General features: G+C 41.1%; 1 non-coding gene across 1 annotated transcript; it reads right to left on the bottom strand.

The window, feature by feature from the left end:
- Positions 1 to 49,877: 49,877 nt before the first annotated feature.
- On the bottom strand, positions 49,878 to 50,013 carry LOC142185795 (small nucleolar RNA SNORA9). Its single transcript, XR_012711969.1, has one exon. It is a non-coding gene; the product is annotated as a small nucleolar RNA SNORA9 (small nucleolar RNA).
- Positions 50,014 to 72,089: the final 22,076 nt, after the last annotated feature.

Below are 72,089 nucleotides of genomic sequence, written 5' to 3'. Positions count from 1 at the left end.
ACCTGCACCCACTCACTTCTTGGCAGTCTGTGCCCCACACCCACGGATTTAAGCCACAATTTATTTGTGTGAGATCCTCACAGCAGATATCTGAAGATTGGCACAGGAGGTTCAATGGACTCCCCAATTAGAAGATATATAGAAGAGCTGTAAGCTGTGGAAGTTTGCATGGAAGTTGTGCGGAAGATTGTATCATAGATCACTACAGCTGAAAGGAAATTACAATGTTGTAGGAGCACTGGGGCTATTGGTGGCACTGTGGCTGGTAACACTAGGCTCACACTAGCCTTCTGCTTTCAGCGTTTTGGGTCTGCAAGGGGACCCAAAATATGGAGACCCTGTGCACTTAAAAAGCAGTTACATAATAGACTATAGTGGGGTCCCCCTGGTTTCAGCCGCCCTCTGTGCAGGAATTTTCTCTCTGACAATTTTAGGTGGATTCTACGCCAGTGTGAATCCAGCCTAACTGAGACATTTTGGCTCTTAGTAGTAAAACTTTAGCTGGTATTGGGACTTTGTTGATCATATTTGGAACACTTTGGTATGTACTGTGGACATATTGGCTGATATTGAAGGCTCTGTGTGAGGTTACTGTGGCTGATATGGAGGGCGTTATGGCTGACTCCGGGGACATAGTAGCTTTCCAGATATGTGCCCATGTGTTTTTTCATTTAGATCAATCTATATTGAAGCAGCGGGCATGATTTGGCAGGTAAAGATCCTATCCATTTTAGTCTTGAACAATGCATGTGACCTCCAGGTATGGTCGGTCTCATCTGACTTTAATCCACCATAAACTATTTAATATCATCAATCAGTACAAAGTGGTTGGTTACTTGTATTTACTTGACTTATTCAGAATTTTTCTTGTTTGGAAGGGGGTGGGGGACAATTTTTGACTAGGCTACCTGAGCTGCATGGATGGGTGATTTAAGAGACTTACCCTTCGTTCACATCTGCGTTTGGTAATCCGTTCGGGTAGTCCGCATGGGGACCCCCTGAACAGAATAACAAACAAAATTGCAAGTGCTGTGCAGTAAAAGCACACGGACCCCATAGACTATAATGGGGTCCGTGTGCTTGTCGCGCGTTGCCCACATGAATCATGCGGACAGGAAAGTAGATTGTGAACTACTTTTCTGTCTACATGTTCTATGTGGAGATCTGGCAGCAAGCACACGGACCCCATTATAGTCTATGGGGATCCGTGTGCTTTTACTGCACAGCACTTGCAATTGTGTTTGGTATTCCATTCAGGGGGTTCCAATACCAACGCAGATGTGAATAAGGTCTTAGTTATACAGCTGATACTTACAGGCAGACCATGACCAGCAGCTGTGTTTAACCCTTTCTTGCTAAGTGCCATTTTTTTAATTTTCCTTTTTGTCTCCTTGTCTTCCAAACCACATAACTTTTCTTTTCACAGACCCATATCAGAGCTTACTGTTTGCTTGACAAATTGTTCTTCATAATGGTACCATTTATTCTTCTGTACAGTGTACTGGGAAAGGAAAAAAATGTAAATAAAGTAATTAAAATAATAAATAAAATAATCTGTCAATAACATGCCCTTAGTAAAGGTTTTAGCCTCACGCCCGATGAAACCATACAAGATAAAAATGACGGTAATGGAGAGGAAAAAACTATTTTAGGGTGCATTCACACTGAGTAAACGCTAGCTTATTCTGAACGTAAAACACGTTCAGAATAAGCGGCGTCTAAAGCAGCTCCATTCATTTCTATGGGAGCGGGGATACGAGCGCTCCCCATAGAAATGAATGGGCTGCTTCTTTCACTCCGTGCAGTCCCATTGAAGTGAATGGGGAGTGCCGGCGTATACGGCAAGCTCTGCTCATGCCGGAGCGTACACGCCGGCACTCCCCATTCACTTCAATGGGACTGCACGGAGTGAAAGAAGTAGCCCATTCATTTCTATGGGGAGCGCTCGTATCCCCGCTCCCATAGAAATGAATGGAGCTGCTTTAGACGCCGCTTATTCTGAACGTGTTTTACGTTCAGAATAAGCTAGCGTTTACTCAGTGTGAATTCACCCTTATAAAGTTTTTTTGTTGCATTTTGTGCTATTAAATTTTTATTTAAAAAAGTGAAAACCAGATATGTTTTCCCACCTCTTTTGTTTATATTTTCCTGGATATAAAAGAAATGAAAACACATGCAAAAATAAAAACAACATAAAAATAAAGCCCTATGTGTCACCGAGAAGAGAAGCAGAAATTAGTTAAGTAACCCAAATGATAAAAATGTTATAGCCCTCATAATGGAACATACAAAAAAAAAATAAAAAAATGTGCCTGGTCCTGGACCACAATTTGGCCCAGTACAGAAGTGGTTAAAGGGAGTCATTCAGCGGGAAAATAAATATCAAACTAATGACAATACCTTGTAGGATGGCTTCTACACTTTCCAAAGATGCTATTCTTATTCTATACTAGCTTTTACCCGCGACTTCGTCTGCGGTGAGTTGAGTATTGGGCGGACACAGACATGTGAAACTGTAAAAGTGCTTTAAAAAGTTTGGTGGGCTAGCAAATGTGATTTGATGTGTTATATTGTGTATGTTGTGATACAGACAATGTGATGTGTTATACAGCCTGTGTACAGGAGTATATATGTATCAGGCACTGTATATAGCAGTGATAGGTAATACATGTAATTATATAGTATATACAGTCTGTGTACAGGAGTATATATGTATCAGGTACTGTATATAGCAGTGATAGGAGATACATGTAATTATATAGTATATACAGCCTGTGTACAGGAGTATATATGTATCAGGTACTGTATATAGCAGTGATAGGAGATACATGTAATATATAGTATATACAGCCTGTGTACAGGAGTATATATGTATCAGGCACTGTATATAGCAGTGATAGGAGATACATGTAATTATATAGTATATACAGCCTGTGTACAGGAGTATATATGTATCAGGTACTGTATATAGCAGTGATAGGAGATACATGTAATATATAGTATATACAGTTTGTGTACAGGAGTATATATGTATCAGGTACTGTATATAGCAGTGATAGGTAATACATGTAATATATAGTATATACAGCCTGTGTACAGGAGTATATATGTATCAGGTACTGTATATAGCAGTGATAGGTGATACATGTAATATATAGTATATACAGCCTGTGTACAGGAGTATATATGTATCAGGTACTGTATATAGCAGTGATAGGAGATACATGTAATTATATAGTATATACAGCCTGTGTACAGGAGTATATATGTATCAGGCACTGTATATAGCAGTGATAGGAGATACATGTAATTATATAGTATATACAGCCTGTGTACAGGAGTATATATGTATCAGGCACTGTATATAGCAGTGATAGGAGATACATGTAATTATAAAGTATATACAGCCTGTGTACAGGGGTATATATGTATCAGGTACTGTATATAGCAGTGATAGGAGATACATGTAATTATATAGTATATACAGCCTGTGTACAGGAGTATATATGTATCAGGCACTGTATATAGCAGTGATAGGAGATACATGTAATTATAAAGTATATACAGCCTGTGTACAGGGGTATATATGTATCAGGTACTGTATATAGCAGTGATAGGAGATACATGTAATTATATAGTATATACAGCCTGTGTACAGGAGTATATATGTATCAGGCACTGTATATAGCAGTGATAGGAGATACATGTAATTATATAGTATATACAGCATGTGTACAGGAGTATATATGTATCAGGTACTGTATATAGCAGTGATAGGAGATACATGTAATTATATAGTAAATACAGCCTGTGTACAGGAGTATATATGTATCAGGCACTGTATATAGCAGTGATAGGTAATACATGTAATTATATAGTATATACAGTCTGTGTACAGGAGTATATATGTATCAGGTACTGTATATAGCAGTGATAGGAGATACATGTAATTATATAGTATATACAGCCTGTGTACAGGAGTATATATGTATCAGGTACTGTATATAGCAGTGATAGGAGATACATGTAATTATATAGTATATACAGCCTGTGTACAGGGGTATATATGTATCAGGTACTGTATATAGCAGTGATAGGAGATACATGTAATTACATTGTGATGTGTTGTATTGTGTATGTATAGTGGAAAGCTATATGTAAATGTGAGTGAGTAGAGTGAGGGCTACTCCTGAGGTGACAGTAAGGAGTGTGCAGGCAGGTTGAGGCAGGAAATGCCAGGCAGTGTGTGTGAGTCTATAGCTGGGGCTAGGAGTCCTGCTTTTGTGAGTCTCCTGCTAGGAAGCCATGTTGTTTAGTGGCACCAAAAGTAGCCTGTGACTCAATCCTGAGGGAAAACTATGTTTGTGGAAAATTGCACGCAAATCCGTCCAGGTGTTTTAGCGTGATTGAGGAACAAACATCCAAACTCACAAACATCCAAACATCCAAACACACAAACTTTCACATTTATAATATTAGTAGGATTGCAGCTCCATTTTCATGAAAATCAGAATTTTATTCTTATACAAATTAGCTAAAAAGGACTTTAGGCCATCAGCTCCTCCCCCAATTGCTTGAGTGAGATCTTCCACTTTGTTCCACTTTATCTACAGTTAAGGGCGGGTTATCTGCGGCCATTTTTTTATATCAGTATCCGCTCGCGAGCGCCGGAGGAGTACGGGACCCGAGGAAATCGGAAGAAGAGGAGGCGTGGATGAAGAAGAAGACACACCCTGAATGCCCGCCCAGCATGCACGATGCGTAAGTAGATAACATTCTTTTTTAGGGTTTTATTTTAAAACGGGGGGTAGTTTAATATAACATTTACGGTGCCTGAATAGCCTTTTTAAAGGCTATTCACGCATATGTGGGGCTCCATCAGCATGATTTTGCTGATAGAGCCCCTTTAAATGTAAAAGCCCCTGCACATTGCCAAGAAGAATCCCCATTGTTTTCTAAATGAAGAATTCTCAACCATGTATATACTGTGTTTCTATACAGTTAGGCATTCATATTGTGTACATATGAAATAGAGAAAGAGAAGATCTTTGTAAATGTCAAAAAAACTCATTTATAAGTCTATATTGTAAATGTGATTATTATTATGCATGAATGTGTAGAACTATGAAAAAACAGTGTGTGGAACCAGCTCTGCAGTACCATTCATGACCACTAAGCAGTGCATGGAGCTGTGCTATCCTGTTGCCTTCTCTGGAATATGAGATGAATATTATTTTTTGCTTATTTATCTATTTTGCTTACTTGTATGGCGTCATCATATTCTGCAGTGCTTTACAGACACTGTTATTGTCATAGAGGGCTCACAGTCTACATTCCCTATCAGTATGTCTTTGGAGTGTGGATGGGAACTAAAGTACCCGGAGGAAACCTACTCAAACACAGTAGAGAACTTACAAACTCCTTGCAGAAGTCGTCCTTGATCAGATTTGAACCTAGTACTCCAGTGCTGCAAGGCTATAGTGCTAGCCATAGGGGGCAGTGAGTTGGCCTCCCTCACCAATCTATTATTGATGATCTATCATACGTATAGGTCATCAGTATTAACACCCAAGAAAACTCTTTTTTTGAAGTAGGTAAAAACATTTGTTTCTCTGTAAAAGGCTTCACAGCCATAAATTTTCATAGTTAGTTTGGCAATTACAGTGTCTCCTTAAAAACCTTCAACCCTTGTTTCTTGTCTTATAACATGGACACTTGATGCTTTCTCACTGCTTGCTATGTCTAAATCATTCATGGCATCTTTATTGCCTGCACAGAGTGGTGTCTCAATCTTCCCCTACTCCCAACATTGTATCTTTTAGGTAGTTATTTAATCTTTTATCATCTGGTTTACATTGGGCCTAAAGGGTCAAGCAAAATGTGTATGTATTTCCATTGTCATGTTCAAGAACCATTACTATTCCACCATTGCCTACCTATATTTTAATCAATATAGCAGTATGAGTGCTTGTTTTTAATTTAAAGGGGTTGTCCAAGATATTTTTTTCAGTTATGCCAGGGGAGGTGAAAACATGATAATCTTTCCTGATGCTCCAGTGTGTTTCAGTGTGGTCTGGTCCTGCTGCTCCTGTAATTTCTTGCAGAGAAAGCCACCGCCACACATGACCACTGAGGCCAATCAGCAGCCTCAGCGAAGAACACAGGACATCACAGGTAGTCCTTTCCTTAGGTTGTTGAGGCAGCTGATTGGCTTCAGAGGTGACGTGACTGCTGAGGCCAATCAGTGGCCTAAGAAAAGGGACACGAGATGTCACAGTGTGGAAGGGACTTTTGGTAAAACGCGTTCAAACTCACCTGTAGCAAGTAACAGGTGTGGGCAATATAAAAATCACACCTGAAACCAGATAAGAAGGAGAAATGTTGACTCAGTCTTTGCATTGTATATCTGTGTGCCACACTAAACATAGAGAACAGAAAAAGGAATGGTCAGGCCTTGAGAACCAAAATTGTGGGAAAACATCAACAATCTCAAGGTTACAAGCCTATTTAAAAAGATCTTGATGTTCTCCATGGTGCGCAACATAATCAAGAAGTTTACAACCTATGGTACTATAGCTAATTTTTATGGATATGGATGGAAAAGAAAAAATGATGAAAGGTTACAATGCAGGATAGTCTGGATGGTGGATAAGTTCCAAAGAAATCCAAGCTTTCCTGCAGGCTCAGGGTGCATCAGTGTCAGTGTGAACTATCTGTTGACAGCTGAATGAAATGAAATTCTATGGTAGGAGACCCAGGAGGACCCCACTGCTGACACAGAGACATAAAAAAAGCTAGACTGCAGTTTGCCAAAATGTACGTGAATAAGCCAAAATCCTTCTGGGAAAACGTCTTGTGGACAGATGAAACCAAAGTAGACCTTTTTTGTAAAGCTCTCCTTTTTGGAGACATCTTAAAATTGCTGTTGGGAGAAGAAAGCCTTCAATTATGAGAGACCTGGAGCAGTTTGTAAAAGAAGAGGGGTTCAAAATGACATTTTAGAGGTATTGGTTTGACAAGCTTGTTAATGGTTACAGGACGCCAAGGGGTGTACAACCAAATATTAAGTGGAAGGTGCCAATAATTTTGTTCAGCGCATTTTTGGAGTTTTGCATAAACTTATATCGTTTTTTGCATTTTTTCTCTGTTTTTTTTTTTGTGTTGTTCCTATACACACACAAAGGAAGTAAGCATGTGTATAACAAAACATATGTAATTGCAATCATTTTCTGGAACAATTTTAGGGGTACCATCACTTATGGTTATGACTATATCTTTTAATTCTTTTTGGGGTTGATACTGAAATTCTACTTATTTGTGTTTTTTTTTTTTACTGTTAAAGATGTAAAGATGTGCTAAGAAACTTGTTAATATTATTCTGTGGGTTGGCGCAAACTGCAATGATTTCAAATATGTACAATTTTATATGTTTAGTGCTTTTATAAAATATTTTTTCATTTAAAAAATCAATTTTTGCATTAAGAGGACAGCGGTGTTAAAAAAAACCAGCAAATCTTTCTTGTTTTTTTTTCTTTTATGATGCCATGTGCCATATCGTATACTACAAATATGATATTTTTTTCTACGGGTTGATATAACTATGTGTTGCTAAAAACCCTTTTTAAGGCAACTTATTTAAAAAAAAAAAGTAGGGATTTATTTTTTGGGGAGTTATTAAACTTCATTGCTATTCATTTTAATATTTTGTGGGACTTAGCATTGTGATCATTTGATGGCTATAATTATTATTATTATTATTAGAGATGAGCGAGTAGTATTTGATCGAGTAGGTATTTGATCGAATACTACTCGCTATTCGAATGGAAAAATTCGATGCAGAACCAGCGTTGATTGGCCGAATGCTATACAGTCGGCCAATCAACACTGGTTCTTCTCCTACATTTAGAAGTCTTCTACGCGCACCGTCCCCGCGGCGTCTTCCGGCTGTGAATTCACTCTGCCAGGCATCGGGCCTGGGCAGAGCCGACTGCGCATGCCCGCACTACAAGAAAATGTCCGCTTTGACTGTAAGCAGCCATTTTCTTGTAGTGTGGGCATGCACAGTCTGCTCTGCCCAGGCCCAATGCCTGTCAAAGTGAATTCAGAGCTGGAAGACGCCGCGGGGACGCTGCACGGGGAAGACTTCTCAGAGAATCCAGCCCGACCCTCACTCGTGGACTTGGTAAGTTCAATTTGATCGAATGTTGCCTACCCCTGAAACGAGCATTTTTCCTACATAGAGTATAATAGGATTCGATATTCGATTCGAGTAGTCGAATATTGAGGGGCTACTCGAAACGAATCTCGAATCTCGAATATTTCACTACTCGCTCATCTCTAATTCTTCTTCTTCTTCTTCTTCTTCTTCTTATTATTATTATTATTACTACGGTATTATTATTACTCTTTGTATATTGCACTAAAGGTGTCATGATCAAGCATTGGGAGGCCAAAAACAATTTAGGATCAGCATTATAGTAAACAAGCACATCTGGATTTTCATTTCCGTTCACAGGGTTTTACATTGAGTCTTCCTATGACTATGTTTATAATCTACATTTTTGGGAGTAACATTGGCATAAACTTGTACAATTGGTCAAGTTTCCTACATGGTGATGTAATGCTCTACCCACTGTTTCACCTCTCTCTGTCCTGTCCTTACAAGGTGTACTTTATGGTGGTGTTGTGATTGATTTTTCATTGTGATATAGTCACATACAGTATTGCTCTTCCTGATAAAAGGTATTAGTTATCATCAGAAAAAAAAAATCTACGTAATTTGTCTGACATTGGAGCTAAATCAAGTTTTATAGGTTTGTGTAAGTTACTGGACTGCAAGGTAATAAACACTTATCTGTTTCAGGAGGCTTCTCATTTATTTTCCCATTATAAAATGTCCTCGTTGACTCTCCAAGTTCTCTCGCCCGACAGGATAGTCTTTAATCTCACTGTCATTAAAAATGGCTCACTCTCTACTCAGGGGGTGGGTAGAATTAGAGATGAGAAGGTTCATGGGTTCATGCCTCAGCCATGTTCCCTTCATCTAATACAGTGGCTCTCAACCTTACTAATGCTGGAGCTACATATTCTCATGTTGTGGTGACCCCCAACTCTAAAAAATGTTTTTGTTGCTACTTCATAACTGTAATTTTGCTACTGTTATGAATTGTAATGTAAATATCTGATATGCAGGATCCTATAGTATTTCTTATAGTAGCCCCCCTTATATATTACGGTCCCACCTTATAATAGGGCTCCTTATCCTATTAATATTATAAATGTGAAAGTTTGTGAGTTTGGATGTTTGTGGGTTTGTGTGTTCGGATGTTTGTTAGTCAATCACGCAAAACCCGCTCGACCGATTTGGCTGAAATTTTCCACAAACATAGTTAATACACCCCATTGCGCAATAGGCTACTTTTCGTCACAATAGCGCACATACGTTTTTCCCAGGACCCCCACAAATCCCAAACTCACACCACCATCTCTGCAATCTCACACACTTTGGACCATAGCAAGCCACAAAATTCATATTGCCCTCTGCAGCCTCGCCCCTAACCCCACACAATCACATATACATATACTTTACCACTTTGCCCCTTACCTTAACGATACTCCAGGAGGCTTTCTTTAACGCTCCAGAGCAGCCGTACATGCACGTATAAAAAAGTTACGGCTGTCGGAATATGGCAACTTTTCCCAAAAATTTTTTTTTAACAGATTTGGATTTGTTTTTAAGGGGTCAAAATGTAACTAAAACCATATAAATTTGGTATCTCCGGAATCATAACGAAACACATAATACAGGGGACATGTCATTTTGGTTGCACAGTGAACGCCGTAAAACCAAAGCCCGTAAGAAAGTCGCAGAAATGCATTTTTGCTTGAAATCCACCCCATTTTGAATTTTTTCCCTGCTTCCCAGTACATTATATAGAATAATTAATGGTGGCATCATGAAGAAAAATTTGTCCCGCAAAAATTAAGACCTCATATGGCTCTGGGAGCGGAGAAATAAAAAAGTTACGGGGTTTAGAAGGAGGGGAGTCAAAAAACGAAAATCAAAATATGCCATCGGCGGGAAAGGGTTAACTTCAAATACCTCTGTCCCAAAGTCACTATGTAAAGTTTCTCACAACACCGTATATATAGCAGCTCAAATACAAAGTAACTTCAACACAAAAGTCTCACGTATTCTCTGAATTACAGCAGAAACAAGATACAAACTTACATTTCATATCCCATACCTTATACACACTACGAAAACCTTACCCACGCCTGTATATACCCACTTCTACAATCACCGCAGACGAAGTCGCGGGTACCAGCTAGTATATAATAATTCCTCTCTTATAACAGTGCTCCTTTTATAAAACAGTTCCTCCATTATAAATAATAGCCCCCTCATATCTGTCTCCCCTTATAACAGCCCCATTATATATAATTGTTCCCCCTTATAATACCCCACATATATTTCATAAGCTCCCTTATATATAATAATTCCTCTCTTATAATGGTGCCCCTTATGTATAATAGTCCCTCCATTATAAATACTATCCCCCTTATATTTAATAGTTCCCCCGCTATAAATACTAGCCCTCCTATAAATAATAGTTCGCCCCCATAGCAGGTAATCCCTTTCCCTTACAAGAAATCAATAAATCTTATACTCACTTTACCATGCTCCCACAATGAGCGGACCAGCCACAGACTCTCTCTGTAGTAGTGGCTCAGGTGGCATGATACAGTGATGTCATCATACCACCTGTGCCGCAACATCCTGTGCGCTACTGGCAGTCTTTCTATGACAGAGCAGGAACCTTTTAGCTCCTGCTCTGTCATAGAATTAAACAGTATTGGCATGCACAGCACGCCGATACAACTATGGAGCTCACGGGATCTGGAACATCGGACTAAAATCCTTTAGGGACCCTTTGGAGTGCTGTCTCAATTCCGAATACCATCAGAAATATGTGTTTTCCAATGGTCTTGGGCAACTCCTGTGAAAGGGTCATTCGACTTCAAAAGGGGTTGGAACCCACAGGTTGAGAACCGCTGATCTAGTATATTGGATGTTAAAATACAGATCAACCTTTGTCTCTGTTGTTTTAAATAAGGCAAATATGGTTCCATAGCAAGAACTTTGACAGTTGTCTAATGTACGAGCAGTGGCGTAATGAGACCCCAGAGTATAATAATAGCAACGAACCGTAGGGGGACTGTTGGGAGCATATAATACTCTGTAAGGGCCACTGTGAAGCATACAATACTTGGTGAGGTCCACTGTGAGCATATAATACTGGGTGTGGGTCACTGTGCAGCATATAACCTTGGATGAGGCCCACTGTGGGGAGCCTATAATACTGGGTGGTGGCCACTGTGGAGCATATAATACTGGGTGGGAGCCACTGTAGGGAGCATATAACACTGGGTAGGGCCACTGTGTGGAGCATATTATACTGTGTGGGTCCACTATGGGGAGAATATAATATTGTGTGTGTGGCCACTGTGGAGCATATTATACTATGTGGGGCACTGTGGAGCATATAATACTGTATGGGGGTCCTATAGAGCATATAATACTATCATGGAGCCACTGTGGAGCATATTATACTGTGTGGAGCCCCATAACCATCAATATCAAGAATTTGCTGTTGGGAAGGGGTAGGGGGCCCCAGACAAAAGTTTGCACCGGGACCCACAAGACATTAGTTACACTATTGGTCATCAGGGAAATGAACCTGATCATAGAAAATCTAAATGTATGTAGGCTGCCAGTCCTTCATCTAACATCTAATGTCTTACAACATCATATACCTGTCATTGAATAGTTCAGATCACATAATACGGATTACTCTAGGTCACTGAAAGTAGGTCAATGACCTTCTTTCAATGATTAACTTACTTTAACCAACCAATGACAGCTGTATTCTGAGAGTCTCACTTGCAGCTGTAATAGGTTGGTTTAGATCACATGTTCTTGGTTACGCTCAGTCAGGGGTATAATACCTCGGGGGCAGTGGTAGCAGTTGCTACCAGGCCCTGGACCTTTAGAGACCCCAAAGGTCCCTCTGTCATATAAAATTCTAGCTGGTACCCGCGACTTCGTCTGCGGTGATTGTAGAAGTGGGTATATACAGGCGTGGGTAAGGTTTTCGTAGTGTGTATAAGGTATGGGATATGAAATGTAAGTTTGTATCTTGTTTCTGCTGTAATTCAGAGAATACGTGAGACTTTTGTGTTGAAGTTACTTTGTATTTGAGCTGCTATACGGTGTTGTGAGAAACTTTACATAGTGACTTTGGGACAGAGGTATTTGAAGTTAACCCTTTCCCGCCGATGGCATATTTTGATTTTCGTTTTTTGACTCCCCTCCTTCTAAACCCCGTAACTTTTTTATTTCTCCGCTCCCAGAGCCATATGAGGTCTTAATTTTTGCGGGACAAATTTTTCTTCATGATGCCACCATTAATTATTCTATATAATGTACTGGGAAGCAGGGAAAAAATTCAAAATGGGGTGGATTTCAAGAAAAAATGCATTTCTGCGACTTTCTTACGGGCTTTGGTTTTACGGCGTTCACTGTGCAACCAAAATGACATGTCCCCTGTATTCTGTGTTTCGTTACGATTCCGGAGATACCAAATTTATATGGTTTTAGTTACATTTTGACCCCTTAAAAACAAATCCAAAACTGTTAAAAAAAAATTTTTGGGAAAAGTTGCCATATTCCGACAGCCGTAACTTTTTTATACGTGCATGTACGGGGATGTATATGGCGTCTTTTTTTGCGGAACTGGGTGTACTTTGTAGTTCTACCATTTTCAGGAAATGTTATTGCTTTGATCACTTTTTATTCAAATTTTTATCAGAATCAAAACAGTGAAAAAACGGCGGTTTGGCACTTTTGACCATGTTTCCCACTACGGCGTTTACCGAACAGGAAAAATATTTGTATAGCTTTGTAGAGCGGGCGATTTTGGACGCGGGGATACCTAACATGTATGTGTTTCACAGCTTTTAACTACTTTTATATGTGTTCTAGGGAAAGGGGGGTGATTTGAATTTTTAATCCTTTTTTTTTGTTTTTAATATTTTTTTAACTTTTTTTAAACTTTTTTTTTTGCATTTATTAGACCGCCTAGGGGTATTGACATGGGTGGGTGGTGTCGCGGATTGTCAGAGCGGTGGGGGTTGGCAAACATGGCTGCTCTGGAGCGTTAAAGAGAGCCTCCTGGAGTATCGTTAAGGTAAGGGGCAAAGTGGTAAAGTATATATATATGTGATTGTGTGGGGTTAGGGGCGAGGCTGCAGAGGGCAATATGAATTTTGTGGCTTGCTATGGTCCAAAGTGTGTGAGATTGCAAAGATGGTGGTGTGAGTTTGGGGTTTGTGGGGGTCCTGGGAAAAACGTATGTGCGCTATTGTGACGAAAAGTAGCCTATTGCGCAATGGGGTGTATTAACTATGTTTGTGGAAAATTTCAGCCAAATCGGTCGAGCGGGTTTTGCGTGATTGACTAACAAACATCCGAACACACAAACCCACAAACATCCAAACTCACAAACTTTCACATTTATAATATTAATAGGATACCACTATTGTAAGTAGCATGAGGTAGATTACAGATTTTGCATTGGACCCAGAGACTTCATGTTACGTCTCTGCTCTCAGTAACTGAAGGTAGGTCAATAACTTACTTTCAAAGACTGAGAGTAACATCATCTAATCCAGGCAATGAAAGGTCTGAGCTGAGTGTTTCAGTTTGCAGCTGTCAAAGAGTGGGTTAGATAATATTGTTCAGGTTACTCTAGGTTATGGAAAGTAAGTATTTACTAAGCATCATAAAGGGTACTGCGTCTCCTTAACACCTTTCCCGCTGGAGGCGTTTTTCAATTTTTGTTTTTTACTCCCGGTCTTCCAAACCCCATAACTTTTTTATTGTCTTGCCATATGAGGGCTTAATGTTTGTGAGACACATTGTTCTTCATAATGGTACCATTTATTATTCTCTACAATGTACTGGGAAGCTACAAAAAAATTCAGAATGGGGTGGAATTGGAGAAAAATTGCATTTGTGTGGATTTCTTTCCAGCTTCTTTTTTTCCACATTCACTGTGCAGCCAAAATGACATGTCACCTGTATTCTAGGTTTTGATTCTAGGGATAACAAATGTATGTAGTTTTATTTACATTTAACCCTTTAACAAAAATTCTAAACTTTGCAAACAATTTTTTTGTTTAAAGTCGCCATATTCTGACACCATTAAGAGGTATAACAATAACAAAGTAGAGGTTTGGGGACAAAATACTTTGTTGCAACCCCTCTACTTTGTTATTGTTATATCTCTTGGATACTACTGTGACGCCACGTATATTGTTACTACTGGAAAACGGCTTTAACATTATTGTTACATGAGCACCATGAACTTGCGGAGCACCAAATAAAATACTTTTTTGCACTAATAAGTTAAAAGTTTGTGCTGTAGCTCTTCACTAATAGGTGTGGAGATATAGTTTTCTGTCAATATACAAATGAGATCTACAGAATAATATAAACATACAAATAAAACAAAGAAGACCTGAAGAACTGTACCATTGATATTAAGAAGAAGAGGAAGAAGAAAGAAAAAAAGAAAGAGGGAAGAAGAGGAAGTAGAGAGAAGAAAGAAAAAAAAAGGGGGGTATCTAAAGGGTAGGAGTAGGGAGCAAGCGGAGCAGGTTGTATACTTGACTACGTCTTCCTTTCTGCTTCCTCTCCTGACCTCTGCCTGTCTTTCACTTAAAGGGGTCTTCCCATCTGGGCAAATTAACCCCTATTCACAGTATATATGATAACCTACAGATTGGTGGGAGCGTGAATGCTCATGCCCCCACTGATCAGGAGAACAAAGGGTTTTTGTCCCCAATTTCAAATAGAGAGCTAGTTGGGCAAAGTGGACACCACTCCATTCATTTAAATGGGAGTGTCAAGAATAGCTAAGCATTGTACATTGGCCATCTCTGGCAGGTCATCAAAATGAAGAGAGGTGCACACACTGCCCAACCATGATCACAGCTCTATTTAGAACAAGAGGCATCAGTCGAACCCCAACCAATCTGCAAGTTATCACTTACCTGGGGATCACAACCTAGTAATACCTTGTGAGAAAGTATCTACCTCCTTGATGGAATTAAAGGGGTTGTCTGGGACCCAATAGTAAATGCTATTAATGATCTATCTACAAGACAGGTCATCAGTATCTGATCCATGGAGGTCCAACACCTGTAACACTATGATCAGTTGATTTGTCTGCTAGGAGCTGTATACAAGGTATACAGCTGGAAGCAGCTCTGCTCCCATTCAAGTGAATGGGATCAGAGTAGCAGCTCCCAGGTACCACTGCTAAAGCGTAGGAAAACCTATACCATGCACATGACTTCCAGCAGCCAAATCAGTTCATCAATGAGGGGTCTGGGAGTCGGACACCCAATGATACTGATGCTGATGACTTACCCACAGGATAGGTTATTAATAGAGATGAGCGAGTAGGTATTCAATAGAATACTATGGTATTCAAAATACTTGTTCTTGATCGAATACTACTCGCTATTCGCAGTAAAGATTTGATTCAGAACCAGCGTTGATTGGCCGAATGCTATAGCACTCGGCCAATCAACGCTGGTTCTGCAGCAGGCTCATCTTTGCTAGTCGGGAGAGCTGGCAGCTTGTGGTTATGACGGAGCGGACTTTTTCTCATAGGAATGCATTGACCAACGTTGATTGGTCGAATGCTATACAGTGTACAGCATTCGGCCAATCAACGCTGGTTCTGCCGGAGGCTCGTCTGTGACGAGGCGGAGACTAAGATCAGACCACAGCAGTCTTCAGTGTGGTCCCATCTTAGACTCCGCCTCGTCACAGATGAGCCTCCGGCAGAACCAGCGTTGATTGGCCGAATGCTGTACACAGTACAGCATTTGACCAATCAACGCTGGTCAATACATTTCTATGAGAAAAAGTCAGCTCCCGCATAACTGCAAGCTGCCAGCTCTTCCAACTAGCAAAGACGAGCCTGCTGCAGAACCAGCGTTGATTGGCCAAATGCTATACAGTGTAGCATTCGGCCAATCAACGCTGGTTCTGAATCGAATCTTTACTGCGAATAGTGAGTGGTATTCGATCAAGTACGAGTATTTCAAATACCGTAGTATTCTATCGAATACCTACTCAATCAAATACTACTCGCTCATCTCTAGTAATAACCTATCCTGTGGGTAAGTCATCAGCACCACTGTATAGCATTCGGCCAATCAATGCTGTGTCTGCAGGACAAATAAGGGCCGGTTCACATTAGCGCTCGCCTCCCGTCCGGAAGGAGTTCACAGGAGGACTCCTCGAACAGAATATCAGCGCAACTGCAAGCGCTGGACAGTTAAGCACACAGACCCCATAGCATATAATGGGCTCCGTGTGTTTGCAGCGCACTGCCCGCATGAATGATTCATGCAGGCAGTCCGTGGCAAGCACATGGAACGCATGTTGCGCTGCTATTCCGTTCGGGGGGGACCACCTGCGGACTCCTTCCAGACGGGAGGCAAGCGCTAATGTGAACCAGCCCATAGTCTATGGGGCCGTGCACTTTAACTGCACTGCGCTCCACAACACTCCTCAACTGCACAGTGCTCCTCCTAAACACTCTCCTCCTGCTACTCGTGGACTTGGTGACTCTGCTTTAGTGGAATAGTGGTTTCCCCTGAAACAAACATTTTTTCCCATAGACTATAATGGGATTCGATATTCGATCAAGTAGTCGAATATTGAGGCTCTACTCGAAATGAATATCAAATCTCGAACATTTCACTACTCACTCATCTCTAGTTATTAATATCCATTACTCTTGGGTTTCATTGCATCATGCCTTGCTCCATGGTTTAGCTCGCTAGCCAAATCTATTAGTGACCGCCTAGATCCATGCCTCCTGTTGGCCTCATTGCGGAAAAAACAGTGAACACAACTGACATCTATACCATCTATAAATGAAATAACATACCACCAGAAAAACTCTACAACACAAAAGCGACAAGCTTGCATTTACACCAAACGAGCACTGGGTGGAGACATTGCAATCCTTTTCGCTTGTTTCCACTTTTCCAGCCGTAAATACGTTACTTCTTGAAATTTGTCTTTGGAAGGAGGAGGCATGGAAGAATTATGTTAAAATACAGTGTACAATGCAATAAATGTCCATTAGCCAGAATTAAAAGGCTTCAATGCCACCAAACTTTCCTACTTTCAGATGAATGTTTTACCATGTGAGTTTGCTTATTAATTACATAGAATAGTCATTTTTAACAACAGGATATCATTTGCATTATGTGGATTTTTTTGTTCATATTTTCCCTTTCTTCTGTCTGTGATAATGATCCTCGGATCTTTGGGGACACACAACAAATGGGTTTTAAATGCTATGTTTTTTAAGTGGGAGGGGGGCTCTTAAAGCTGCATTCCTTGGAAACTTGCATTACAGAATAATATCGATAACTGCATTTGGCAGGAATTACAAATTCTTGGTGGCTGGATGTACTCGGCAGGTGCGGACACAACACATTCCCCCAATTGCTCTCACAGGTGGCGTTAACAGAATACAGGTGCAATATAAGGCGCTTATGTCAATCAGGAGGGGCTGTCGTGACTCGTGATTGTCATCTGCACAATTTGGCTGATATGGAAATATTAGGAACTCTTTTCAATCTAATTTTTCAATATTAACGTCCAAGACAACCACCATCTATATGTCTACTAGGTCTTAAGGACTGCATGGATGAGGGGCTGTCACTTGGGGCGCTCTTAGGATGGGCTAACACATTAGATTAACCACCTCATGGCCAGACCCTTGTTCACGTCTGGACACATTTTCGTGCATTTTCGTACATGTGGGTTTGAAGGCTATAACATTCTTTGTACAAGTTATTCAAAAAATTTTTGGTGATAAATGGGAATTTTTTTTATATACTATTTTTGCATATTTTTTCCTATTTTTTTCAAATCTAGATAAATGTAGAAAAAAAGGGAACAAAACACTTTTTCACATTATCTGTTCATGTAATAGCACAAGGAATTGTCTGTGTATGTCCGAGTCACCAAGGTTGGGGCTAAAACCTGCGATATGGACATGGTAGTGGCAGTGGTATATTAATATATATATATATATATATATATATATATATATATATATATATTTATATTTATATAGGTTGTACCCTCATAAGATCATAAAGTCCTTTGGAGGTACTTTAAACATTTTTTTTTTTACTTATTTTCCATGGATCTGGGGCTGATACATTATCTGCAGTTACAGGAGGAATTCAGGTTCCTAGTACACAATTCAGAACTGTGTCCACTAGGACCTAGCAGTTCCTGTAGTTCCCAGCCCTGTTGGATCACTGCAATAAGGCACATCACAGCAACGAGCACCGGAAGTCTCAGTGAGCACTGTCTGCTGTGTGTGTGAGTGCAGGGAAGGCTAATGAGTCATCATCATCATTATCAGCCTCTCTGCTCTCGCACACAACAGAGAGTGCTCACTGACACTTCAGTGCTTGTTGCTGACTAATTGGAAGTTGAATAACAATGGGCTTATTCAAAAACGACTGAGGGGATAAACATATAAAAGGTATGTGTGGAATAGCCCTTCTAAGGATAATTTCACATGTGAGTTTTTTGGACCGGAATTTGACGCAGGCATGGCCGCCTCAGATTCCGATCCAAAAAATGGCTAGCCATGACTAGATGCCGGTGCAGTGCATCGGCATCCAGTCACGGCATTCCGCTCCGGATTAGGCCCGAATGAATGATCCTGGGAGGGAGGGAGGGAGGGAGGTTGGTGTCACGAGGCGTGGAATTCGCCTGAAGAAAGGGCAGTGCAGGTCACTTCTTTTTTCCACGAACGGGAACAAACCGCTCATGGAAAAAGGAAATGACCGACTCCCATTGATTTCGATGGGAGGCGGATTTTTGAGTCAGATTCTGACGTGGATTCTGCATCAAAATCTGGCCCAAAACACCCCGTGTGAATTCGGACTAAAGGCTATGCAAGTATATGTTTAGTTAAAAATGAGTTTTCCCAATGATAGAGCCCCTTTAAGTGACAAACTCCCTTTAAATGCAATGAATCTGTACCACCCTTAGAAATATAAGCCAATACTTTCCTATATCTCCAAATCCTATGGTCGCCTCATGATTAGTCAATGTCAATTATATACTTGCGTTGATAGCGCTAATAGAGCCTACGTTGTACATGTGTTACCCTCATTAATACTCATGAATATGTATATAAGGATACGAAGTAACGCTGAAAATGTAGATGCAGTAAATGGAGACATGGAATTGTTAATGTGTAGTCCACTTTAAGACTGTACGTGCACTAAGGACCCAAGAAGTCTAATAAATTCTGCAGGATTTTATTACAACCATCTGCGCAGACGCAACATGACTACAAACCTTATCACATATTGGTTCTGTATGGGATTCTGACAGGGTCAACCTTCAGCCTACGCCAAGGCAGACACAGTAGGCAAACTCATCTAAATCCCTTTAATATTTTAAAGGCCTCAGATAGTAATAGTCATGAAAGTAGATTTCTAGAAGTGTCACAAATCATCCAAGACTACATAAGGAAAGCTAGCGTACAAGCTGGTAACAAGATAGTACACAGAAATCCAGATGTCATAACAATATTTTCCCCCGGGGTGTTAAACATTTGTCGGAGATGTCAGAGAATAGATTGTACCACCTTACATGCACCTTGTAGGGTTAACGTGAACAACATCAAGACGTTTCAAACAGATTTACAGTATTATATGGAAATATGTGTTTGTAGAGATGGGTCCATTAAACCTTTTGCACAGGAAGAAACATTTTATGTTCTTTTAGATTGCAATGAGAACCTCATCCTTCTGGGAGAGATCAATGTCTCCTGGTGCCTTGCTATATTACTGGCTACCTGTAAATATAATGGCAATATACTGCTAAAGGAATTGTCCACTTCAGACCATCCTATTTTGTTTGGCTCCCCCAATCTGCTTCTGGGATCACCAGCAATCAGTTGTAGTCTGTAGTGCAAGTGTTCAAAATTCCCTGCAGTGCCCCCGCAGGAGAAATAAAGTATTACACGTTCTTGAAATTAAGACTAGGTTTACACTAGAGCTCGGTCTCCGTTTGGGGTTTCTGTCCCTGATTCTGATTGAAAATTAAGAGAGAAAAGTCCTGCAAGCAGATTGGGTTTCCATTTTTCAGGTCCCCAAGTGGACCTGAAGAACAGAAACCCGAATGCTAGTGTGAACCTAGCGGAATAGACTGCCCACTGGGATTTCTTTGTATCTGCTAATAGATCAGGGTCGTGCAGAAGTCCCCCATTTATTCAGAATTCCCCAATAAGGTATTTGAAAATGGATTTTTTTAAACCTGGAAACCTCTTTAAGCAGGCCAGGATCAAGCTTGGGCATACTTTATATCTTGCATCACTGTGAGAAGGAGATATCCCCTATATCTGGGGTTGTAGCACCTTTTTTGAATGACTGAGTTCAACCATCAATATCCCCGGATGAATACCCGCTATCGGGTAACGAAACGTGTCGGTATGAGGTGTATATAGGGTTGAACAGAGCAAGTAATGGAACTGCCCTGATTAGGGCGGCAGTCACATCTTTTGAGGTGGTAGGGCGATTTTAGGGTTAATCCTCGACTTCCCGTTGCTTTTGGATTTTGACTCCTGTGTTGATTTGGTGTGATTATGATTCCACATTGATTATATTCAACTAACCAATGGAACTGGTAAGACTGTTCTATGTTTTACATGATATCTGATTGTCCCATGGGGCTGTTATATTTTAACAGATAAGTTAAGTTTTATTTACTCATTTTCTATATGTTGAGGATCCCTGCTTTTTTTTTGTAGTGGTTGTGGCACCTTTTTACAGCTGACTGATGGGCGTCTTGGGTGTCAGACCCTCACTTATCTTTTATTGATGACTTAGCCTGAGGATAGGTCAATAGAAAATATGTCGGAAAACCACTTCAAATATACTTGTCAGGATACGGAGTCGCCGCGGTCTCCTTGCTGCGCGGCGTCTCCCTGGGAGACGTGTTAGGAGTTCTATTGGGTGTGCTTAGGTCATTAAGGGTTAATCTTTTCCTTGCCTTCAGTCTCCATGTCATTAGCCATCAGGTGTGTTCTCTGCTGCTATTTAATCCCCACCCAGGCATGGATCCTTGCCAGCCATTCACTTTGGGTTTCCTGGTCCCCCTGCTCAGTCTGATTCCCTGTCTGTTTGTATTCTATATGTTTCTTGGTTTTTTGACCCGGCTTGTATTTTTGACTATCCCTTGTCTTTTGATTTAGTTTTATTATATCTCCTGGCTTGACCTCTTGCTCGTCTGACCTCGCCTTCTCTTCTGTGTCTTTCTGGGACTTGTGGTCCTCCCTGGTTCCATGCTGTTTAGTCTTTTGTTTTGCATTGCATTTACACTGTGCTTTCTGTTTAGGTGTGACCCCGTGACTCCAGTCCCTAGGACTTTTAGGGCCTCCTCTCCCCTTATCCTAGCCGCCAGATAGAAGGTTAGGAGCCGTGGTAGGCGCACTTCAATTAGGAAGTGCATTGGTCTGCCTCATCTCAGATATTACAGCATAGTTATAGCTGCAGGGCCTGCGACCCCTTTTGTCATTAGTTGCACAGTGTTGCTTTCCCAGCTGTGTCACTTTGCACTGCCTGACCCTGACTCCAATCCTTACAATACTACAATATACTGATTTGAAGAATATCAGTCATCATCACCATTGTATACTAAGTTATTTATAAGTGTGCTCTATTAAAATGTGTGTCCCCATCTTATAAGGTGATGGCATATCCATAAGATCTTTTTATGATCAATAGGGGTCCAACTTTTGGAGACCAAGCAAATCTTGAGAATGGAGGGCCCGTAATACTGGTGTAGTGCTCTTCCAAGATTTCACCATCTCCCTGCCGCCTCACATGAATGGAGGTGTGATGTAGTGGGCATACCAATGAGTCTGTAAGGGAAGGCCATCAATTTTTAAAAATCACAAATCCACAAGTAGTTATCTTTTACAAATCATATAAACATGAAGATGATATTCAGGGTTTTGTATGGTCTGATCTTAGCAGAGAATGAGCCAAATGATGGAAATCTCCAGCCACTCTTAAAAGAAATGGCACCAAGGCTGTAAGTAGATATGCGAAATCCATTGACGTGACACACAACCTTTGGCGCACATATTTGGCACACATTAGATTCAATTTCCATTTAGGCCACCACTTGAGAAATATAAATTATACCAATATTTTGTGCCTAAAAAGTGATGCACACCAGTGAAAATTGTACAACTCAACAAGTCATGTCCTCCTTACCAGATCTAAATATGTAGTCTTATAGAGGTGCAAACATCTTCTCGAATCAGTAATAAATCAATTTACACCAAAATTACCATTAACTGAAACCAGGATTCTGACACAATGACCAAAGAAGATGTATCCCTATGTATTTCACATGGATATTACTATTAGCATGTAATAACCAATTATGCTTTGTACCAATTAAGACAAGGAGGTGATTCTGCCAACCTAACAAGATCTATCCAAGATGGACTGGCCCAGGTGGTCACAATTCTGTTGTTTTGAAAGCTTTTTGAATTCTCTATCCATTATAAGACATTATTGTATAAAACAGAGTTACATTTCCCATGTGGCTTAGTGTAAAAATGTCATTAACATTGTGCTATCCAATTTGACTCTAAGGCTTTAGGGCTTGTATACATGGATGTATTAAAGTCCATTAGAACCCAGAGGCAGTTTATGGGTCCACGCTAAATCACTTCATACATTAGATGCTAAGTGGAAATATCTCCATATAAGGTAGTAGCCATCAAGGGAGCATCTGAACACAGGCTCTGGTGTCTGAGGGATGCAAAAGCCTCTATACCACATGTGAGCATATGATTATAAATTTAACATGGCAGTTGAAAGATTACAAATTTTGCATACAGTGTTTCCCCGAAAGCAGGACACCCTCCGAAAGTAAGGCATGCGGGGGTTTCTGTTGAATTGCCTAATATAAGGCACCCCCAGAAAATAAGACATGCCCAAAAATCTTTGCATCCGGCTGAACACTGTGCAATGTGCTCGTTGTGCACAGGAAAGCTGGCTGCTGCCTCTGCTGTTGTATCCACTGTCCCTGCTGCTGTAGGATGTGCTCTCCCAGCTCATCCCAGAGGCAGAGGCAGCAGCCGGCATACAGCAGAGGTAGCAGCCGACTTTCCTGTGCACACGGAGCACAGTGCACAGCATGCAGCCAGCTGCAATGCCAGTGAAGTGAGGCTCTCCAGCGCAACCGCTGGAAGCCTTGCTAAGCCACGCCCACCACTTCCGCTGCCACTGCTGGGACGAACAGCAGCACCAGCGCTGCTATGAAGATGGGAAAGGTAAGTAGGATACCTTCCCCCCCCCTCCCGTACACTACCTACAACCAGCAGTCATACTGGGGCTTCGCTAAGTAAGTACCGGCATGACTGCCGGTTGTCATAAGACATCCCCCGAAAGTAAGACATGTCCTATATTTAGGATGACAATTTAATATAAGACACTGTCTTATTTTCGGGGAAACATGGTAGGATAGGGGGACAAGCATCTGATCGATGGAATCTCCACCAATCACAAGAATGGGATCCCAAATCCTCCATTTGAATTGAGCAGTATTTGCACTGTGTGTTACCACTCCATTAGATTCTATTAGGCTGATGGAGACATCTGTGCTCTTAGATTCTGTTTGATAGTCTATAGAGAAGAATAAAGCAGTAGAGCACATTTCTGACTACTACTACTATACTTGTGGTCATTCAGGGTCACAGTAGTGATCACACACTTATCCCCTATTCTGTAGATAGAGAATAACTTTCATTTGTGACACGACCCCTTTAAAGAGAACCTTTGATTGCCTCATCGATGTACGGTATTATATACCACTAGAAGGCTAACAGCACACTGAATCCAGCCCACTGTTCCCGATATATGCACTGGTGTTGGACATATTGGTGCCATTAATATTCACAACAATATCCCCCCACTGTCAGAAGAGCAGCTTTACAAAATAACATCATCGCTGGGCTGAAATAAATGCCCCACTGCCACCCGATAGTACAAGCAATGACACCAGGCTGTAAGGCCCACCTCTTTGACATTGGGGAAATATCGGTTCCAAAATTAACGGCACTGATATCTCAACCATGGGGTCACTTATGGGTAAAGCCAACAGTGCGCTGAATTCAGCACACAGTCAGCCTTCTAGCTGTATATAATACCGCACAACGATGAGGACGTAAAAAGTCTTTAAGATTCTGTCTCTAGATTACAAAGCCATATAAAGACAAAACAGAGTCCCACATACACCCATACTATGAATCCATAGGCGTTTCAAGTACCACCATATAGGCCACATACACACAACTTTATTCTGATTTGTTTTCTAACTTTTCACCAATTGAAGCCTTACAAATTGTGCAAAAAAAAAGTAGCAAAACCAGTAACTTTCCTTTCTATGCCTTCCTATATGTTCCTACTGTGCCCGAGAAACAGTTTACAGCTCTGCATAAAACTGTCATCATCTTATAAGGATAATAATAAATAATAAAACTGAAGGACTTGTCTGCAAACTTTTCGAATGACTTGATCTAAGATCTAGGTAGCGGGCCCCGGAGCTGTGTGTGTGACAGGAGAAGCTGCACATAATGACATGTAATCCCACACTTGGGCAGCATCTGAATCCCGATCTCCAGCAGACTCTCCGAGATTTTATTTCACGCTGGAGTATCTGCACAGCTCAGCATGTCACCTCCTATATCCGTTCCCTGTCACTCCTTGTTCACTCTATGGCTCTCAGTCACATTCTTATTCTTCTCAACCAATCTTCCAGCGCTCGATATGACGGACAATCACTTCTTACAAAGCTGTAGAACTTATGAGGAACCCCCAACTTAATCATCAACTGAACCGAGGAACATCTGTAGGACCTGGCACATTGTAGGGATCAACTCAATTATCATATAAGGATTTAGCCTAATAGAAGGATTTGGCTCCTATAAAGATATGAAGCTTTTACTAAAGGTTCATTTACATATTTTTGGAGAAAGTAGAGCCGGTATTTTTAGTGTAAATCAATGTAACTTTGTGTCAGTGAAATTATATAATTTCACAATCATAGAATTGTTGTCCAATTTCATAGTCAATTGTTTGCATTTTAGCTACATATTACATATAATGCAGTTTTTAATTTCTTCGAATTTTCTTTTAGATTGCTAATGTATGGCAGCATTATAAAAATAATGGAAGCAGATTTCATATAAGAATTTTCTTGTCATGTTGACAAGACTTACTTAGTTAATGTATCTCTACAATCCCAGATCTTACTACTATAGAATTAAGTTTCTAGAATGTTCATGTCCTATTCATATATGGTCTGATGCTTAATATTCAGATACTGTCCTAAATATTTTATTACAGGGAATATATTGTATATTTAAAGAACAATGTATATCAGTTCCACCAACATCAACTATTTGCATACTTCAATACTAGAGATGAGCGAACACTGTTCGGATCAGCCGATCCGAACAGTACGCACCCATAGAAATGAATGGAAGCACCTGTGACGCTGGCCGCCGGCAAAGTCAGCGTCACAGGTGCTTCCATTCATTTCTATGGGTGCGTGCTGTTCGGATCGGCTGATCCGAACAGTGTTCGCTCATCTCTAATAACTACCACTCTATTGATTCCAGTGCAATTGGAATTTTTTTCTCTAGCCCCCACCATGCTTGAGCAATTGTTGCTGTTAGTTTGAGAGCCCAATAAGCCAATAAACTGTCAGGTGGGCAGTCCCAAACTGTCTATTCTAGCTAAGAACTGCCCAACTGTAAAATGAGAGACTACTTAGCATATTGGATACTGAAAATAACTGCATTGATTGCTCAGAATGGTTGGAGCTAGAGAAAAAAATTAAACTGCGCCTGAATCAGTGAAGGAGTATTTATTAAAGGATGCAAAGAGTTGGACGTCTTGGAGGAAAGGTCCTCCTAAACTTTCCTTTCATTAATTAGCAGTAAATATGTAAGGCTCTGTTCTCCATCTACAGTGGAGGCTCTGTCACAGATTTTAAAGTAAGTTAAGGGAAGACATATTGGAGGCGCACATATTGTTACTGAATTGTCAAACAGTGCAGCAGCATGTGTGGGCTTTATGGCAAAGGAGATGTATACAGAACCCCATTTTAAGGTATGATGTTACTCTTCTGCCTTGTATAGGTCTTCAGGAGTACAGCTGCACTGTTATAATTTCATTTTCCACCCTCTAATGAGATGACACCATTTACCCTGTCCCAGTCTACACAAAAAAGCAGCAAAGTGAGCTATAGAACATCTAATACAATATGTAAATAATTGTTATCAATCAGTTTGGATGGCTGTGCATGGTTATTTTAATGAGGAGAAGGGGAAAGGCTGCTACCAGACCCCTCTGAGGGCAACTTCTCCCTTACCAGAACAAAGGATCAGACATGTTCAAATTTAGTATGCCCAGTCCTTTATTTCTCACATTATCTGCATATGAAGGAGTAAGGAAGACCCAATACTCAGAGGGCCAGCTTCATAGGGACTGTAGCTGTTACTATAAAAGTGTACTGTTATATTTCATATTATTATGAACACACTGTAGTTGGCATCTGTGCCATTATTTATGTACTTTTGGACAGATAATGTTGGATATTGGAAAGTCTACTTAAAATGGCAGCTAATAGACTTGGACAAAAGAATTAATTCTTCATTTACCAAGCATACTTTGGCAGATCAATGTGTAACAGTAATAAAGGCAGCAGATTCTTCCCACATTTTGGGGTTAACCATAACAGTCTGTGCAATGAAATGAGGAGTAAAAGGTGGGCATAGGTTGTCTTTTCTACCTCATGTGTTGCAATTAGCCTTTCCATACATCAGGTGCACTTTTCTATGTGCAAGGGTGTGCCAGTCTACCCTCAAGCTGTTCTTGTCACTGGCACTACCGTAGTGTGATCAATTTGGATGTGAATTGATTTGCATTGTACAAGTTCTGGCAAATGATATATGACAAAGCTTTGATGTGGCCCAGCTATCACATACTGGCAAAAGCTTTCCATAGACAACACAAAGCAAACACATGTATTTTCTGACAACTTCTGGTTTGAAGCAAATCTCCTTCCCTGGATGTAGCAGTTCAGGTGCCCTCTGCTGTGCATTACAAGGAACTGGAAAATGCTTTATGTAGGATTCTGTTTTCCTTTTTGCTCTACGTTACAATTATATGCAGGTCTTGGTCTTGATCAAAATTTTGTGAGCTGACACAAAACCTGTTAATCCCCAATTGATTTTTTTGATAACTAGACTGAACCATTAATATTGAGACCCAAAAGAGGAGAATTCATCAAGACTGTAATATTGTACGCCAGTCTTGATTGCCTCTGCTCCGGCAGATAGTGTTGAGCGAATAGTATTCGTCAAATACCTCGCCAACATAGGAATGCGTGTAATCGGCTGAACATCAAGGGGTTAAATGCATCGAATCTTCAAAGTGTTTAACTCCTTGGTGTTCGGCCGTTTACTCGCATTCCTATGCCGGCGAGGTATTTGACGAATACTATTCGCTCAACAATACTGGAGGAGGCTATACTAAACTCAAGATGAGCTGCACAACTCTAAATGAATTTGGCACATCCTCTGAGAGTTTGTATTCTTTGGCTAAAATCTATGCCAGATCATAGCCGATGTAGACTTCTGTCACCACAAAAGCGGCGCAGGCCCTGGCCCCAGCCACACCTAGCGTCCTGTCCCACCCATTGGCAAGGCTGGTACAAAAATGCTCATACCTGGCGAAGATCTTCTGTCACCTAAAGTGGTGCAAAAAAATGATGAATGTGGCATAGATAATGGCCCCACCCATGCCCAGCACATGTCCCGCCCATGACCACTTTTCTGCCAAGCTCATTGGCAAGGCCAACACAAAAATGCCACTTGAGATTATTTTAATCACGAGTGGCATCTAAAAAGTCACAAACCACAGGTCCGTGACCATTTTACACCAAAAAACTGTTGTAAAATATTAATGAATTCCCTCCAATGAATATTAAAAGTGCTACATTAAATCCCAAGCTTTGTGAAAAAAAAGCGTCCTGTATGTAAGAAGATGATTCATTTTCTTGTCTCGGGACTCAAAATGATTCCTCCCTCAATTCTACCAAATGAAATGAGCCAGATGTAGATGTGCGCACCATTATTTTGAGCCTTTTCATTAAGGGACGCGCCGTTCTGTCATCGATAGAATCTTAATTGAAAGTATGATTGCTGGAAAAGGCTCAGAAGGACGGGAATTATTAAACCTCAGACTTGACACTACATTAAACAATTAATTGAAGGAAACGCAACCCCTGGTATCTCTCACGTGAAGCCGACTTACTTCTTTGTACCCAGGCAGAAATTAAAATGCCAAGAGCAGGGTGGGGGCAAGAGGCGAGGGGGTTCTGTAATAGAAGATATTCTATAAGGCAGCTCATGATCATTAAGTGGAAAAATTATCAGCTAAAAAGACGTTTTTTTCCCCTGTTTCAGGTAATGCACAGAGAAGCACTCAAGCAAATATACATTTACATAAAGTGTATTTCACGATAGGCTGATGAACTTGTGAACTGCTAATTGTTCCTGCCGTATTGAAACAGGTAAGAGACGAGCACTCAGAAGAAAAAAGCGAAAGCTAATTTATAGATAATACCTTCGATAGCTAACATTTTCCCATTTTGCTTTTAACAATAACACATTGGTATTAGTCATTAATTGTACACATGGCAATGGCATCTTCCGTCTCCGTTGATAATATAAGTAACGTGATAATAGGCACTTACATTCCTAAGATCTTTACTTTGTTTCTCAGACTCTGCCATCTGAATTTTGCCCATGTAGTCTTCTAATGGCAACATGATCCAAAATGGACGCCTGTACAGTCACAACATCAAGCCACGTCTCAGGCATTTTTACTGACCTCAATGGGTGAACTGGGTCCATAAAAACAGACCGGATAATCTAATCATAGACAGCACGCAACCAAGGAAGTTGATTGTGTGAATAGACAAAACTAACCAAAGAAGTGCAACTTCTAGTGCCTAGTGCCCAGCTAAAGGATAGATCTAAAAACACTCCCTGCAAATTCCACCCCAACCAGGGGTCTGTTGACTAGAACTCACAGAATGACAGTTCGGATAGAAATACTTTCTATAATAAAGACAGTATACTATGGAATAATTATGGCCTTAAACCCCTCATATTTAAGTTAAGGACATTTCAAGGCTTCTGCCAACAGAGTAGTTACTAACTAGCTGAGGTAGTGCTGTGTAGATAGGGAAGTAGCAGGAGGACACAGGATATCCATTATCAAGGAGATGAACCAAAGTGAGCTAAAGTACAAGTAGAATCTGGAAATGTACAAAGGGGAAGACCAGAGATACAACAAAGTGAAGTAAAAAATGAAGAATCGAGATAACAGTCAAAACACGAATAGAAACAACAATTTACTGTAAAATGTGTGAGAAGGTGACAGGCAGAGTGCTGGTGTCACGGTATATCGCCCCCAGATTCCTGACATATGTGTGGTCCAGGGCGGATCTTGAATAAGCAGCAGCCCAGGTGTTGGTCATAGGCTTGTTACTGGGCCATAAAAGGCTGCAGAGCCTGCACTTCAGGGCAGATCCTGGAAGGAGAGGAATGGCTGGATCTGCCCTCACATTGAGAGGTTTGTGTATGATACAGTGTTGTTTTGGTTAATTTGTGTGGCTGGTATTAGGCCACATGTACAGTTAGTATTTTCTGTTTTTAAAATTTTAGCTTGGTTGAAGGATAGGTCTTCACTCTAAATATATGTGTAAACGTCCATGCAGTGAGAGGGAAGAGGGAGCAGAAGGAGAGATTTCTGAAAACTCAAAGGAGAACACAAAAAGTCTGGTTGCTCTACACCAAGCATATATTAACATCTGCTTTACCTATTGGCTAGTTTTCTTTCACGACATACAATGCTAGCCTAAAATATAGCTCAGTGTTACTATATCCAGCACAGTAATATTTGTTATTACACTAACACTAATGTGGTCATGGTAGATTTTGGAGTGCAATTGAAAAAGTACATAGCAGTTACATGAGAGATTGCTCAGATTTAACTGTGTATTAGTCTATATGTTTCACTTCGGGTGGTTAGACAGAAACACAATTAATTGGTAACTCTGTATAGAAGACATGCTGACTACCCTGTTAGTATTTAATGGAAATGAGGGATTGAATAAAATGAAGATAATTCGCACATAATGCAAAACGATGGTTATATATTCCCTATAGGGTAATACCAACCTCTCAGTGCCAGACACAATCAATTTGTGTCCTCCATGATGGTCTACTGAACAATATATAATTACTACTAGACCAGGGAGAATAGGCTGGAGAAATCATTTGCTCAGGAACCTATGGCTTATTTTCATTATAAGGTATATAAGGATATATTTAAAAATCCAGTGGAAATATCTATAGAGAGTGAGTATGCAGACACTGGAAAACACTCCATGGGGTGATAGGTCGTAGTACTCACCCTACATGGAATCAGGTGGTATCCACGTGGTCAATGGTGTAAAATAATAGAATAAATAATACTTATATTACCATTTCCCCATCACTTCTATACCTATGCTTTCTACTTCCTCCACTGATCTCTGTACCTTTAGTGATGAGCTGTTGACACAAACCTGTGACCACTGCAGTCAGTCACTGGCCACGGTTTTGACTTCAGTGGTGCTGACATGCCACAGATTGGCTGCCGAGGTTACACATCCGTGTCAACAAGTCATCCCTGAGGACCAGTATACCAAAGAATGGGGGAACTTGAGAAGACTTGCAATGGAAGAAATGGGACTGTAATGAGAGTATTGTTTTATTATGAATATTGTATTCCTTTCTAAGTCATTTTTAACATTTTTGGGTGTAGACAGGTCTTTTAATAGGTGTTGAGAACCTGCATCCAAAGCTTCTGCAATGTTAGCTAACACGGCTTGGAGTTGAACATCAGGTCCTTGGTGGTTGGGTATTGTGGTGTCAAGTACTCCATTACCACTGATCACAGCCTTATGGTATATCAAAAGATCTTTTCCATCTTAAGGAATACAGACATCTTTAGGGTAGAGTAGAGAGCCCCAAGAAAGAACAGCTCTGGTGGACTTGACCTGTCTATATATAGTTTGCCATTCAATTGTATGTCCAACATGCAGTACTACATATTTCCCTGTAGTAGCGCTGTAGGTGAAATGTAAGACCTACTGACTTACCCTGGTGACTTAGCTGACCACTGGCTATTTATGAAGCCAGACTTTGGGTGACCTTCGATCGTTGTACCAGCTTTGATCTGAAAAAGGGTTGTTTTAGTGTGGAGACCCCATTAACAACTGGAAACCCTTTTAAGTTACCCTTCACACAAGACCTCCTAAAATCTAGCCAAGGGTATACAAAAATAAACCTGTTTGTTTTCAATATTTTTCAGCAGGTTAAGAAAACTCAGCAATTATTCTCTCCTAATAAAAAAAATAGCATCTTCATATCCTGCTATCTAGGCGGAAAAAAACATCCCCCCCATAGGAATTCATCTATAAAATGTATATATAAAATCCCTTCCTCCTCAGCATCACCTACGAAAGTCTTCATTTCTTCCTTTTACCAACCAGAACACTAAAAATACATATATATATATTTTCATTTGAAATATTAGTTTAATAAGACATGAGAATAATATTAGGGATACAATTGAGGTTCATTCATTATTTATACGAGCAGCGTGATTTAAAGGATGCATTCGTAACGAAACAGCATCTCACTCCTTATATATTAAAACCAGAAAATACAACGTACGCCTAGAGAGTCTGTCCGCTGATCTGGGATGATGTGATTTAACATACACACTTTATCAAGGCCAGCCTGCTTCATGGAGGAAATTGTGTCTTTTATGTAGAGATATAAATAAGCAAAGCTCATAGCAACTTTAAATTACTTCTAATGTGTTTTACTTATGCTCCCTCAAGAACAATACATGACAATAGCGGGGATATTCGGAGTAATAACATTGGTGCTTTTAGAATTCTTTAGTAGTATTGAGGTAATGTTTTTGTCGCTGTCAGAGAAACGCGGTATTGAATTGACAGACACTGATATTCAGCACGGTAGTGTTTGGTTCACAATTGTGCTGGAATTGTAGCAACAATTTTGCTAAGAAAGGAAGTGTCCCTGAACATACCGTATCTTGCAATTACATTGTTAGAAAATTGAACGTTAAGATTCTGCTTGAGCAAACAAAAAAGATACAAGAGTGTTTGTTTGTCGTCCGGCTTTGGTTCTTAAAGAGCACCAATCACATAGAAATATCCATGTCCTGGCATGCAATAGGGTATAGAAAGAATTCCTGAATGAACATCTTGACTAGTGTTGGGCAACCCTGCGAGTTTCGCCAAGTAGTTTGGTCAGAACCAAAATTGCTATTGTTATACTCTGGGGCCCCTTCAGACCCCAGATTATAATAAGTGGAGGCCCAAAAGGGGTGCGTAAACATAAACTGTCATATTCACCTCTCCTATGTACTCCATTCTGACTTCCAATGCGGGTCTCCATCCTCTGTAGGCCTCCTGAATGATATCAGTGGCCCCAGAGGACTACTTAGGTTTTTGATTGGGCCACAGTGGTCATGTGAGAAAAGCCAACATCATGACTCTTAGACACATTATGGCAGCTAAGGGACATTAGAGTGTAATCGGAAGGTGGCGAACCTCAAAAATTTTGGATTTAGCTGAACTTAAAATTTTAGAAAATTGATAAATCCAGATCATTACATGCTGGTTTGCTCACCTCTACCTTCAACCTTTTCAAAAAACACAATGTAAAAAAATCTTGCTCTTCAAAATGTAAAGAGATTCTTCATCAAAATATCATTAAAAATTGCTGAGATAATATAAAATAATAAAAAAAACAGTAGGAAGCCCTAAGAAGCATTGAAATGGGAACAAAGCGGAATCAATAAGATGGCTGTTATTTCTTTTAATATCTTATAGTACTCTGAGCTGTCTATACAGATGTTAAGGTAACTGGACAACCACTTTAATGCTAACAATATCTAAATATCAAGAGTAAGGATACTTAAGAAAAAAGAATATCACAACATATCATATGGCTGTAGAGCCTTTGAAAAAAAGGCTAGCTCTGGTTGGTCCCGCATGCGTTACTAGGTGAGGAGAATGTTACCAGGGCACTGACACATTGCTAGCAAACAAAGAGGTTATCAATTGACCCAAGGATCATGGATGGAGCAGGTTGAGAGGGAAACCAGACAAAAAAGAGAAACCTATTTCGATCTATACAAAGAGGCTAACTCCTGTTCTATAAGATATAAAATATATTACATATATATAATAACACTAGTTTCTGCCAGCGACTTCGTCTGCGGTTGTTGTTGGCAATGAGCTGCTTATAATTAGCCAAATGTGGTTGGCAGTGATCCGCCTGCATCCGCGTGTCGGCTCTGCTACATCTGTGCATATGCACAGCAGCCCCAGCTGTATGCACATCCGTATGGAGAGCAGAGCAAGCTGTGGTACCACACTGCCTCAGCTCGCCTACATTGGGCAATTTGGATCACAGGGGTTGTCTTGTCTGGGTGTCCTAGCAGCCTCTGTGTTAGACAGTGCTAAATCGCTGCTGGTGAAATTTGACACAGTTCGCCCTTCCCCCAACACAGTCCGAAGACCACATGCCCCTGTGTTATGCACACAAACTGCTATTGCACAGCCTAAGCACTGCTACATCTGCTAATTTTGAATACAGGGCTTGTGTTGTGTGAGAGTGTCTGAGCAGCTTGTGTGTTAGACACGCTGAAGGGATGTTGCTGAAATGTGCAACAGTTCTCCCCCCTCCCCCATCAGAGGCAGAACAACAGATTCCCTGTCGTGCTCACTGAAACTCCACAGCCGATATACTGCTCTTGGCCACTCACAGCCTGTATGTTGTGTAGTCTCCTGATCTTCTATGAGACTCCATTTTCTTCAGCTTTCACACTGTCTGGCTCCCTCCTGTTCAGCTCTGCCCCCAAATTAGTGTGTAGCTCCACCCACCACATAGCGTGATCCTATGGGACGGCTGAAGGGCCTGTGATGACGTCATCAAAGCTCCTCAAACGTAGTGTGTGTCTAAATTCGTGCTTAACGGTCATGTAGTGACGTCATTTACCGGGATAAAAAGTAGCCTATATTTTAATCAGGGTTCCTATCTATGTATGTGCCAAATTTTTTGCGTGATTGAGTAACAAACATCTAAACACACAAACATACAAACTTTCACATTTATAATATTAGTAGGATAGAGGGCATATAAGTTTTCTTAAAAACGTGATCCTCAGTCTTTCAACACAGAATAGGAATTTTTATGAATACAGCAATGTCTAAATATTAAATTCCATATAGGCTGGTGCCCAAATCCCAGTGCCATGCTTTGGCCAAGAACACCTCCACATGGTTGCCTTAACTAGGCAATGTTTCAGCAAAGTTTGCATAAAAGAACAATACAGACGATACTAAGAAATTGAGGAGTATATCACATCTTAGTCCCAGACTACAGAGGGTCCTGCATTCATGGTTGTATCCAGTGCAAAGCGATCAGGATAATAGACCAGTAAGATTTTTAGAGAAAATCTTTAAAACTCTGCAAAATATTTAATTATTTATATTTGCAAAAATGTTTAACTAATAATGGACAATATAAATATAGTCATGTTCACAAGAAAACACCTTGTTACGGAAACGCAGTTTTTTTGTTGTAGATTTTGTGGGTTTTTTGAGCCAAAGCCAGCACTAGATTGAGGAGAAGGGATAAGTATAAGAGCCTCCTATATCTTTCCCATTCCCTTTGTAGCCACACTTGGCTTTGGCTCAAAAAACAGCATAAAAATCTGCAACAAAAAAATGCTGCATTTCCGCAACATGAGGCCTCAGCCTTAAAGGGAGTCTGTCAACATAAAATAGCATGTTAACATACTCACAGTCCCTTGCATGCCTTCAAATGCACTTTTTCAGAATATCTTTTATGTGGCTCATCTCGGCTCTGTTATATAGAAAAAAATTACTTTACAATATGCAAATTAGTTGAAATGGGCCTTAGGGGCCCTAGGTCCACCCAACTGTCTAGGCTCAGCATTCGTAGAATCTTCGACATGCATGCCCATCAAGCATCTAAAGCCTGAGCACTGACGTCACGGGCATGCCAAAGATTCTTCAACTGCTGAGCCCAGACAGAGGGCAGTCCTTCCTCTTTTACTGGACGGAACTAGAAGGGTTTTAGCGAAGCCCAAAGTAAAGATAACACACCCTTAAAGCCAATTTCAATTAATTTACATATTTTTAAAATTTGTTTTTTTTTCTAAAACAGAGCCGCAGACACTCGCAGCGCTTTACAGACATTGTCAGTCACTGTCCCATATAGGGCTCACAATCTACATTCCTCATCAGTATGTTTTTGAAGTATGGGAGGAAACCAGAGTACCCAGACGAAACCCATGCAAACACGGGGAGAACATACAAACTCCTTGCAGATGTCGTCCTTGGCAGGATTTGAACCCAGAACTCCAGTGTTGCAAGGCTGCAGTGCTAACCACTGGAAAGTATCAGGGTAAGTAAGTTTTACAATTAAAATGCTTATTTAATTTATGATTTGCCTTTTATCATATTTGAGGTGCACGTTCTGCTGCCAATGGGGTTATGAAGACTGGAGTTAATAATGCCAGTCTTTATAAATCTCCCCCATTGATTTCAATGTGAATATTCACAAGTTCCTGTTTGTGATGGTCCGTTTTAATGAATAACAAATGGAACATGCCCTATCTTTATCTATTCTCCTAAAAATGGGACCCAAGTAGAAGCAAAATGACTGAAAAACAATGTATCATTTTGTCCTTTTTATCAGGGCCCTATCTCTCATGTCAATACAGCCTTATGCCATCTGCTTTTATTCTTTTTTTCTTTTATGGCAGGCTGTTAGAGAAATATTTTCAGGAGCAGCTACATCTGGTTTAGTGATTACTTCTCATCAATATATCCAATATTATTTTTCCCCATTCCTCATTGCCTATGGTCAATTGTTTCACAGTTTAGATCACTCCCTATAGGAAGCTTCACAGCACTGTATGGTATTTTAATTTAGATACTATATAGCTCTCTTATTTGGACATACTGACGAATAATGGAGAGCTTTAAAAATTTCATTAATAGTTACATACACAAGAATAAGGAACTCCTATAAAATGTATCACCCAGGGGTCTTCATAGCCTCCGACTTGTGTTGCGACACTTATATTATACTACACTAAGCCACATGTACCGCACATATAGTTAATTAGATATCAATAAGGCGAACTGAGACAACTTACAAAGCCATATATATATATATATATATATATATATATATATATATATATATATATATATATATATTAAAAACTGGCAAATGTTTAATATATATCATATTATCCCATAAAATTAAGGGTCGTAATATAACGTCACAATATGGAAAAATCAGACAATAAAAGACAGTCGGATAATCCTGCCCACTCCTGTGGTGTAATTATACTGCTTATTGCTCATGGTTGGGGGTACTGGAGATTATTATTATTAACAATATCATGTTAATTAAAGGTGCATTTCATATATAATTAGTGCACACCTCAATATATACATAGGGAGTCTCAAAGGGAAGCCGTAGCTTTAAAACAATGCGCAAAACTGTTAAATTAATGTATTCTGAGCCTCATTAGGAAACAGTGTATTAAGTTTTTCTTTGGATTTAGTATTTAATGGCCATATAGTCAAGGAGTTTTTTATTATTTTTTCATTAAAAATCTTTTGCATTAAAATTATTCCACGTGCTTACAAATGAAGTAACATACTTGAATGTAAAATTCCATAGAATATATGATATTTAGATAACTATTAGAAATTGCTTAGTGGTATGATGTAGAAGGGCAGCAAAGAGTGGAAGTTTATACATTGAGTTTTCTACTATTAGTATGATATTTATGATATATTTTAATATTATTGTGCATGAAATTAAGTAACATGACTATCTGTTTATTATTTTAGTATTGTTCAGCATTATAGTTTTTAGAATTTCATATTAACATTATTTAGCATTATTTTACTCATTTTACTATGATTATATTATATTATTATGTTAGTATGATTTAGTATTATTTTTTCTTGTTGGTATTATTTTAATATTTGGGACTATTATTTCCTATGAGTATTTTAATATTAACTGCGATTATTTCTTATTAGTATGACTTGTTTATTATTCTTTAAGTCTCATTTTGTACTGTTTTCTTTAGTATCACTAGTAGCATTATTACAGTATTATATTTGGTTATTATTTCTTGTTATTATACAATTATTTGCTATTATTTACAGCCAACACTATTGTCATATTATTTACAAAAAATATTTAGAATTGTTTCCTGTTATAGCTATTATTATTATTATTGAATTTAGTATTTCTAATTTTTTGTAAAATTCTCTATTTTTACATAATTCAATATTACATTATTTGGAAATATTTATTTTCCTCTAAAATATATTTGGACTTCATAATACTATATTACATTGTATTTTTATGGTAGTATTATTTCGCATTGTTATTATTATTTATTTATGTTTTGGCCTGTGCCACTTTGGAGGGTCTACAATATGGAATCTCCCTTGAAAATCTGGGTAACGGCAAATTATTAGGCTTTTGATAAAAGTTTCCACTTATGCTAATGATAATGTTTAATAGAAGCTCAGGTATCTGCCTACCACCCAAGGGTGCTTCATTCCCTTCATACTACTTTGGATATTCATTCGTGAAGAATTCTTTTTTCTGCTAGCTATAAGGCTTGTGCTACATCGCAACTTTTTGTAGTAACTAATAGATTTTAACTATTCGAAGACAGCTGCAGCCAACTAGATCACGTACAACTCAATGCACTCAATTGGATTGCAGATGATGTCAATCAGCGCTACAAAAAGTTTCGGTGTAGCCCCGGCCTAAACCCTTAAAGGCAACACATGACCAGAAAATTACATATCTTTTTCTTAAGTTATTAAGTTATACATATATTTTTATAGCTTTTTTTTCCCCAAATTTTCCATGTCATTATCTATATTTAAAAATATATATCCACCAGTACAATATCCAGCAATATTCACTCTAGCGAATAGCCTAATAATAGCGACCCTTGCCAATTCTATAGGTCTTTTCTTTGCAACGGTCACCTCATTTACAGCTCAAATAGTATTACAATAGAAGATAACACCTCAATAACATCTCTCTATATACCTCATACCTCATTAAACATCATTGCATCTATTGCTGACAGTAGATGATGTCAGAATGCCAAGAAAACTCTCCATAGACCTCAATGAGTCAGCTCCAGCTATGGCCATGACTATGCTGTACAGTACATCACTAAATGCTGTTAACAGAGCAGAGGAGACGCTCAGGCAAGATGACCGCCCCCATAATCATGTACTAAAAAAATAGAATCATAAATCTACAATCAGAAAATAAAAACAGATTTGAAGAAAGTGATAGATCTCAATATCTGGTTTCAATATATAAATAAAAAAGTATTTTAAAAACCCAATAAAATTAGTGATACATACATGGGGCTCATACAGCAAAATCATGCTGTATGAGCCCCACGTATGCGTGAATAGCCTTTAAAAAGGCTATTCAGGCACCGCTAATGTTATTTTAACCCCGCCTTCCATTTTAAAATAAAACCATAAAAACATATATGCAAATTATACTTATCGTGCACGCTGGGTGGTGATGCACGGTCCGACGTCATTTTCTGGCACGCCTTCCTCTTCTTTCTTCTTCTTCCAGTGACGCCCTCCTGTCCTCGCTCTTCCACCCTCGCTCTTCATCTTCTTTTCTTCTGGAATGAAGAAATTTGCGAGCGTGCTGCACATGCGTAATTCTAAGGGTTACTTAGAAGTACAGCAAAAATGGCGACGGCACGTGCGCAATAGCGCTCTGGAGAGAGAGATACTGCGCACATGCGGGATTTGAACACAACCTGTCGGAAGAACAGAAGATGAAGACGGGGAAGAGCCAGGACCGAAGGACGCTGCTGGCAGAAGAAAGAAGAGGAAGGTGTGACAGTAATATGATGTCGGACAGTGCAGGACTGCCCAGTATGCATGGGTAAGTAAGTATATCATTTGAGTATTCGTTTTTAGGGTATTATTTTAAACTGGGGGGGTGTTAAAATAATATTAGCGTGCCTGAATAGCCTTTTTAAAGGCTATTCAGACATATATGGGGCTCATACAGAATAAGTTTGCTGATAGATCTCCTTTAAAATTCAATATGTCTGGGCATTTTTTTTTAATATACCTGACAATATATATGTTTTCATCACTACTATGCACTACTAATATTAAAACAATTACCATACATTCATTAGAAGTACCACATCAAGGTATAATTATATTTAAGACAACAGCATAATAATGCAATTATCCATTTCTTTACCTATGCAAATGATATCAATATTGTCTTCAGATTCTAAGATTCAGATGCAAGCATAAATAATACATGAAATTTATTTTGTGATAATTGCCCAAACCCAATTTTAAGTCATTTGCTTTGATATTAAATATTTAGTCGACAATGTTTTCCTGTTCCATCCTCCGCATTGCTAGTGTGTACAAATAAGAATACACTGAATAATTACATTTACATTACATGGAATATTAAATAAAAATCTCATAACATAGGCCATACATTGTATTCCATAGACACATAGTTTCTTTTTTTTTTTCTTTTTGGAACGATTTACTGTTACAATGTGGAAAGAAATGAGACACCACATGCATATCAATCCAAGACCAAGTGTGGCTGAAACGAAGATTAAAAATTGATGGAACTCTTAGTCTGTAAGGAATTACAAGATAGGCGGTATACACTAAATGTTAATATGATAAAATAATATCAAATAGAAATGAAAAAGGAAAGTAAGCTTACATTCCTAGGAAAATCTGCCGTGTGAAAGCTGTATAATGTTAATCACATGGCCACATTAAGTTCATCATATGTGAATGGGGGTTATTCACGTGGATGATTTTTTTGGATAGTCTGTTTTAAACTCTAAGGCCGGGTTCACACGGAGTTACGTGCCGCGAGATTTGGCACGTGTATGCCGCGTGACCCTTTGCGTGCCGTACACGCTCCCATTCATTTCAATGGGAGCGGGGATCGTATGTGCCGCGCTAGTTTGCGGCTGTGCATTTATTCACGGCCACAAACTAGCGCGGCGCATACGCTCCCCGCTCCCATTGAAATTAATGGGAGCGTGTACAGCACGCAAAGGGTCACGCGGCGTCTACGTGCCAAATCTCGCGGCACGTAACTCCGTGTGAACCCGGCCTAAATGAATCCCTATGAACAATTTGTTCAGCCAATCAGAAAAATAGAATGTTTTCTATTTTGGTCCATTTTCACGGATCCCTCAATACACTGAAATGTAAACAGTGAAAACGAGCGCCCAATGGCTGTGAAAAATCTACATTTTTCATAGCCATTTTACACAATGTTCGCATGAATCAAGGCTAAAAGGGAACCTATCAAGTAGTACATATAGTCACATCTCTGGACAACATGTTATAGAGCAGAAAGAATTGTGGGTGTTGGATGACCCTACGCCTATCCTTTGGCAGTGAATGGAGGAAACGCTGTAAATCGGCAAGTAGGACCATCCAATGGACATGACATATATACTGAACATTATGCCCCAAAACAATATATTTGTCTGCACACCACTTCCTGCTTTATAACATGCTGCCTACAAATCATACACCATCTTCAATGTGACAAGTATACATGGCAAATACAATGTATAGCAGCCAAATGTAGGGACAATTATAGAGTCTATACTATTGTGTAAAATGGTATACAGTAAGCGTATTTAGAGGGGGGTGATGGGACATGTGCTTATTGATGCCATGGAAGCCCATGCCATGAAGCTTCTGGCGGGTACATATATTTGTGCCAATTGTAATACAAGAACAGGTTTGGACTTTGCAATTATCGAGTCATCCCAAATATTGATAATAGTCATTTCTGCCCATTTTGTCCTCCAATTCTTATGTCTGGTCCTTTATATGTCTACTATTGTATACTACTACTAATAATAATAACAGTAGTAACAATTGTTATATATATAGCGCCAACATATTCTGCAGCACTTTACAAACCAGAGGGTTCATGGTCAGACAACAGTAGACATCACAGAGAAATAAATGAACCATCAATTCAGACAATAGGAATGAGGGCCTAATCTGTGAGGACAAAGGGGTGACACAAGAGGTAAAACTGCTTGGTGGTCCTGTAATTTATTATAGCATATGAAAATACATATAAAACTGTACTGGCCTGTCACCAGCTGGTATCTGTGTATGTTCACATACAATAGTATCTGTCTGCATTGAGTGCATTGTTACAGTTAAGGAATCTGGTTCTGAGAAATAATGTAGAAGGAAGGGGTAAACAGAGAAGAGTTCATACAGGCAATGTAAATGTAGAAGTTTTAGATAGGTGAATGTGCTAAACTTGTTTTGAAGACTTGTTTCAAACTGTAGAACTAGGAGTATTAATCTGACAGGCCGGGGTAGCACATTCCAGAGAACTGATGCATCTAGAGAGTCTAGTCTTTGAGGCAGAAGGTTTGAGTTACATTGTATCATTCCAAATTCCTGTTTTTTCTCCTCAGTTTAAGCCTGGTTTAATATATATATATATATATTTTTTTTTTACCCATTTCTCAGTTAGGAACTCTGACTTTGCCTTCCTGTTCTTTGCCCATTATACTAGCTGGAGTTCTTCAATAATATCCAGTCCTCCCCCCCAACACTACTATAGTATATACACTGTCTACCAATAAAAATATTTGGACACCTGTGGTAGAATAGAAAAACAACATTTATTCATATTCAATAGTTGATAGAACCCAGCAGATGCTTCCTTACGGATGGGATTGATCGACACAATACTCTCGGATGCCTGGTGAAACTCCTGGTGTATGTGAGCCATCGGTTGGGTGCGGTTTCTCTGGCCAGCACCCGTCGTTCTCTAGTATCTCCCAGTTTCGGGGGTCTGCCGACTCGGGGCACATTCCGACAATCACCATTCACGTTCCTCTTTGTAAGCACATAGACCACTGTTGATTTTGGGTAATTCAGTTTGCTTGCTATGTCCCTTGAGGATCGACCATTTTTGTGGTATCTGACAATTACCCCTATCTTGAAATCGGACAACTCTGCACTTTGACTAATGCCAATGCTGTTTCTTATTTAAAGGGGCTCTATCAGCAAAATCATGCTGATAGAGCCCCACATATGCGTGGATAGCCTTTAAACAGGCTATTCAGGCACCGTAAATGTTATGTTAAACTACCCCCCCCCCCCCCCGTTTTAAAATAATACCCTAAAAAAGAATGTGATCTACTTACGCATCATGCACGCTGGGCGGGCATTCAGGCTGCGCCGTCTTCTTCATCCACGCCCCTTCTTCCTCCAATGTCCTCAGGTCCCGTCCTCCTCCGGCGCTCACGAACTGACATTGATAAAAAAAAATGGCCTGGGCGCATGCGCAGTAGCATGTGGCTTCTACTACGGCTACCGAGGACATCGGAGGAAGAGGAGGCGTGGATGAAGAAGAAGACACACCCTGAATGCCCGCCCAGCGTGCACGATGCGTAAGTAGATCATTCTTTTTTAGGTTTTGCTGATAGAGCCCCTTTAACGGCGGAAGGCGTGATGTACATCACAACCGCAGATATCTTCATTTGCATAGGTGTCCAAATTATTGGTAGACAGTGTAGTATACATTGTGTTCACCATATAGTTTTGGATTCTGCTGGTACTTTTCCTTGTATCTTAGAGTTTTCTATATAACAATAAAGTCGGAAATAAAACACAAAGTTGCAATAAAAAATCCAAAATTATTGTTTCAGTTATTATTAATAGTCTTACTGACTCTGACCTCTCTTGCTACGTCTACAGCATCCGGTTATTGTAGGTATGTTCTGGCTATTTATTCCATTGTTGAGATTCACATGGGGCCCTCTCATGCTGTACATACTAGTCCTAAAGACATTCCAGTCGACTTACTGCGGGTTTAAAGCAATGGAAAAAAAACTGGCACCATCAGAACTAAATATCTAAAAGTAGAATCTGTGCAGAATTTATACATATCATAAAGCTCTTTTTTTCAGCATTGGAGGGGTTATTACGGCAGCAGTCATGGTCATTAACCCTTTTGCTATAGTGCAAAGATTAATAGTATTGCCCTATGCAAGCATGATCATATATAACCCAGACAAGGCTCCATCCGAGGTCATTCTATCAGTGCCATTAAAATCTCTTCATTAGCCGTTATACCCATAATCCTCCCATTGATAGGATTAATGCCTTATCACAGAAAAGGCTGACGTGAGACATTTCCACTGCAAATTTCATTGTCTCCACTCAGGTTAATCAGATACACAATCCTCACTAAATCTCGCCACCAGTACGTCTGTGTTTATATAATTAGACAGGTGGAAATTCATCTTCGTCTCGATTTATCAGGTCCGTCTCATTGCAAGGGTGAAAGTGATAACATTTTATTAATGATTAGTATTTTAGTGATTAATATTTTCAAGTATGCTTTGACTTTTGTAAGACGAGAATTTTGTAGACGGCCAGTCAAGAAGTTAACAAGCTATTTTTGTGGACTTCATTATTTCGAGATATTTATCTGACGGCGACCTTGGCAAGGGATAAGGAGATCGAGAGCTACATCAGAATAAAAGAATAAAATAAATTTGTATATATTATAGAAAGGAAGCATTAGAAGTAGAGATGAGCGAGTACTATTTGAAACTCCCATTTCGATTAGCACGCACCCATAGGAAAGAATGGACACTGCCGGCATGCAGAGGGTTAAGCGGCCGGCCGCCGGCAAAGTCGGCGTGCCGGCCGCTTCCATTCATTCTTATGGGTGCGTGCTATTTGAAACGGCCGTTTCGAATATTACTCACTCATCTCTAATTAGAAGGTAAAAATGTAAGGATCCAAAGCTATAGAGTTTTATTATTTGCAGAATAGCCCAGTGCTAGACTCGACCATGAGTGAGCAGGAGTGAGCAAGCAAGCTAGAAGAAGAAAGGCTAGTTCACACGGGTGTGACCGCGGATTTTGGTCCTGATTTTGACGCTGGAAGCCGTGTCAGAATAGGACAAAAATGCGCCTGCCGCGGCTTCTGACAGTCGCAGCTTCCTGCTCCGGAGTAGGCCCAAATGAATGGGCCTAGTCCAGAGGGTGCTGTCGCGAGGCAGACACCGGGGCTGAAACCACCTGAAGAAAGGGCAGCTCGCATCTATTATCTCATGAGCGGAAACATACCGCTCATGGACAAAAAAGAAGCTAGCGGTCTACATAGACCTCTATTGTGAGGGGCGGATTCTGAGGTGGATTCGGCATCAAAATCCTCTTGCCCTGTGTGAATGAGCCTGAAGACTGATTTGTGGGAGCCACTAGTGGGGCAGTATATTGTGTGGGATCATTATGGAGGCATTATACTGTGTGTAGGGGCATTAAGGGCCCATTCACACCGTCACAGAGGGGGCGGATTATGGCATGGAATCCACGTCATAATCCGCCCCCTCACAATGGTGGTCTATGAAGACCGCTAGCGTTCATTTTTCTGCTAGCGTTTTTTTGCCGCTAGCGGAAAATAGAAGCGACATGACCTTTCTTGAGGTGGATTCCGCCTCAGGAAGTCAATAGAAGTGAATGGGAGGCGGAAACCTCATTGCGGATTTTTGAAAAAAACTGCGTCACGGTTTTTCGCGCCGTTTTTGGCAAAAACTGCACCCAAAAAACGCGACTTAGTTTTTTAAGGTCCATTCACTGTCTGGGAGGGAAAAACCTCCTGGTGTTTTCTGAAGCGGTTTTTACCAAAAACCGCCTCAAGATCCAAAAAACCGCTTCCTAATTAAGAAGTGCTTTTTTTCCAGACCAAATTACGCCACACGGTATTCACGTGTAAACTAAGCCTAAGACAGCAGTATTAGGGGGGGACCAGAGACATAACTTAGCTTGGAGCCCCAGGAATGCCATATACACTTTGTAGGACATACAGTGCATAATGTAGAGACAGCAATAGTGGTTGTTATATAGACCAAGAAAGGGGAGGCCTAGATGAGGTCATCTACCTCTCCACGTATCTTTTCACACATTAGAAACCACCAATATAATAAATACTACATACATAGTACCTCAGGGTTTGCACTGGGGACAAAGAGCTTTAAATTTCACCTCTATCTCCAGGTACAGGTCAGAGGCAGCTTGGGTACAGGCATACCTCCCAACTTTTGAAGAAGAACAGAAAGAGGGACAAAATGTGCGATCCACTATGCTGCAAATTAAGCTCCGCCCACTTTTATGTTAACACCATACATTATCATTCATTTTCCATGTGCCCCCACACAACATAATCCTCCTACAGTCACCCGTACATTATATATCCCCACATTATAATGTCCCCTTCCAACTGCCCCACAGTATTAAGCCATTCTCCTGGTGCCTCAGTTTAAACTGGGGGAAACTAGAGGGGACATGAAACTGGAGCAGCTGGAGGGGGACATTAAACAGTGGGGGTAGTTGGAGGGGGGCAATAAATTAATGGCAGCTGAAGTGGGACGTTAAACTGGGGGCAAATAGAGGGGGACATTAAACTCGGGCAGCTAGAAACAGACATTAAACCGCAGGTGTAGCTGGATGGTGACATTAAACTGGGGGCAACTAGAGGCAGACAGGTCCCCCTACAGCTACTCCCATGGTTTAATGCCCCCTTCAGTTGTCCCAAGTTTAATGTCCCCCAGTTTAAGTTTCCCCCTTCATCTACCCCAGTTTCATCTCCCCCCACCATTTCTCCCCCAGTTTCATATCCCCCTTCATCTGCCCCATTTTAAGTCCCCCCTCCATCTGCCACCAGTTTCATGTCCCCCCTTCATCTGCCCTCAGTTTCATGTCCCCCCTCCATCTGCCCCCATTTTCCTTTCCCCCCTCCATCTCTGCCCCCAGTATAACACACACTCTCCACCCTGCATCTCACATTCCCCTCCCCTCACAGTACCTTTAGACGGCGCATCTCTTCATCTTCCGGCTGACACACGAAGACACGCCTCCCTAGTCACGTGACGTCTGATGTCACAAACAGGTCCTTCAGTTTACAGTAGTACAAGCTTTCCACCGATCACCCACCTCATTGGAGGAAAGTTTGTTAAAGGGACATAGCGGGACATGCAGGGAGCTGCGCGGGACCGCGGGACAGGAGTATAAAAGCGGGACTTTCCCGCTAAATGCAGGATGGTTGGGAGCTATGGGTACAGGTGAGATAGATGTAATAAAAATCAGTCACATTTTTTAAGAGATGGGAATGAGAATGGGGCTTCAGAACCATATGTTGTTTTTGATAGTCCACCAGTACCTAACATTTATAATAATGTATCCAACATTTTAATGTAGAAATGTATTCACTGGCATAGTCGCCATCAGTGCAATACTGACAATGTGTGACAGTGAAAGCCCAAGGGCATCTCTAGGGCAAAAAATCCAGACCATAAACCGTTAGTGGTCCACTTTACAGGATAATGCCTCCTCAATGGCCTCCACATGTTATATTGCCCCCTAGGTAGCCCCCAATTAGCCACAATTTGCCTAACCCTAGTTCCCAGTGCCTGTCCCAATCATACTCTACCCCTCACCACTAACATTAGACTGCCCAATATATATATAACTTAAGAAATATCTATAAGGGCCACTATATAGGAATCAGAAGTAGCTACACTTTAAAGAAAACAAGACACTGTGTGTGCCGAGTCTCCCCCAAAGGTGGCTGCAGAAACCCGAGCCGAATAAAAGCCTCTTCTTCTTTCTTGCAGACCCACCTACCTAGATTTTAATTTATATCTGTTTGTATATTAACATTTTTTTCTGACTGTGAATTTTATTACCTCTTCATTCTTTATTCTTTTACAATTAGTTTATGAAATGCAAATATCATGGATATGAGAAAAACCAGAAACGTCTGATGAATGCTAATGGATGTGAATGATAGATTAGAAGCGCAAATAATAAATAATACAAAGGCAGGAATAACAGTAGGGGGAAAAGGTGTAAAAATTTTGTTTCTGATATTTATCACCTCTCTTATGTGTCTGCTTCTGGACTGAAGGTCGTTCATCTCGCTGGAAAATTATAACTTTAAAAAGGGGGAGGAGTTCATTTTTCATGTCTTAAAGTCACATTTGTATCATCGCTGACTGTCCTGAGCTACGGCTGACAATAATGAGGTCTCCGGAAAAACCTACAATCTCCTTGGGAAAGATAAAGCCATTTAATAATGTATTCAAGAGGTAAATTGTTGCAAATATAAATAACTAAGACAAATCTAAATTGAGATATCATGACAAGACTGTCAGTTTTCTCTCTCCGCGCATACACATCTGTCACTTATATGGCGTGGTGTGCCTGTGTTTGCAATCAATAGGAAGAGGAAAAGTTGTCAAGCACTCTTAAAGGTGGCTATGCACTCTTTATGGCTGTCAGGTAAACACTTGTTTGACAACACATATCATTCTTACTTAGTAATGGGAAGACCTCATGATGTTCTTCTTGAGAAAATTCATGAGAATTGCCTACAAGTTTCGGTTTGGTCCAAACTGGAAGTGCTATTAGTATACTCTGGGGTCTCTTTACCTTTCCGCACCTCTCTGAGACTATGCTAGAATTCTTTCCCAGTGTTTTCCCACACCTGGGTGATGTTAGCAGTCCTGGTGGACCTCTGAGGCCCAATCACAGGTAAATGGGGCATATTAACATCGCAGATGAGGTCAAAAGATGTTGGGAAAGAAGATTTACATGGTGTGGTGGAGCCCTGAAGAAGTGCAGAATGAAGATTATAAGCTGTCTGCACTTCCAAAGGGGCTCTGATTATTATATTCTGGGGTTTGATGAAACTACAGAGTTTAATAATGATTTATGGGTGAAAAACTCCAAAATGTTGCAGCTCAATTCCATTTAACTATATATGACTGTGAATGTGATATCACAGACCTGTGAAGAGGAAGAGGCATTCACCTTAACGCCATGGATCAAGCTGACCAAGCAAGGATGCCAAGTATCGATCACCCACCAATCGGGTATCAATGACCTATTATAGCAATAGGTCATCAGTTCTAAAATCTTGTAGAACCCCCTGTATTGGATAAGTCACAGCACATATTACTATTCTGATATCGGATCACCATTGTTTAGTGGCACAAATAGAAAAAGGACCTAATGCACTGTAGGAATGCTAAATTCTCAGTGTGCCCTATACATCCTACAGTAGGTTACTACTAAGGGCCCGTGCACACGGAGTTAACGTGAGCGCATTTTAGCATACTACATGTGTATAGAATACATGTGTAAAAATAACACTCCCATTGACTTCAATGTAATTTTTTACACGTGTAAAAAATGCGTCAAAATACACGCCTAAGAACACGATGTGTATTTTGACGTGTTTTTTACATGTGTAAAAAATTTCATTGAAGTCAATGGCAGTGTTATTTTTACACATGTATTCTATTATGCTAAAATGCACTTGCGTTAACTCTGTGTGCACGGGCCCTTACACTGACTTTCTGTTTGGAAAATTACATCATGATCCCAATTATTCCAACTTTAATTAGGAGGATCTGCTTCTCAGATATCATGGGTTTAAAATAGTATATTGGGTCTTTCAGGATGGATCATAGCTTCTGTGGCTCAGATTTACTAATAGTGTTAAAAATGCACCAGTTTTATCACACTGTGTAACATCTTTGCCCGTCCGGGCTTTGGCGTCATCATACGGTCGCATGCTGCAGCGCAGGAGACGTGTTCGGCGGTGATTTCTTCTTTTGGGTTTGTTTTGCATTGTCTGAACACTGTCCTATTCCTTCACCTTGTTAATTGATTTCCCACCACACCCATCTCCTTCACCTTCATTTCCTTCTGCTCCTCTAATAGTTAAACTTAGTCTTGCCCTGTGATTGACAACCTGCCTTCCTATCAGGTCTCGGGTGGGTTCTTCCTCCCTATTTATTCTTGGCTCACATTCACATTGGTGCTTGCTATTGCCTTGTGCGTGCTGGCTTTTCTCTTGCTATTATTTCTTGTATTCTGATTCTTGACCTCTGACTTTCCCTATTGACTACTCTTTTGGATATTGATTTTGACACTGCATCGCTCAACTGTTACTGACCCCTGACTAGCTGACCTCCCTTGTTGGTGTTTGTCTTGTCTGCGTTTTGTGTGTCACATATATAAGAAGGGTTTTGTTGTCCAGTTGTCGCCTATTACATAGGATAGGACCGGCAAGCAGGAAGGGACAGTGTGTGTGTGTGTGTGTGGGGGGGGTTTCAGACCAGGGTTCACTATCTCTTGTGCCCCTTCCTCCAGGGTTCATCTACCGCACTGGGGAACTGCTGTCTGCACTTCCCTAACACAGTGACTGCTGCTGGATGATAAATGATAAATCTGATGTATCTTTTTTTTTTTTTTTTTTGTAGGAAAACAAAAAATAAATATTAATACCCTGCGGCTAAAAGAGCGCCCCATAGTGGCCGTGTTACAGATAGCAGTGTCTGGGATTTACCTATAACCTCCCCCTGGTGGAGCAGGACGAGGCCTCAAACCGTCCCAGGGCTGATCTAGCAGAGTCTACAGGAATGGCTGGGACTACTACAAGCTCCGCCATGCTGGAAAGACCTGCCCAAAATCTGATGTATCTTTAGACCTTCTAATTTAAGTTTATACTACCTTTTAGTTGGCTTACTTTGGATAGAATTTTATGACACAATTTTGGCACACTTCTTGGTACATTGAAGCCATGGCCCTTTTCTCTAAGAAGCCACACCCACATGTCTAACAACTCATAAACATTTTAATTCAAGCTAGATGTGCTAAATTGCCCCAAGATGCATCAAAGATGTCTAACTATAACAACAATAGTAAATCTAAGCCTATGTATCTACAATACAGCTACAAGAAGAAAATAAATGTCTGCCGGTCACTGAAATGAATAGAGGCTAAATCTGCCTACAAAATCTGCTCCAAATTACTCTAAAATAATTACATTTTCCTTTCAAAGTCTCTTTAATGAGCACATTGTATACCGCGCGTTACTAATTATATATCAGATCTTCTCTATTTATAGGCGAGTCACTCATAACCATCCAAACCATCCATTGGGCCTATCTGCTTCTCAGATACTAGATATCAATTTATCTCACACACTATAATTTCCCAAGAAACAGTGCCATTCCTGCCGATTGTCTGTGTTTGGTATTACAGGTCAGTTGATGCAATACTAGACACTGCCAAAGGACAGGGGTGGCACAATTTCTAGAAAATATAGGCCTGTATTCTACTCTCGGATTAGGAGCAGAATATAGCTTTCTCCCAGATCTGCACTTTACAATACTGGGAAGTGTTCTGTAAGAATAATGAAAACTGTAAGTCATTTCTTTGGTACAAATTTTAAAAATGCTTACGGCGAAATAACTATATGAATTCCTGAATGTGGAGGAATAGGACTGCGATATAGTACTATACATATATCTTCAAGATTGCCAGAAAATCTCCCTACGTCTTAGTCTATTCTAGGCTACTGATGTATAACGGGAGCTCAAACAAGTGTTCCACCGGTCAGCAGAGGGTAGCATTAACACATTAATGTCTTCATGGAGAAAGGTGAGGACGGAAAAAGCAAATTCATATTGAGTGAATGAGCAAACATTGTTCAGAGAGTGTGGAGCCGAGTGATGCTAATGGAATCTTCAATAAGATGAAATGAAAAGAGCAGCAATAGTTCTAGATATTAGCATCATGTCACATAATATATGTAAAGCACATGAGAAGGGAGCATTTATCAAATTCTAGTAGGAGGTCAACCCATGTGAAAATTTAATTGAAGCCATAAGACCACATTTATAAAGACTGTTGTGACACTTCTGTGAATTGTACCTGGTCTTCAAGAAGATCAGAAAATTGTTCTATAGAAATAATTTCAGCCTTGTGGAAGAAGGCCGTCTTCTCCCCTAGTACATGCTGATATACGTATTGTTCTGCTCTACGTCTACTACGAAGACAAGACAATGCCTTAAGTAACAATTCCATAATAAAACTTCTGCTTTCAGACTTTAAATGTAATTTCCCACAAGAAAATTTCCTATTTTTTAAACCAAGTTTTTATGTTACACATTTTTTTTAACTTTTTTTTTTTTTTAGATTTTTCATCTCACTATTCACATCTATCTATCTATCTATCTATCTATCTATCTATCTATCTATCTATCTATCTATCTATCATCTATCTATCCATCTATCTCTTATCTATCTATCTATATCTATTCGATCTAAAACTAAAAAAAAAGTATGCAATCATAAAATAAAAACTGATTAGAAAAAGTGATAACTTTCACTATCTGGTTTTAATAAACAATACAATGAAAAATTATACATTTCCTATAAAAATTCTTTTAAGGACCAGTAGTCACCTATTTCTATTGTATAGAGCTGGGCAGACAACTTTGGACAATCCAGCTGTTGTAAAACTCCCAGCTCTTCTGTTCTTGGAACTCCCATGGTACCTGGGGGTAGAGTTAAGGGCGGATTCACATCTGCGCCCCAGTCTTTGCTTTCAGGTTTCCGTCTTCTGCCCAAGAAACTGGACAGGAGATGGAAACCGGCAGTCAATTTTCAAACCCATTCATTCGTAAAGTGTCCACCCGTGAGCGCCCGTGAGCGTTTTGTGGTCTCCGCAACGAAATAGTTTTTTTTTAACGAGACACAAAGTCGGACATGCAGGACTTTGTGTCCGGTTTAAAAAAATACGGTTTTACCGTGGAGACCACAAAACGCTCACGGTTGGACACTGACTGCCGGGTTTCCATCTCCTGTCGGTAGAATACGAAAAACTGAAAGTGGACACCGGGGCGCAGATGTGAACCAGCCTTAACTTTGATTTAGTAAGAAGGTCCATGAGACCTTGTCAAATGTAAATATAAACTATTAACACTTCTATTTGTTAATTTCTTACTTTACAGTAATTAACACAAGAATGAGTCACAGCAACCATAAGGGTTTTTTTATGTTTTCATTGTAAGAAAAGTGCATTTTAGAGATATTTTTGAGGTGTAGGTGACATATCCTCTAGCGCACTAGTCTCCAACTTTTTTGGAAACCAAGGACCCGCTTCAAGCAAGACCATTTTTCCATAGCCTGGAAAAATTGGGTGGGGCTGGGTCAGGGGTGGGGCTTTGGTCATATGGGGGCAGGGTTATTGGTGGGCTCCACCATGTGGACGTGAAGGCTCTCTCCCAGTATGTTCTGTAGGATAGGCAGCGTGACACAAGCATCTGAGCGGACATGGTAAATCACTAGACACCGAGGCTGGATACTTCGTGCTAGGCCACGTTGCTGTAGTAACTAGTTTACTCTGTATTCCTTCATATGCAATATTTTTCTTTATTTTGTTCACATTGTATGTCGACTGTTTATGCATCATTTGCTTTATTGTCTGTGTTTGATCATTTAGGGGGTTAATATGCTAATTAGTGTTTGCACTCATGTGTATGCCTAATTAAGAGTCTGTAAAAGGGAACAGGAAACTTTGTTTGTCAGGCTATGACTAAGAAGGTCATCTCCGAAACACGTCAGCCAGGTGCAGAGTATATACATGGGCGTTTTTTCCCCATTTTTTACCTCCCATGATTTTTAATATTATAAGATGTCATATTGATTAAAAGTTACATTTTATATCAGAAATTAGTCATCTGCTGGATTCTTTTTGCTTTGGTATCCACTTTGCCCCAAGTCGATGGGGTTCACAAGTCTGTGCAGAGTTTCCTTGAACAGACGGTGTTGATAGGGATTTTTGCTGATGCTGGAATTGTCGTAAGTGGGCTGTGTTTTTCTTTTTCCTTTTCCCTATTTTGTAGTTTTGGACTCCAAAACTCTCTAGTCCCATTGACTTAGAATGAAGTTGCAGTACAGAGGTGTGACTGCTGCTCCATTTCATTCAGGTACCCTTGTTCGTTTGGACTCCCAGAGATCAAATATTTAACACCTATCCTGTGGATAGGGTACAAGTGTTGACTATGGGACAACCCCTTTTAACTAGGATATCTAGTAAGATAACATTTGTGATGTCATCTTTTATCAAACATTCTCGACCATGAGATGCAGAACCAGATTACAGTAAATTTAGCACATATTGCTCGTTGTTACATGACATGCAAATTAGCTATCCTCCAGAAAGAAGACACTGGAGAAGAGCTGATATGCATATATATGATTGGAACCTGAATTGTGGGCTTCTGTATCGATTTAGCAACTTACCTATCATGGTGGCTAGCGCCTTGCGCTTCACTTGCCTGTTTCTCTGCATCTTTCCAATTAGTTTGTCAACTTCTCAACCTCTTAAATGGTCTATGCATGCTGACTTAAACCAATGCTTAAGTGCCCAAGGCTTCTTAAAGACTCTCCTACATCCCTTTGTGCCAGAGCAATATGGTTCTTTTAGTTCCTGTGCCTGCAAAGGTATTGTTACTGTACACAGGGCCGGCTCCAGGTTTTTATGGGCCCTTGGGCGACAGAGCCTCAGTGGGCCCCCTTGTAAAGGAGGTGGGGGAGTCGAGACACTGTGTGTTGCAGATGAAGCGAGTGACGTCACGCAGGAGTGTGGCGTCACCAATGCCATACCTCCCAACTTTTAAAGAGTAGAAAGAGGGACAAGATGTGCAGCGCGCTCTGCGCGCCGCGGCAAATTTGGCTCCACCCACTTTTATGTTGACTCCACCCATTCTCATTCATTTATCATGTGCGCCCACACAGTATAATCCTACAGTCACCCGTAAATTATATGCCCCCCTCTCCATCTCTCCCCCAGTTTCATATACACCCTCCCTCTGCCCCCAGTTTCATGTCCCCCCCTCCATCTCTGTCCCCAGTTTCATCACGTTCTCCCCCTTCATCTGCCCACAGTTTCATGTCCCCCATCTCTGCCCCAGTGTCATGATGTTCCACCCCCCATCTGCCCCAGTGTCATGCCGTTCCCCCCCTCCCCTTCATTTGCCCCCCAGTTTCATTGGGCCCCCTCCATCTCTGTCCCCAGTTTCATACCGTTCTCTCCCCACCCCCTTCATCTTCCCCAGTGTCATGCCGTTCCCCCCCTCCCCTTCATTTGCCCCCCAGTTTCATTGGGCCCCCTCCATCTCTGTCCCCAGTTTCATGCCGTTCTCTCCCCACCCTCTTCATCTTCTCCAGTGTCATGCCGTTCCCTCCCCTTCATTTGCCCCCCAGTTTCATGGGCCCCCTTCATTATGTTCCACCTTAATATAAAACAAACACTTACACTCACCTTCCATCGCTCCCCCGACGCTCCTCTCTCCGTTCTCACTCCATTCACATAGACGATTAAAGCAGGAGCTGTGACAGCTCAGCTCCTGCTTTAAAGCTGCGGCCCGGCTTGCGTGTGTAGGCGCACACGCAAGCCGGGCCGCAGCTTTAAAGCAGGAGCTGAGCTGTCACAGCTCCTGCTTTAATCGTCTATGTATTCAGCTCATCGGCGTCCGTCGGACGCCGATGAGCTGAAATCGGGACAGGCAACTGCTGGGGCGGGCAAGTGCCGGGGGGCCCCCAGAGGCTCTGTGGGCCCCGGCACTTGCCCGACTATGCCGTGCACTGACGCCGGCCCTGACTGTACATATAACATCATCCTAGCATTTATTCCTGACTATATCTTCTTGTCTGCCACCTGCCTCACCTCTAGCACTCACGATAGAGCTATGTATGCTTTGACCCATGTACCATATATTTTTGTCGCCTGCTGTCTTGATACTTTAACTTGGTGACTTCTGCCTAGCTATGCACCACCTATCGTTACCAAAGACTATTTTGGGGATAAGACTTGAGGATTCTCTTTGGGATGTCCATATCCTATTACGGGTGTTATCAATAAGAGAAGCATAATCCTAGGTCAGCTCCACTAGTGACCTTACCTGGCCCCTATAGAGGTACTAAATTGGTCTTTAGTGCATCACCTTCTAAAAAAGTCACAAGGGTATGCCTTGGTTATTTGTATTAAGAAGGGTAAGTGTGAGACTTTTAGCAGATTTCAGGAGGGACCACAAGTGATCAGACCTTAAAGTACTGGTTGCCAGGTTTTATGTATTAGGATTGGCAGTATAAACTGGTGCTAAAATCTATAGAGGTGGACAATAACCCCTTGTAAAAAGGGTAATACTTTGCTTCTTGTTATGCATTGATATGTTTCATTGACCAAGCTACATGAAAGAGCCATAAATCACAAAAAAATGGTTATAAATCCATAAAATATCACCAAGGTGGTAAAAAGAAAGATATTTTCAATGGAGTTTTTGTTTTTTTCTATTTCGTTCCTGATTCATAAATGGTCCATTCTTTACATATAGGCATACATACTGTATGAGGGCATCTCCACATAATATGTACATGCTGCACGGTCTGAGATTATCTCTGTGCTCTGTCGCTGTCACAAAGCATTTACTGACCTTTCTGTGTATGATTCCTGGAAACGGCTGATATGAGGGAGGGCTGATGAAAAACTTGGGTTAGTAATGAGGGCCTAGGGGAAGATCTAATAAACATTCAAAGCTCCCTGCTCCCATTTAAACCATATAAAGTCTCACATAAGGGTCAGAAGGAACGTATCTAGATGACAGATTTTCAACAAACAAATCATCTTCCAATATTTTGCTAAGTGTGCAAATGCACCAAAAGCCTCAGATGTGAAAGGTGGACAAGTTTACCACATGGCCTGGGTAACTGATGACACTGGCCACCAAGGACAAAGGATAGTCCATGAAAAAATTAAACCATTACAAAAGCATCTGGATTGTAGACCAAATGTTCAAAAACATATTACAAAAAGGCCACTAAATATAACAAATTTCAGATGGTTTGCTGGCCATAGTTGCCATGGTGGTCTTAAATTCCTCCACCCATTAAGGAAGAAACATAATACAGTGTGGCTGCAGTTGAGTGGCAGCTCTGAAGGTCTATTTTTGTATTGTGTTGGATTTTCTACTGATGGATTTCAGCTAAAGCCAGGAGGATGTTTGTCTAATTTTAGTCATGAGAAAAACGTCACATTTCTGATTTGTCAGTACTTTTATTGGCCTCATGTTATAGTATCTGGAATACTATATATAGTATTATATTATAATATGATTATTTTAAAGAGGACCTTTCATGGTTTGGGGCACAGGCAGTTCCATATACTGCTGGAAAGCTGAATTCAGTGCACTGTCGACTTTCCCGATATGTGCTCCGGGTGAAGAGCTAGCGGTCCCGGTACCGTAGCTCTTCATCGTCAAAAAGGTGTTTCTGACACTATGTCAGGACCGTCCTTCTGTACAAGCAGCGCCAATTGCGCTGTGCTCTGAGACCGAGGAGGAACACCCTCTCCCCTCCTGATAATACTCGTCTATGGATGAGTACTGTGAGCAGAGGGAGGGGGCGTTCCTCCCCGCTCACACAGTACAGCGCTATTGCCACTACTTGTACAGAGTGTCAGAAATGCCCTTCTTACTGTAAAGAGCTATGGTACCGGCACTGCTAGCTCTTCACCCGGGGCACAGATTGTGAAAGCCGACAGTGCACTGAATTCAGGACACTGTTGGCTTTCCAGCAGTATATAGAACTGCTTGTGCCCCAAACCATGAAAGGTCCTCTTTAATTAGATTAGTATTGAGAAAGCTACACAAATATGGAGAGTTGGCAATGGGCTCCCACAATAATCTTACTTGGTGGACCCTAGGAACCCAAGTCCGACACTGATCCAGCACCAGGTTATGGAGAAATGGTTAATGTGAACAGGGAGATAGTCTCCCTAATCATAGTGATCACAAAATGGATTTTGTTGCTGCAAAGGAAGCTCATGGCTATCTATTCATACTAACCATTATGGTATGTTTAAGCTATTTGCTTTTGTCACCGTTTAAAAAAAAAAAAATCTCGTAATAAAAATCTTTTAAAAATATATTTTGTATCTGTAAAGTTACATGGCAGCAAAAACCTTAATATCACAAATGTGGTTTGCCCAGAACTGTAGGAAGCCATAAAAAGGAACCTAATTTATTGTGGTTGGATGTGGAAGTACAACACAAAGGCAGGTAAAGAAACTTATTTCAATATACAATATCTTCTACAGCCAAATCTACGTAAAAGTTAAAAAAAATATGACTAATAGAAAAACAATACATTTTCTGGGACTTAAATGGGTATTGTTGTTTTAACAGACTTTTAAGAAATTTTACAGATATGTTTAAATGGATGAATTTGAAGCGTATCTTCTAGCTAAATTTTTCAGCTAGCAAAAAAACCCCAAAACGTCATGTTCAATCCTCAGGGAGATTCCATCGGCTAACTCCTTAACTTGATAAAGGGAATGGGAGGCAGAAAAATACTGCTAGTTGGTGCAGAATTAGCAATTTCCAAAGTGGATTCTTTGGCAGATTCCGCCGCAGAATTTGGTGATGCAGAAAAATTCAGCTTCAAATTCCTGAAACTGAATTTTTCAGCCTGTGCAAATTCTGCTGTGTAAACATATAGAATTACTTGTTTCCACCCTTATCAGTTTCCCTGGTTTCTCTCGCCCTCTGATAAATGGCAATATCTATCTTGAGACAGACTAAAGATCACATGGATCAAATTACTCATGTCTATGTAAGCTTATGGAGATGGAAAGAGAAGGAGTAAGAAAAAATGCAGGAGATAAGAGATGAAAGCTAGGGTTTCAATTACAACTAGAGATGAGCGAACACTAAAATGTTCGAGGTTCGAAATTCGATTCGAACAGCCGCTCACTGTTCGAGTGTTCGAATGGGTTTCGAACCCCATTATAGTCTATGGGGAACATAAACTCGTTAAGGGGGAAACCCAAATTTGTGTCTGGAGGGTCACCAAGTCCACTATGACACCCCAGGAAATGATACCAACACCCTGGAATGACACTGGGACAGCAGGGGAAGCATGTCTGGGGGCATAAAAGTCACTTTATTTCATGGAAATCCCTGTCAGTTTGCGATTTTCGCAAGCTAACTTTTCCCCATAGAAATGCATTGGCCAGTGCTGATTGGCCAGAGTACGGAACTCGACCAATCAGCGCTGGCTCTGCTGGAGGAGGCGGAGTCTAAGATCGCTCCACACCAGTCTCCATTCAGGTCCGACCTTAGACTCCGCCTCCTCCGGCAGAGCCAGCGTTGATTGGCCGAAGGCTGGCCAATGCATTCCTATGCGAATGCAGAGACTTAGCAGTGCTGAGTCAGTTTTGCTCAACTACACATCTGATGCACACTCGGCACTGCTACATCAGATGTAGCAATCTGATGTAGCAGAGCCGAGGGTGCACTAGAACCCCTGTGCAAACTCAGTTCACGCTAATAGAATGCATTGGCCAGCGCTGATTGGCCAATGCATTCTATTAGCCCGATGAAGTAGAGCTGAATGTGTGTGCTAAGCACACACATTCAGCTCTACTTCATCGGGCTAATAGAATGCATTGGCCAGCGCTGATTGGCCAGAGTACGGAACTCGACCAATCAGCGCTGGCTCTGCTGGAGGAGGCGGAGTCTAAGATCGCTCCACACCAGTCTCCATTCAGGTCCGACCTTAGACTCCGCCTCCTCCAGCAGAGCCAGCGCTGATTGGCCGAATTCCGTACTCTGGCCAATCAGCACTGGCTAATGCATTGTATTGGCGTGATGAAGCAGTGCTGAATGTGTGTGCTTAGCACACACATTCAGCTCTACTTCATCGGGCTAATATAATGCATTGGCCAATCAGCGCTGGCCAATGCATTCTATTAGCTTGATGAAGCAGAGTGTGCACAAGGGTTCAAGCGCACCCTCGGCTCTGATGTAGCAGAGCCGAGGGTGCGCTTGAACCCTTGTGCACACTCTGCTTCATCAAGCTAATAGAATGCATTGGCCAGCGCTGATTGAAGCAGAGCTGAATCTGTGTGCTTAGCCAACTACTCCACCGGTGTAGTTGAGCTAAACACACACATTCAGCACTGCTTCATCACGCCAATAGAATGCATTGGCCAGCACTGATTGGCCAGAGTACGGAATTCGGCCAATCAGCGCTGGCCAATGCATCCCTATGGGAAAAAGTTTATCTCACAAAAATCACAATTACACACCCGATAGAGCCCCAAAAAGTTATTTTTAATAACATTCCCCCCTAAATAAAGGTTATCCCTAGCTATCCCTGCCTGTACAGCTATCCCTGTCTCATAGTCACAAAGTTCACATTCTCATATGACCCGGATTTGAAATCCACTATTCGTCTAAAATGGAGGTCACCTGATTTCGGCAGCCAATGACTTTTTCCAATTTTTTTCAATGCCCCCGGTGTCGTAGTTCCTGTCCCACCTCCCCTGCGCTGTTATTGGTGCAAAAAAGGCGCCAGGGAAGGTGGGAGGGGAATCGAATTTTGGCGCACTTTACCACGCGGTGTTCGATTCGATTCGAACATGGCGAACACCCTGATATCCGATCGAACATGTGTTCGATAGAACACTGTTCGCTCATCTCTAATTACAACCCAAAGTACTTTATTCACATCAATGCAAGTCAGGATTTCTCTATATATGTCCTGCATGGACCTGAAGATGTCTCTGAGTTAGTAAGTGAGAGAGACAGTTATAGAGCAAATTCTCCTGTACTTCCTGTGAGCTGTGTAGGGCAGCTGATCTCTACCCACCAGGTCAGAGAACTGCAAACTCCATTATATAGCATGCAAAGTACCAAACTGGAATAGAAGTCAAAGAATTGCCAGAAATAGTGTAACTCCTCAAGTTACCATTCCAAAAAGCTTATTCTGAAAAGTAAAAAGACTTTAAAAATAAATTAAGGTCAAAATTCTAGAGCCTAAATTGGAGAAGGATATTTAATTTAATTTGCATTTCCTTGTAATTAGATATGAGCGAATAGTATTATACGCAGTAAATATTAGATTCAGAGCCAGCGTTGATTGCCGAAGGCTATACAGTGTATAGCATTCGGCAAATCAACGCTGGTTCAGCAGCAGGCTCGTCCTTGCTAGTCAGGAGAGCTGTCAGCTTGCTGTTACGAGGGAGCTTACTTTTTCTCATAGGAATGAATTGACCAGCGTTGATTGGCCAGTGTACAGCATTCGGCCAATCAACACTGGTTCTGCCGGAGGCTCGTTTGTGAGGAGGCGGAGCCTAAGATCCAACCACATTGTGGTCCGATCTTAGACTCCGCCTCCTCACAAACGAGCCTCCGGCAGGACCAGTGTTGATTGGTCGATTGCTGTACACTGGCCAATCAACGCTGGTCAATTCATTCCTATGAGAAAAAGTAAGCTCCCTTGTAACAGCAAGCTGCCAGCTCTCCTGACTAGCAAGGACGAGCCTGCTGCAGAACGAGCGTTGATTTGCCGCAGGCTCGTCTTTGCTAGCCGGGAGAGCTCACAGCTTGCTGTTATGAGGGAGCTGACTCTCTTTCTCATAGGAATGAATTGACTAACGTTGATTGGCCAGTGTACAGCATTCGGCTAATCAACGCTGGTTCTGCTGGAGGCTCGTCTGTGAGGAGGCGAAGTCTAAGATCGGACCACAGCAGTCTCCATTGTGGGTCCACCATGAGTCAACTAGTAATATCTCATTCCAGAGAATTATCAAATTTTCCAAAATTCTACAGGATCAAAATAAACCCAAATTGGAAACTTTTTGTGGTTGAATTCCAATAGTTAACACTGCTGGTTGGCCGTAATATTTTCATTGAAAACGGTGGAGGCCACAGTGAAAAAACACATATAAATTGAAATGCTGCTGCTTGAAAACCATAATGCAGGTCAGTTGGTTTAGTAGATTTTAGTAAATATTAACAAGGCAGGTTATACACTGAGTGGCCAAAAGTCATAGGAAGGTACCAGATGCGTCAATAGCGGGTCACCCCTCTGCCAGCCCTGATAACTGCAGCAAGATTATGAGACTCCACGAGGTGGAAGAGATCTAGAGGGATATTGATCTATGCAGTCTGCACTGCAGCCCACAATTGGTCCTGTGTAGTTGGCGCTGGATCCATGGAGCGGGCACTGGTATCCACAGAATCCCATAAATGCTCTATGGGGTTGAGGTCGGGTGAGCGAGCAGGCCAATCGAGGGTCATGAGGTCAATGTTCATTAAGCCAGTCCAGTGCTACCAATGAGCGATGACATGTTGCATTGTCCTGTTGGTGCACAGCATCCCAATCAGGGAACTCCAACACCAGAAAGGGGTGCAGATGATATGCCATAAGTTTCACATATCGAGCACCAGTCATTGATCCCTGCACCTGAACAATGGGGCCCACTTGCGACCATGTGAAAATGGCCCAGACCATGACGGAGCCACCTCCCGCCTGGACACGTCCCTGTTGGCATTCAGGATCCACGACTTCATGGGGAATATGCCACACTCTCACACGCCTATCAGCTCTGTACATCTAGAACCGTGATTCATCAGACCATGCCACATACCGCCATGGTTCCATGGTCCAGTGACGATGGTTGCGGGCCCATGCCAGTCTACGAGCTCTGTGTTGCGACATCAGCAAAGGGACACGGGTCGGGCATCGACTGTTGAAGCGTATGCGGTGTAGTTCTTGGCATACAGTCCTGGTGGAAATGGGGTCCTGGGGCCCCACATTCAAATTGGCAGCGATTTGACCCACAGTAGACCGTTGAGAGCCCTGTACGACTCTGCGGAAGTGACGTGACATCTGTTCATCGAACACTCGTGGTCAACCGGTGTGCCGATTTACGCGGCTGCCAACGTTGTCTCTGCAATATTGCAGGTCCATCTGAGACACTGTTGACCTTGGAAACCCAAATTCCCGGGTAATTTGCAAAATGCTATGCCAAAGGCGTCTTGCAATGAATATCATCCACGTTCAAAGTCACTTAACTTGCAACGTGCTGCCATGTTCACGAGACACCTGTCTGCATCAGACTACTCAGATATCCTGGCGACACTAGTGCCATAGACCACAACGTGTCACACTGTTTGAGCATCATATAAGACACAACTACACTGGGATATACCTTCACATGACTTTTGGCCACTGAGTGCATGTTCACATAGGAGCCCCTTCTTTGAGATGACCTTCACAATTCTTGTATGCATTGAACTTGTGAGTTTGTGGATAGTTTGTGCTTGAATGTCTTTGTAAGATGTCGGAATAGCTTCCCAGAGCAGCTATTTGATGTGAACTGCATCCCAAACTCATAGATCTTTTGCGTAAGGATACTGCAAAGGTTCTCCATAGGTTTGAGGTCAGAAGAGAATAGTGGCAACAGTATGCCTTTCTCTCCTTTTATGCCAATAACAACCTCTGACTCAGAGGACTTCTTTGCTACATGAGATGGTGCATTGTCATGCATGAAGATAATTTTGCTATGGTAGGCAAAAAATGTTTAGTGAGAAACTCTATATACTTTGGAGAGGTAATTTCACACCTTCAGCGAGCTTAAAGCGGCTTACCAGCTCCTGTCCCATGATTTGTGTCCTAAACATGACTCTGCCATCTTCTTGCTAACATTGCAACCTTGTTGGGACATAATGGCCATCCACCAACCATCCATTACTTCTTCTACCTGAACCGGGGTTGCACAGTACTCATCAGTAAACAAGACTGTAATTAGTCTTCATATATGTCTGGGCTCACTGCAACCGTTTATGCATGCGAGTACTGTTTAGGGGTGACTGAATAGTAGGTTTCTGCAAGGCTTGCAGTTGTGCAGCTTCAAATACCTGTTTTCTGTTTTATAATGGTATTTTAGCAGTTGCTCTCTTAATCTGATTATTTTGACAAAAACTTTCCTCATTATGCCTTTATCTGCATGAACCTATCTGTGTGCTAAATCAGCCACAAATATCTTCACAGTAAAATCACGCTTACGTTTTCATGAAATATCTAATGTTTTCATACCCTGTCCAAGGCATTACACTATTTGACGCTTTTCGGCATTCTTTTTTCTTTCCCATATTACTTGAAATCTGTTTCCTGCTTATTGATGTGGAATGTTCTTCTAAGGCTGAGGCCTCACATTGCGCAAATGCAGATTTTTTTTTTTTTGTTACAGATTTTGTTGTTTTTTGAGCCAAAGCCAGGAGTGGATTGAGCACAAGGTAAAAGTATAAGAGGTTCCTGTACATTTCCTATTCCTTTTGTAGTCATTTTTGGCTTTAGCTCAAAAAACGCAACCAAATCTTTAACAAAAAGGGCCAACATGGTGGCTCAGTGGTTATCACTAAAGTCTTGCAGTGCTGTAGTCCTGGGTTTGAATCCTGCCAAGGACAACATCTGCAAGGAGTTTGTATGTTCTCCTCATGTTTGTGTGGATTTCCTGCTATACTCCAAAGACATACTGATAGGGAAAAATGTACATTGTAAGCCCTAAAAAGGGCTCACAATCTATATTTAATTAAAAAAAAAACTGTGTTTCCACAATGCGGGGCCATAGCCATAAGTAGGTTTTCTTTAACCCTTTCCTGACATCCACCATTTAAAGATGGCAACCGCTCGGGAACTCAGCGGCCACCATAGCTGCCTGGTGTCTGCTGTTTTATACCGGCGGTGTGTGGGCGCCACCATTTTGCCAGGGATTGCCAACAGTTAAAGCAAGCTCCAGGGCTGGCGTTCTGTTAATATGACAGCTGGGAGCCTTGTGAAGGCTCCCAGGCCTGTCTTTCATTATTTTCTATTGCAGGCTACTCTATGTAGCCTTTAATAGTAATGCCGTTTTATTGCAATGCATTAATATTGTAATGCATTGCATCAGTGACCAGACCCCCTGCGGTTCAAGTCCCCTAGGGGGTCTATTAAATGCACAAAAAAATAAAAATTAAAAAAAATATAAAGAATATAAAAAATATTAAATGTTCAAATAACCCCCCTTTATCCTGGAACACATATAAAAGTACTTAAATACAGTGAAACACATACACATTAGGTATCCCTGTGTCTGAAAACGCCCGCTCTACAAATCTCTAAATATATTTTTCCCGTACGGTAAATGCTGTAGATGGAAAAAAAAAAAATTAGTGCCAAACCAGTTTTTTACTGTCTTGCCTCTGATAAAAATTTGAATAAAAAGTGATCAAACTAATAGCGATTCTCCAAAATGGTATAACTAAAAATTACACCTGGTCCCACAAAAAAAACACCCTTTGCATCCCCATACACTAAAGTATAAAAAGTCACGGGTGTCAGAATATAGCGACTTTTAGAAAAAAAAAATTTAGCACAATTTTGGATTTTTGTTACGGGTTTAAAATGTAAATAAAACCATATAAATTTGGTATCCTCAAAATCATACCAAAACATAGAATACAGATGACACCCCATTTTGGCTGCACAGTGAACGCCATAAATCAAAGCCTGTAAGAAAGTCGCACAAATGCACTTTATTTTCAAATCTACCCCATTCTGAATTTTTTCCATCTTCCAAGTACATTGTACAGAATAATTAATGGTAGCAACATAAAGACCTCATATGGCTCTGAGAGCGGAAAAATAAAAATGTTATGGGGTTGGGAAGTGGGGGGGGGGGGGTCAAAAATGAAAATTGAAAAATCGGAAAATGTGGCCTTGGGCTTGGCTCACCTGGGCTCACCTAGCAAACTAATTAACACAAGTGTTTGAGATTATTTTCTGAGGTCCAAAGAGCCCTGAGACACAAAACCACCCTTAAGTCTAACTGAAAAACCAAAAATGTAATCTGTATGACATTGAATTCAAATTTGCATAATAATTTGGAACTCGGTGTATGTCTAGAGTGGACCTACCATAACAGGGTAATTGATTAGATTTCTAATGCTAAGTATCTATTATTCTGGTTTGTTGCAGGACCAGAAGAATGTAGAAATGGCATGTGAAATGACAGACAGCAACAGATCCAAAGGGATCCTATTGACTATAGTGGGGTCCGCTGGGTGTTCGCTATTCCTTAACAGACATCACTGGCTATAAAAGTCCTGCAAGGCCAACTTCTTTGTCTGGCGATGTATGTTAAAAAAAATAATGGAACAGATCTCGTTATAGTCAATGGAACCCCGATAGAAAACAAGACAACCCTTCTGCAAATAGATGAAACCAGACAAGCCATTTGCGTATAGATGAAACGAGACAACCTTTTTACGAATAGGTAATTTCACAAAAATAAATTACAATATCAATTGCAAAGTCTACACTTACCTAGGTAACATACCGTGACGAGCGACCAATAGTAAGCTCATACAATATAGTATTTTTGGATTATTATTTTTCACTGACCTCATCCTTCACTTCTGCCGCTTTGTATTAGAAAAAAAAGTAAAAAAAAACATTTAAATTCTCATTAGCATTACCTCTACTAAATGTCACACACGGATATTTTGTTAGACGTTAGTAAAACTGGCATGCGGAGGCCACGGGATAATTATGCCCTAACTTATCAAGGGATTTACATAATTTCAGACAGCAATTAAAGAATCCAACTGAATATATTTTTTTCTGCCTCTTTCTCATGCAGTTTCTCGTACAAAGAAAGTGTTCGTTTACATTAAGGACTCCGCTCCAAGCTGCTTATTTGCATAAAATGAAAGGTTTCTGTATTGTGAACCAGCAGGGTACCATTTAAAATTCCGTTTTAAAAACCTCACCTTAAAATAAGAAAATGTTAATATCATTTTGCAGCCTGCGTGAGCAGTCGACAGATGCCTGCTCGTTTCTAACTTTTATACAATGGGGTTTTTTTTCCTCTTGTGTTCTGGTTAAGATTTCAGCGTTCTTGATAATGTCTTTACCGCAACAAGAACTTATTTTATCACTTGCTTTCTCCTTTCATCTCCATTTCTTTTTCTCTTTGTTCATTTATATGTTTTAGAAGTCATGTACAGAGATCAACGTTCACAGCCTGGAGGTTACAATGCTGTATATTGTCTAGGCGTGGAATATGGCTTGGAAACTCTGGTTTACCATATGAATGTAACAATAAAAATGGCAGATTCTAATGTGTATGGTGGTCAACATGCCCTGACTGTATTTACCACTGTTGCAGAGATATGCACATCAGTACGAATTGCTGATATAACTGTCCATATACTACGGATAGTTGTCGGTCGTTTTCCTCATGTACATGGCCTGACTGATAGGCTTCCTGTAAAACAGCTGACCCTTGAAAGTGTTGGAGATGAATGCCTGTATACCAACCACTATTTCTGCCTCCGCTAACTATGCGCTTACTCTTTTTGCGTGAAAAGTTCATTACCAAGGTTTGCCATTGGTCATAATGTGTGTATGGCCAACTTAACGCTCACAATCTAATTCCTCTATCTCAGACACACATACAAAATTTTGGTGTGTAGGAGGGTAATGTCATCACGTCAACTGAAATCTTCTGATTATGCCCTGCAGCTAGGTCCATAAATATTTGGACAGAGACAACATTTTCTAATTTTGCTTCTGTACATTACCACAATGAATTTTAAACAGAACAATTCAGATGCAGTTAAAGTTCAGACTTTCAGCTTTAGTTCAATGTGTTGAACAAAATGATTGCATAATAATGTGAGGAACTAAAGCCTAAAGATAAACACAATCCCTTCATTTCAGGGGCTCAAAAGTAATCGGAGAAATTAAATAATTGTAAATAAAATGTTAGTTTTTTTTAATACTTAGTTGAAAACCCTTTTGTTAGAATTGCCTGAAGATAATTCCAAAATAACGCTGCTAGGGGAAGGGAAGACAGAAATAGTGAGCCCTAAAACTTGGCCCACCCTAGGTCCCTACCTATTTATCGCAACTGTCCTAATTACAGGGATAACTGGACAACAAACTGTACTCTAAATAAGTGATACAGAGAAAAGGACAAGACAACATAACACAGAGGAGGAGTCAGCAAGTCAAGGGTCAAACCGGAGAGACAAAACAGTACCAAATCACAATGCAAAAGAGTAGTCAAAAAAGCCAAAAAGCAGAGGTCAGTGAATACAATAAAAGAGCAAGTGAAACCACTTAGCAAGGTCAGAAACACAATAGCCAGCAACTGTGTGTAGACTGATGGCCAGTTTAAGGAAGTCCAGAACTTGCGCCAGGTTTGAATAGCAGATAAGCTGTTAATCACAAGCACTCAAACGTTAACCCTATCAGTGCCAACACAGAATGACAAGACATATAATGATTTATCATTCTGACAAGACCATACAATGTGGCCAGAGGATAGTGCAGGAGTTGGAACGGTTGAGGGCGTAACATCTTTGTTGGCAATGACTGTGTGAAGCCTTGAACCCATGGACATCACCAGTCGCCGCTGCATTTTTTTTTTTCTTTTTTAAATGTAGATTGTGAGCCCCACATAGAGCTCACAATGTACATTTTTTCCCTATCAGTATGTCTTTGAAATATGGGTTGGAAATCCATGCAAACACGGGGAGAACATACAAACTCCTTGCAGATGGTTTTATGCCCTTGGCGGGATTTGAACACCAGGACTCCAGTGCTGCAGGGCTGCAGTGCTAACCACTGAGCCACCGTGTGGCCCCTCGCCGCTGCATTTTTAATGCTCTGCCAAGCCTTTACTGCAGCAGTTTTCAGTTGCTGTTTGTTTGTGGAGCTTTCTGTCTGAAGTTTAGTCTTTAACAAGTGAAGCATATGCTCAATTGGGTTGAGATCAGGTGACTGACTTGGCCTTTCAAGAATATTCCACTTCTTTGCTTTAATAAACTTCTGAATTGCTTTGGCTTTATGTTTTGGGTCATTGTTCATCTGTATTATGAAACGCCGACGAATCAGTTTAGCTGGATTTGAGCCCACAGTATGTCTCTGAATACCTCAAAATTCATCCAGCTGCTTCTGTCCTGTGTCACATCATCAATAAACACTAGTGACCCAGTGCCACCGGCAGCCATGCATGCCCAACCCATCACACTGCCTCCGCCACGTTTTACAGATGATGTGGTATGCTTTGGATCATGAGATGTACCACACCTTCGCCAAACTTTTTTTTTCCATCCTTCCGGTAGAGGTTGATCTTGGTTTCATCCGTCCAAAGAATGTTGTTGGCTTTTTTAGATGTTTTTCAGCAAAGTCCAATCTAGCATTTTTTATTCTCGAAGTTTATGAGTGACTCGCACCATGCAGTGAACCCTCTGTATTTACTTTCATACTGTCTTCCGTTTATGGTAGATTCACCTACATCCTGCAGTGTTGTTCACTTGGTTGGCTGTTGTGAAGGGGTTTCTCTTTACCATGGAAAGTATTGTCCGATCATCCACCATTGTTGTCTTCCATGGGTGTCCAGGTCATTTTGCAATGATGAGTTCACCAGGGCTTTCTTTCTTTCTCAGGATGAACCAAATTGTATATTTGTCCACTCCTAATATTTAGCAATTTCTTGGATGGGTTTTTCCTGTTTTCGTAGATTATGGATGGCTTGTTTCACCTGCATAGAGAGCCCTTTTGACCACATGTCTTCTTCACAGCAAAATCTTGTTGAGTTGAGTTGAAACTCCTAAACCCTTCATTCAATTTTGCTGTGGATACCCTGAAATGAGAGCTGGATTGTATGTTCATGTTCATTATATAACTATAACTTGAAAATGTTTCAGTAAACAGGTAAAAAAACCTAAATTTGTGTCAGTGTCCAAATATATATGGACCTAACTGTATACTAGAACTAAAAGTTGCAGCTTACACAATGTTGAAATACTCTTCAGAAAAGATTTCAGTCACCCAAAGTTTCCATGAGGTGGCAGGCATCAGTCCTATTCTCTCAGGTGATGAGACCTATTGTTCCTCATGACATAGCGTCTTCTTCCCTGGATGGCACAGACTGAGCCATTAGATAGCAAAAACTATGTATCAAAAATGTCTCAATACGAAGATACAGTACATCAATAAAACTCAAGTTTATTAAGTCCTGTTAAAACCAAATGTATTATGATCCCACACAAATATGATTAAAATATATCGACAACATCCCTCATTGTGGTGCAAAATACTATTCTCGGTGTCTCAAAATATATCTGCTTGCCGAACGACCAAGGAGGGGGGTTACATTAACACCCAGTATTAATTTGCTATGAAAAGGTGAAGTGTTGGTAATCTGTAGAGATGAGCGAACAGTGTTCTATCGAACACATGTTCGATCGGATATCAGGGTGTTCGCCATGTTCGAATCGAATCGAACACCACGTGGTAAAGTGCGCCAAAATTCGATTCCCCTCCCACCTTCCCTGGCGCCTTTTTTGCACCAATAACAGCGCAGGGGAGGTGGGACAGGAACTACGACACTGGGGGCATTAAAAAAAATTGGAAAAAGTCATTGGCTGCCGAAATCAGGTGACCTCCATTTTAGACGAATAGTGGATTTCAAATCCGGGTCATATGAGAATGTGAACTTTGTGACTATGAGACAGGGATAGCTGTACAGGCAGGGATAGCTAGGGATAACCTTTATTTAGGGGGGAATGTTATTAAAAATAACTTTTTGGGGCTCTATCGGGTGTGTAATTGTGATTTTTGTGAGATAAACTTTTTCCCATAGGGATGCATTGGCCAGCGCTGATTGGCCGAATTCCGTACTCTGGCCAATCAGTGCTGGCCAATGCATTCTATTAGCTTGATGAAGCAGAGTGTGCACAAGGGTTCAAGCGCACCCTCGGCTCTGATGTAGCAGAGCCGAGGCTGCACAAGGGTTCAAGCGCACCCTCGGCTCTGATGTAGGAGAGCCGAGGGTGCACTTGAACCCTTGTGCACCCTCAGCTCTGCTACATCAGAGCCGAGGGTGCGCTTGAACCCTTGTGCACACTCTGCTTCATCAAGCTAATAGAATGCATTGGCCAGCGCTGATTGGCCAATGTATTCTATTAGCCTGATGAAGTAGAGCTGAATGTGTGTGCTAAGCACACACATTCAGCTCTACTTCATCGGGCTAATAGAATGCATTGGCCAGCGCTGATTGGCCAGAGTACGGAACTCGACCAATCAGCGCTGGCTCTGCTGGAGGAGGCGGAGTCTAAGATCGCTCCACACCAGTCTCCATTCAGGTCCGACCTTAGACTCCGCCTCCTCCGGCAGAGCCAGCGCTGATTGGCCGAAGGCTGGCCAATGCATTCCTATGCGAATGCAGAGACTTAGCAGTGCTGAGTCAGTTTTGCTCAACTACACATCTGATGCACACTCGGCACTGCTACATCAGATGTAGCAATCTGATGTAGCAGAGCCGAGGGTGCACTAGAACCCCTGTGCAAACTCAGTTCACGCTAATAGAATGCATTGGCCAGCGCTGATTGGCCAATGTATTCTATTAGCCTGATGAAGTAGAGCTGAATGTGTGTGCTAAGCACACACATTCAGCACTGCTTCATCACGCCAATACAATGCATTAGCCAGTGCTGATTGGCCAGAGTACGGAATTCGGCCAATCAGCGCTGGCTCTGCTGGAGGAGGCGGAGTCTAAGGTCGGACCTGAATGGAGACTGGTGTGGAGCGATCTTAGACTCCGCCTCCTCCAGCAGAGCCAGCGCTGATTGGTCGAGTTCCGTACTCTGGCCAATGCATTCTATTAGCCCGATGAAGTAGAGCTGAATGTGTGTGCTTAGCACACACATTCAGCTCTACTTCATCAGGCTAATAGAATACATTGGCCAATCAGCGCTGGCCAATGCATTCTATTAGCTTGATGAAGCAGAGTGTGCACAAGGGTTCAAGCGCACCCTCGGCTCTGATGTAGCAGAGCTGAGGGTGCACAAGGGTTCAAGTGCACCCTCGGCTCTCCTACATCAGAGCCGAGGGTGCGCTTGAACCCTTGTGCAGCCTCAGCTCTGCTACATCAGAGCCGAGGGTGCGCTTGAACCCTTGTGCACACTCTGCTTCATCAAGCTAATAGAATGCATTGGCCAGCACTGATTGGCCAGAGTACGGAATTCGGCCAATCAGCGCTGGCCAATGCATTCTATTAGCCCGATGAAATAGAGCTGAATGTGTGTGCTAAGCACACACATTCAGCACTGCTTCATCACGCCAATACAATGCATTAGCCAGTGCTGATTGGCCAGAGTACGGAATTCGGCCAATCAGCGCTGGCTCTGCTGGAGGAGGCGGAGTCTAAGATCGCTCCACACCAGTCTCCATTCAGGTCCGACCTTAGACTCCGCCTCCTCCAGCAGAGCCAGCGCTGATTGGCCGAATTCCGTACTCTGGCCAATCAGCACTGGCTAATGCATTGTATTGGCGTGATGAAGCAGTGCTGAATGTGTGTGCTTAGCACACACATTCAGCTCTACTTCATCGGGCTAATAGAATGCATTGGCCAGCGCTGATTGGCCGAATTCCGTACTCTGGCCAATCAGCACTGGCTAATGCATTGTATTGGCTTGATGAAGCAGTGCTGAATGTGTGTGCTTAGCACACACATTCAGCTCTACTTCATCGGGCTAATAGAATGCATTGGCCAATCAGCGCTGGCCAATGCATTCTATTAGCGTGAACTGAGTTTGCACAGGGGTTCTAGTGCACCCTCGGCTCTGCTACATCAGATTGCTACATCTGATGTAGCAGTGCCGAGTGTGCATCAGATGTGTAGTTGAGCAAAACTGACTCAGCACTGCTAAGTCTGCATTCGCATAGGAATGCATTGGCCAGCCTTCGGCCAATCAGCGCTGGCTCTGCCGGAGGAGGCGGAGTCTAAGGTCGGACCTGAATGGAGACTGGTGTGGAGCGATCTTAGACTCCGCCTCCTCCAGCAGAGCCAG

This window comes from Leptodactylus fuscus, chromosome 11 (assembly GCF_031893055.1).
Source record: "Leptodactylus fuscus isolate aLepFus1 chromosome 11, aLepFus1.hap2, whole genome shotgun sequence".
NCBI classification, from domain to species: domain Eukaryota; kingdom Metazoa; phylum Chordata; class Amphibia; order Anura; family Leptodactylidae; genus Leptodactylus; species Leptodactylus fuscus.
This window is presented reverse-complemented; position numbering and strand designations above follow the sequence as displayed.